This window comes from Trachemys scripta, chromosome 2, assembly GCF_013100865.1.
Source record: "Trachemys scripta elegans isolate TJP31775 chromosome 2, CAS_Tse_1.0, whole genome shotgun sequence".
NCBI lineage: Eukaryota > Metazoa > Chordata > Testudines > Emydidae > Trachemys > Trachemys scripta.
Genome location: NC_048299.1, coordinates 72,630,703 through 72,695,444, shown reverse-complemented (window position 1 = coordinate 72,695,444; position 64,742 = coordinate 72,630,703). Strand labels below are relative to the sequence as shown.

Sequence of the window (64,742 nt, the reverse complement as noted above, 5' to 3'; positions counted from 1 at the left end):
GGATGGAGAAAGTTGTATGCTGGGAAGTTGACCCCTTGCTCCCAGTCACCCCTGCGTGACTCTTTTCTGTCCCAGCATACATAGGCAAAACTTCCCAAAAGACAGTGCACTGGACACTGGCAAGTTTTGGATGGATCCCTAAGTGCACATGGCACACTGTTATATGCTGAAATTATATTCTTGCAGTGAGGGTGCTCTCAATATTTTACTTGAAACATAGTTTCAGGTAATACTCTAGCTTCTCATGGAAGACTAAAGCTAACAAAAAGCACACTTTCTGATTCATGTATTGTTATTCACAAAACAAATGAGTTTGGAAAATGGAAGCATTAGTGTTAAATGGTCACAGAAACCAATAAAATGTAAAGCTCAAATCATTGTAACACCCACACAGCTGGAATGAATTCATGCAGAAAGTCTAGCAAAGCTCAAAAGAGGAAACTATACATTTCCTCATGTTTAAAAATACATGCTTGTTTTTCTTTTCTGAACATATTTTCTGTGTGATTCATCACAATATGTAATCTGGTTTGGAAACACAGACATACCTCAGAAAAGGGAACAGCCAGTCTCTCTGCATGACATATGCCAGGGGTGGCCAACCTGTAGCTCTGGAGCCATATTGTTATGCTCATACAAAGCACACAGGATCTTTATAGAGAAAGGCAAATACGAAGCATTTATTGAAAATACAACAGTTAGCATATGCTTTTCAGTCACACACACACACACACACACACACACACACACACACACACACAGTCCTGCCAGTGATGTTCATAGTTACCAGTCTGTTGTAGCTCGAGTCAATCTAATGGCCAGTTAGATTGAGCACGAGTGTGGAGCCGGGCTCTTGTTGGTCGTGATCCGATGCTCTGAGGCTTTGCAGACTGAACCCAGAGTTCCATGGCAAAACACCCCAGCTTTATAGTTGTAAATGCCCATTTGAGTCCATGCATTTTGCAATGTCACCCTGTCATCATTAGTCCTTAAGTGGTGTTATCATTTGATGGTTATTATCGGGCTTCCCATCGTTATCTCCTATTTGTTGTCTCGCCTTCGGGGGTCACCTCTGAGGTCGTCAATGCTGCTAACATGTTTAGCATCGGATACAATGGAGGTTTTCTGATTGTCTCCTGGTCTTTCCAAGTCTCTCACTTCTTCTTGACCATTTGGACATTTGTGGTGGCTTTCACACCTTATCTTTTCCTGATACGTGCATTCCTCATTCACACAAACAATCTCTTACAGAAACCTTCAAAGGTATACAGACAGCAGTATTGTATATTTAGTAGAATACATTGTAAATCAAATCTTGCTAAATCTTATAACTAAAACAATTCACATTGGGGCTTCAGGCCCTCAACATTCCTCTAATCTCCTTAACATAGATACAATACAAGATCCTGTCTCTTACTTATTAAAACCTTAAAACAAAGAAGTGTATATTTAACTAGAGTGCCTAATTTGTAATACATATAGGAAACCATAGTAGACATTATAACTTATCCTAAAACAAAAAGGTGACCATAATCAGTCATAAGGATCGTTCTGGTCTGTCATTTCTTTCTGCTATTCGAAAAGGGTGGCTGACAGAATGAAATCAAATCATACATTAATTCTTATGGGACATTATAAAATCCTGCTCCTACAATATGTGGCCTTGAGAAGTTAATATGTGGCTCCTTGTATAGGCACCAACTCCGGGGATGGAGCTACAGGCACCAACTTTCCAATGTGCCAGGGGCTGCTCACTGCTCAACCCCTGGCTCTGCCACAGGCCGTGCCCCCACTCCACCCCCCTCCTCTGAGCCTGCTATGCCCTCGCTCCTCCCCCTCCCCGCCGAGCTTCCTTCATGCCATGAAACAGCTGATGGGGAGGGAGGGGGAGGGTGCTGATCGGCAGGGCTGCTGGTGGGAGGGAGGCACTGGGAGCAGGGGGAGTTGATGGGGGACTGCTGACGTATTATTGTGGCTCTTTGGCAATGTACATTGGTAAATTCTGGCTCCTGCTCAGGCTGGGCACCTCTGGCATATGCTGTTCGTACTCATGTGACTAAATTACTACAACTATAGCACTGGCCCTCTGTTTCTCATTGTGCAAGAGATCGATCACTCAAGAGATTTCCTTGGCTAGTTGGGGAGGAGAGATTTGAATGGTTGTAGAAAGAAAGAACCTCACAACATTAATGGGGCTTCAAAATGAATCATGGCTTAAAGTCAAGAGTTTACATAGGAGGAAAATATCCCCTCTACTCTTTGCTGACCAGTAAGACGATTTCTTCCTTCTCCATCTCTCTCCAGAGTGCAAGTTCAGTACTCTTGGGTGTGTGTTTCTCTCCTCCCCTTTGAAAGAAGATTCTAGTAGTGGCTTTTCTCTTCTTTCTGTTAGGGAATCTGGAGATTTCCATACCACTGGCTCAGTTTTCATAGTTCTCCCCCATTTTCCATGAGTGGCTGGGGAGTACACATGTGATTGGTGCACCACTATGTTGAGCTCAGTCTCTGTAGAACAGTATCACCACCACAGTAAGGCTGATTAAGTAATGCATGTAGTCCTATTTTGCATGCACAGGAATAGAGGCAACAGCTTACAGTTAAGATTGGTACAAATTCCCCACTCTAGAACATAGATAGCGGAACCTCACTGTACTGAGTTTTAGGTTTAACATTTGGTTATAATTTTTTTTATTTGATTTACTTGCATCGTGTCACATGCTTTACATAGGATAATAAGGGATATTGTAAATAAGCTTTTTGTAAAATGAGTCCTGGTGACTATAAATTGACATCAGCATCCCACAATATACAAGCACTTAACTTGAGTAGAAGTCTAGGTATTTTACAGTGAGAATTTGTTACACGTTAATAGACAGTATTTTAAATTTGCAATATAAAACTAAGTGGAGAAAAATATTAACTTTTTATCTACTTCATCAATATTTTAATTAAGTATTTTACTAACAAGCTAATTACATAATGGTTGGAGGGGGGCGTTAAATAAAGTTTATTTCTATCTTTAGGAGTGCACAGTTGTACCTAAAGCCACAACACTTCTGTTTTAGCACTTATATGACAGAATCCAAACTAATTTTCTCATCCATATTTAATTAGGGAGGGAAAAGAGCATATATACATCTGGGCTGAGATTTTGTAAGTCCAATTACACCTGAGAGTGAATTTCTATTAGATTTCTATAGCCATTGATGGGAAATCACTGATAAGGTTTTTGAATTTAGCTACATTTGAAGGCATATTTACAGGTTTTATCATTTGGACCATTTTTATATGTTTGATATTTATTCAACCACCAGAAGATCCTATAAAATTTTAATGACAAAAATCGTTGATCTGTGTAGATAGGCCAACAACTATGCATTTGTCTTCACTGCCACCACAGGGGGCAGTCCAGTATTTGATCTTTACTGCACAAACAGACATGTAATAAATGCAAGTATTAAATAACTTGGCTTCCCTTATGTTGAAGGATTTTGCCACTCAACAGATACATCAGCTGGTGATAAACATGTGAGAAGGCATATTACACCTCTACCCAGATATAACACTGTCCTCGGGAGCCAAAAAAATCTTACCACATTATAGGTGAAACCGCGTTATATCAAACTTGCTTTGATCCGCCGGAGTGCGCAGCCCCCCCCTCCCCGGAGCACTGCTTTACCACGTTATATCCAAATTCGTGTTATATCGGGTCACGTTATATCGGGGCAGAGGTGTAATTAGCTCATCTAAAGGGGAGAAATATGTACTTCAAAACAGGTTCTATTCCTTTAACCCTCAGATTTCCCTAATACAAATTATAATGAGTAAAGATACGATTTTGTCACAGATTCCATGACTTTCATGGACCTCCATGTCTGTTGGTTGGAGTTGCTGCCCAGGGTAAGGTTGGAGTTTTGCCTGTTAGTCCCCCCCACATTTTTAGTAAAAGTCATGGACAGGTCGCAGGCTTCTGTGAATTTCTGTTTATTGCCCATGTCTTGTCCATGGTTTTTACTAACAATACCAATGACAAAAATCAACCTTAATATTGAGCCAACTAGATTTTCAACAGCTGGAATGGTCAAAGATTTCTGAAGTGCAGGAGAAGGGATTTACCCGTTACAATAGTACTAGATGCAGGAGCGCTGCCAGCTTTTCTGCTGCCCTAGGTGGCAGAAGGTCCCGCCCCGAAATGCCGCCCCCCCAAAGTTGGCAGAAGGTCCTGCTGCCAAAATACCACTGTGGTCGCCATCCCCCAAATTGTAGTGCCCTAGGCGACCGCCTAGGTCGCCTAATGGGTTGTGCCGGCCCTGACTAGATGTATAGGATTGGGGAAACCTAGCTCTTTAAGGAGGTGTGAATCAGGATAGAGGGCATGTCTATATTACGAAGACTGCACCCGATAGCTATGTTGGCAGAGGTTTTTCTGTCAGTGTAGGAACACCACCTCCTTAAACAAACATTAGCTACGTTGACAAAAAGCAACCCCTGGGGCTATGGTAGCAGAGCTTTGTCAGTTATGAGTCACTCACTTGCAGTTCTACTTCACCAATGCAAAAGATATGTAAAAAATGAGAGATACAAAGTAAAAAAGGGTAATTTACAAATTAACATCTTGGAGATGCTGGTGGTAGGCAAAGGAAGGTTGGAGGGAATTCTTCATGCTTACCACCTCCACTCTGGCGATTACCCTATAGAGAACACATTTATATTATTTACTAGCATTTAGGTGACCCTTTGGCAGGTGGGATAGATTTATGTGCCCATTGGCAAACAAGAGGCAACATCTTCAGTAGGTGTTCGATGATATACTCAATATGTTCAACTTAAGCCAAATGAAAAAACCAAGAGACCTGGGCTCAGTTCTTGGCTCCACATCTCGTGATCCTTAGGCCTGTTGGGTACAAGAACACTATCAAAGGTAATGTGCTCAGCTTCTGGAGGCAACAGTCCCTCTGGCTAAATTTGGAGCTCAGTTAATAGGCTCTATTGCAGCCCTCCTCGTTGGAGAGCAGAAAGGTGATTGTAGATGGAATGGAATACACAAATTGGGAAGATTAGGGTTTTGCATAGTATCTGAATGAAAGAAAAGGGTCTCTCCCCCCCGCAAAAAAGTTGAATACATTCAAAATCAGGACATTTATTTTAAAGCATTCTTGTGCTTAGTTTTTCATGCACACAAAAAATGAGATAATATCAAAGTCTCATTTTTTATTTTGTGGCATTTATTCAGAAAGTACAGCCGTGACATTTAAAAATAGTTAAATTTGAAAAAATTGGCACATCATCTGAGTAGGTTTTATTAGCAGCTTAATTACTATAGCTATATAATTTCTAGGAAAATACCATGTTAATTTTAAAAGATAAAAGACAGTATGAAATTTTGCTACTTGTACTACTTTATCATACAATACAGAGAAAATCTGTTAGTCTTCACTAAAGGCAATAGTATTTTATAAATAAGTATCCATTTTAATTACAGCTTAAATAATTTTCTCATCAATTCTAATGAAAAGTAGTATACAAAGCCCCAACCTTTCGGTCACATAGTACAATCTTCCTGAGATCTTATATCCACATTTTTTTTTAAACAAAATATTTACTGTGAGGTCCGTGATCTCCAAGATATAAAACTAAAATAGGCATTTCCTGCATAGCAGAAGGTAACCACAAAGGCGAAGAACTACAGAAAGAGGGAAAAGAAAAAACAAACATTAGAAAAAAATAGTAGCTTTTTAGAGCATTTTAATTTTATGAAAAGGATTCGATAGAAGAGAAATAGTTACATTAATAAAAATGGTGCTCATTTAGGATCTGATCCTGCCAACTTAACTCACAAAGAGAAGCAACTTATTTTATTATTCCAATAGGACCATATTGATGGAGGAAGGCACTACTCAAAGTGAATATGGTGACAGAGTCAGACCATTACTGTAAATACAGTACCTAACTTTTGCAAGCTTTTACTGTTCTTGTCCCAATTTCTTACATTATATACTTCTTCCCCCTTCTCCTTTAAACTTTTTATGTATTACTCGAATAGCTGCACATCAGCTATTCTATATATTTTAATACCACCCAGTGCCAATGGTAAGGCTTCTGTTATCACTGAAAGTTATTTAAAATAGACAGCTTATGTTAAGCAATTATGAAAATTTAGGACCAACCAGGGTTAACAGGTACAATGTATCTGGTTCTATATGTTGTCATGGGCCTGATTCGGTCACCTTTACTACTAGAGCAAAGTACCACTGAACATGTATAAGGGTAGAAGAATTAGGGCTCAGATTAGACACCTGTATAATGATGCTAAGGAGTATATAACATCTGTTGGTGAGCTTTGTTTAATCAGAAGCACTAAACAAATTGTAGGAATTGGTGTAAAATATGGTTAATATATAACACCATGAGAATGTTGTTGCATTCTTAGTTTTGGGAAGTTTTGAATCTTTCCTGAACTGCTCATGAACAAAAACCTGAATGCTTTCTTTTAGTTAAGAGAGCATGTTGGGTGGAGATGATTTTGTTACTACTGAATTCTTAAAAATCTCTTTTTTAGGAATAAGCAGGGGATGGAGGAACATTTAACAAGCTCTCAGAGTAATAATCCAGGTTTAACAGTTAAACAGCATTATGTGCAAGTAGCACTAAAAGCTATCAGAAGAGGTCCCAGGACATCTCAGATGATCTGACTGATCTGTGGAGCATTAATGCATTCTGCTTAAAGACCCGAATTAGCACAGAAACTTGTATAGCACAAAACAAGTTCCTGACAAAAGCAACACCCATTGAGTGACAGGCCTTTAGTTATGAGGTGCCAAGAGGGAAATAAAACACTAAACACCAGGGAGGTGAGAGAGAAGAGGTCCTCCACATGGGTGGCGGGTGATGTTTCCCGTTGTGGAGCCTAGCCCCTGCCTAGTCTCTTCCGACTGCATCCCCGCCTCTTCTGGCTGAAACCCCGCCCCTGCTCCCTGCTCTCAGCTCCCCCATGGCCCTGGCGGGGGGGGAGGGGTGAGAGGGAGGAGGGCTGAGACCTTGGTGAAGGCCACAGGTGGGGGCTGAGAGCTCTGTAGATTTACAAAACCTAAAACAAGATATTCCCATTTCAGCGCACACTTCTGAAAATTCCATTCTTGATGTAACATTGTTATACATAGAATATATTCGTTTAATTATTTTTTTAAAATAACTCACTGAAGAAGCTGCCCAGCTGTTGTAATTGTGGCTGTTCTGCTCATTGGTAACTGAAGATGCATTTACAATGGCAGCAATGAGGTACAAAATAAAGGCACTTCCATTAAAGCATAGACCCTAGGCCAGGACAGGAAAAAAAAACAAAACAAAAAACAACATTTGATATTGAGTACATACTTCTACTTGCCAGGTGCTACAACTACAGGGAAAAATTCTCCTCTCAGTTATATCTGAAAACCCTACTGAATTCAGGGGGGGATGCACTGATGCAACTGTGAGGAGAAGTTGGCCTCTCATGTGAGCACCCCCACACCATGTAGCTGAAATACAATTCCCAATTATCCTCACTACTGCTGTAATTAAAATAACCCAACAGTGTTATAACTATAATGGCAAGTGCTGCTTATGAAACTTAATATAAACAACATTTGAATGTAATCTTAATTGTTTCACTTTGTAACTCTGGATATTAGTAAGAACACAGTCAAATTTTATGTACTTTAATACAACTATTGAGCCAAATTCTGCTTTCCTTTACATCAGTGGTTCCCAAACTTGTTCCGCTGCTTGTGCAGGGAAAGCCCCTGGCGGGCTGGGCCGGTTTGTGTACCTGCCGCATCCGCAGGTTCGGCGGATCGCGGCTCCCCGTGGTTGCGGTTCGCTGCTCCAGGACTATGGGAGCTGCTGGAAGTGGCAACCAGTACATCCCTCAGCCCATGCCGCTTCCAGCAGCTCCCATCGTCCTAGAGCAGCAAACCGCGGCCACTGGGAGCCGCGATCGGCCGAATCTGCGGACGCGGCAGGTACACAAACTGGCCTGGCCCGCCAGGGGCTTTCCCTGCACAAGTGGCGGAACAAGTTTGGGAACCACTGCTTTACATCATAATAAATCCAGAGTAACACCATTAAAGACAGTGCAGTCCATGGATTTCCAACAGTGAAAATGAAAGCAGAATTAGGCTTTATTATATCAATATTTTAGGCAACAGAAATACAGATACCAATACACCCAATAAATAAATAAATAAAAAGCCACTTGATTAAGTTTCTAAACATGAAGAAAGTTCTGCATATGAATTAACCACAGTCAGAATGCTTGTACAGTTTTATGCTCCTCCATTTTTGGGGAGGTCAGGTGGAGAAGGGAGTCACTCTTCCAAGATGAAGTCTCCCATCATGCAGTCTGGCCCCCTTTCCTGTGACAGAAGCAGAGGCGGCCTGTCCATGCAGGCAAACTAGGCGGTTGCCTAGGGTGCAAATTAAATGGGGTACCAAATTTGAGGGTGTGTGTGTGTGGAAACAGTTAAAAAAATATAAATAAAATAACTAAGATGTCATTATTTCAATTCTTGTGTGCGTACAGAGGGAATATGAATTATAATTTATTTCTTTACATTTCTGAGAATTTATTAATATGCCAAATCTTTTATTTACTGCAAAAATAAATAAGATTTTAGCGAATTTTTTTTTCAGTTTGCGATGGAGGGTCAAGATGACCCACTCTGCAATTTTGGTAAGCAATAACTCAGCCACAATTAAACACATCCGCCAGCGGCAAGATCTGCAATGCTAGTGACACCTAACTCGAATATACATCAAGGTCGCATAGCTGGAAATTCATGTGGAGCAGAGATATCACGAGTTGACACATGTTAAACAGTCATTTTAACACATGTCGCAGGTAGATGGTTAAGAATCGAGTGAATACTGTGGAAAATTGTGTTTTTTTGATGCCAAAGAATAAAGAATAACTTCTTTCAGCATTATAAATCGAAAATGTGAGTATCTTTAAGCGTTATTAAACCTTAGCGTTATTATCGGGCTATATAATTATGAACTTTTCTTTGATATAACTGGTTCACGTGTAATAAATAAGGTCCACAAAATAAAAGTAACAGCATTAATGCTTAATAGACTATGAAAGTGATGATGTCACACTTCAAGTGGGTAACCGTGAGGAAGGGGATTACTTTTCAAACAACCGATGTCGGGTTATCATGTCGAAAAAGGTCATTGTTTCCATGTAAATGCTGTAACTGTTTTAATAGGTGAATGTATGTTACTAATCATTGAATCTTTAAGCAGTGAAAAGATGTGTTGGGATGGCTGCAATGTGGTTTAAATCGCCAACTATGTGGTGGGTGTGTCAGCCATCCTTAACGCTATAATGCTTGCAGTTGGGAGCACAGTACATAACAATATTCAAATGCCCCATGGCAGAAAGAGGAAAAAGAAAACCCTCAGGAGCCGAGTATTATAAATGAAAGGCCGAGAAGGAAAAGGACCAAGCAAAACAGCAGGGATCCTTCCTGAAATATCTTCTCTTTAATCCAAATAAAGATGGAAGCAGTTCACAGCATTCAGATGAAGGAATTTTACTTGGAGAGGAGGTTAGCTCACATCCATATGGAAGCAGTTTGGAACATCAAGATGAAGGTATATTACTCTGAGATGAGGGTAGCTCACATCCACAAAAAAGCAGTTTGGAAACTCAAGATGATGGAAACTTACTTCTAGATGAAGGCAGCTCACAGCATCAGACTGATATGGAAGTGGAGAAAATTTATTTACCTTCAGAGAGACACGCAGAAATTGAAGTAAATGAAGTAGAAGGAAGAAAGGATGAGGAAGCTACAAACAAGTTACAGTATGGGGACCCAGCTTCATGGCCCAGATCTGATGACTGTGCGGCAAATTCTTGTGGAACATGGACCCGAACAAGCTCATGAATTTCCCTTCCCCAAGGATGGAAATAAAAGAAAAATTCTCTGCTCAGCATTACAAGAGGAAACTCATTAATGGGGAAGAAATTCATCGAAACTGGTTACAATATTCAGTGTCAAAGGACTCTGTGTTTTGCTTTTGCTGCAAGTTGTTTAGAAATCACGCAATTGGTACATCACTTACTGAAAATGGTTTGAAGGACTGGGAAAACATATCTTCAATTCTCTCTTCACATGGAAGTAGTACAGAACATTTGGAATGTTTTCAAAATTGGAAAGAACCTGAACTACGATTGAAAAAAGGAAAAACTATCGAAGAAAAATTACGTGTGATCAAAGAAAAAGAATATTGGCAACAAATATTAGAGTGTCTGATTGCTTTAGTGAGAGTTCTTGATGGGCAAAATTTAGCATTCCGTGGCCATGGTAGAAATGAAAAAAAAATTATACAATCCAGGTAATGGAAAAACTTTTTAAAATTTGTTGAATACCTCGCTTTGTTTGATCCAGTCATGAAGGAGCATCTACGTAAAATAACTGATCATGAAACACAGGTTCATTACTTAGGAAAAAATATGCAGAATGAACTGTCAAATCCTAGCAAATGCCATTAAAAAGAAAATTGTATTTTGCAGAATGGGCAGCTTCTACTTTTCAATAATACTGGACTGTACACCAGATGTGAGTCATGTTGAACAAATGACGATGATCATTTGTTTTGTGGATATGGAAAAGTCTGCAGATGAAGATAATGCTGAAGTGCTCATAAAGGAACATTTTTTGGGTTTCATACCACTAAAGGAGACGACTGGAGAATTTATGACAAACTATTCTACAAGAGCTTGAAACAATGTCATTATCTGTTGAAAACTTACGTGGCCAAGACTATGATAATGGGAGTAATATGAAGGGTAAAGACAATGGTGTGCAAACGAGAATGATGGAAATCAATCCTAGGGCCTTTTTCGTTCCTTGCAGTGCGCATTCTCTGAATTTGGTTGTCAATGCTGCTCCTAAATGCTGTTTGGAGGCAAGTTTCTTTGACCTGGTGCAACGTGTTTGTGTGTTTTTTCTCAGGCTCAACACGCCGTTGGGAGATTCTGACTCAGCATGTGAATTCTCTAACTGTAAAACCACTTAGTCAGACAAGATGGGAGAGTCGCACTGATGCTTTGAAGCCTCTTTGCTATGAACCTGGAAACATTTTTGATGCCCTAATTGAAATTTCTGATGATACTACCTTTATTGGATCATCTGGCAATATGGCACATTCAGATGCAGAAGCTCTTGCAAATGGCCTTTCCTAGTTCAAATTTGAGACTTCACTCATTTTGTGGTATAATATCCTTTTCGAGATTAACCTCACCAGTAAGCAGCTTCAGGAAAAGAACATGAACATACATTCTGCTATTCAAAAACTGCAGCAAACTAAAAATATTCTGGAGGAATTCAGAAGTGATGAAGGGTTCAAAAGAACACTGGTAGATTCTCTCGAGCATGCTGAAGAAATAGACTTTCTGACAGAATTTGAACCAGAGCCAGTTCGTATTCGGCAAAAGAAACAGCAGTTTTCGTATGAAGGACGAGACACACCCATTCAGAACCCAAAAGAAATTCACTTTGAACCTTTGTACTTCGCAGTCCTTGATACTGCTAGTCACTCGGTTGATGAAAGATTTCAACAGATGCAGCAGCTAGAGTCAGTATTTGGCTTTCTAAATGATCTCCACAGCTTACAAAAGAAAACAATAAAACAGATAAGATAATTTTGTATAAAACTGGAGTCGGCATTGACTCATGAAAATTCAAAAGACATCGATGCTACAGATTTGTGTAGTGAGCTTCAGGCTTTTTCAAGACAAGTTAAGAAACATTCCACTCCTGAAGAAGTACTGAAGTTTGTGAAAATAAACTCAGACAATTTTCCAAACATTTTTATAGCGCTACGCATTCTTTTAACTTTGCCAGTTTCCGTAGCTAGTGGGGAACGTAGCGACTCAGTTAAAATTGATAAAAACATATCTGCGTTCAACAACGGTGCAAGAGAGACTTGTTGGACTTGCCACAATGTCAATAGAGCATGAAATAGCTGGAAAACTGGATCTAAAAGAACTAGTGACTGAATTTTCAAAACTTAAAGCAAGAGAAGTCACATTTTAAGAGCAACTGAGTGGTTTTTATTCAGAGGGTTTTGTAAATACAGGTTAAAGTTCATTGAAGAACTTTCTTATTTCTTTCTATATTGGATGTGGTGATAATGGCAGTTAAAGCAGGATAGTGTAATAGATGATTTTGGATTTGTAATAATAAAAATTATAATTAACATTTTTAATGCATTTTTATTTGAAATCGGACTGAAATATCAGCTAACTGTCGTGTACAAATCTATTCTGAAAATTTCGTGTCTCTATTTTATCTGATCTCAGAAACATTGGTTGGACAGACGGACAAACCGAATAATTAAGCATCTGAGCTTAAAAAAACATGAAAAGGAAAAAAAATGGGCAAAATGTTTTCCAGTTTACCGAAAACCTCAGCCTAGATCTGCCCTTGGGCGTGGGGGCGCCGATTGCATAGTTCGCCTAGGGCGCCAGTTGCTGACAGGTAGTCTAGGGCTGCCCCTGGACAGAAGGGAGATCCCTTTTGGGCTGTACTCCTCCTCACACTGCTAGACTGGCTAGCTAGGTTTTAGAAAGGTAGCAACCTAGACACTTCCTCATCCTAAAAACAAAGTGTGCTACTTTGCTCTACCCACAGAGCCCACAGTAACTTCCGATTCACAGAGCAAGAGACTAAGCAATGAAAGTTACTCCAGATTAAGAGGGGAAAAAAAAAAAGTGGGGGTGTTTTTAAAATTGGTTATCATTTAAGTACTCAGTATTTCAAGATCACTACTACAGGAAGTTAAGCCCTGTAAGAAAACACTACTTATACAAGGCTAATGAACATGCCCTTTTACAATCTAGATATTGTCCTTCTAATTAATTGATGATATATTGGATTGGAATTCTTATGATGTACTCTATGTAAATTCACAGCAGCGGGAGTTTCAAGCAGTCTCTTCAGAACCAATCCCGAGTGCACCCAACTCCCATTGACTTTTAGGCCGTACATTTGCATTTTAAGATGTTATTGTGAACATCCTGTCCCCTCAACCACAGTCAAAGATGTCCCCAGATACATCTGGTGTGGGTCCAATGGCTGAGTGTTTGCGTGAGCACAATATTACATGGGCGCCCCTGCACACTGTGGAGCCCAACTCCATTGCAGCTCCCTGTATGTTGTCATAGGGGCTGAGGAGAGGGCAGAGGCTACTGAATTCACCAGTCATTGACACTGGCAGAATTCACAAAAGCTACTGCAGCCTCAGAATTGCAGTACAAGTCACAGCTGCAGAATGTCTGCTGCCATTCCACGGGGTGATGGGGAAGAAGCACTTATCCACACACTTAAGCAGAGAGCCCAGCCTGGCCACTCAAGTGGAGCCCTGGGGCCCAGAATTTAGGATTAAATTAATGTAATTAATCAGGATAAAATTAAAATGTGTAAAACATTTAATCTTCTTTGTTTTAGTGCTGGTCTTATTCAGATGCTTTCAGTTTGCACTAATACAGTATCAAGGTACTAATTTAATGACTGGATCCCAGGAATCATCAGGCTCAGGTGGAATTTCATGAAGTGGCCCTTTATTTCCAAGTCTTCAAAGCTGGTTCGTTAGTTTTTTGTTTTTCTTCCAAAGAGTCCCAATTATCCTAGAAAACCGTAAATCCCTGCACTATCTTGTCATGTATAAAGGAAGGAAGAACATCATTTTTGTAAAGTGTTGCTTTGGGAAATAACATTGTGGGGAAGAATGGAGCTGAACGCAAGTTTAGTTTACTGTACCCCTATTGCCAATGTATTATCCAAAACAACGGGTTCCTGTTAAAGTTACCACCTGCTTCTTAAATCCAAATTCACCACAGTTTAAAATCTTCCATTCATTATTCTTGGTGAAGAACACACACACGGCAGACAATTTTGGAGCAGGTGTCTTTAGGTTAATTTGCAGTAAAGTAACTGCGTCTTATATGGTTAGGTGATGTACTTACCCTACAAGGAATTAATTTATGAAATAGGAATCAATATTAAAGTTTAGACACTGCATACAATAAATGAGTCTTTGGGCTAACAATCCTCTCAGGAGACAATTTCTGGAGTATAGGGAAAAACAAAAACCTACCTAATTAGATATATTCTGGCATCTTGCCCTCCCAAAGGGAGGCGTTAATTTATACTGGAAGCAGACCCAGGACTGTATTCCTCCTGACCAACCACAAGTGGCATAGGTCTAATCAATTCATAGGTCATATCACAAAGCTCTTTTAGTACCACAGTGCAAAACAAGGGGGAATCCAAGCATTTGCATTTGTCCCCTGCCCCTCCTTCTTTCCTCTAAGGTTCTTCGGTCATGGAAGTAGGCTGCCATTTTGATCTGCATCTAACAATCTTATCTGTAAAGCAGGTTGAAAACTTCTCACAGCAAGAAACACTTGGCTCTATAAACAAGTGGAGACATCTAGGTGGTAGACAACTTGACATATCTGAGATCAGTTCTGCTGATCTGCAAGCTGCTATCTTGCCTGATTCTATTGCTAATAGATAAAACTAATGGAGGCAGTGACCAAAACGATCCAAATTGATGGCAGCTGTCTTACCTTTGACTACATTCATGCCAAATGTAATTTAAAAAATAAAACCTCTAAACACATCAAGATACAAATATGTTGGATTATTTTACAGCAATACTGAAACAGTGTTATAATTGTAAAGGCAAGTGCTGCTCATGAAACTTGAAAATATAAAATCTATTTGTATATAATCCTAGTTCTACAGACCCGTATTGCTACAGCAAGCTATTTCTCATGGCAACAAATCGGAAAGTCATGGCAAAAAGTAATACTTTGACTCTTAACATTTTAATAGTCATGGCACACAATATTTTAATTAATAGCAAGCTGTTTGTCATGTGAAAGTAAAATATCCTTTATATTACAATAAAATGGTTTTAAACTGTTTAATGATCTTTAAGTATAAAAATAATATATTAGACACATACAACAATAAATTATAATACTTCATGAAAGAGTCATGGTGAGTAGCAGGCTGGTTGAGGCAACAAAGGCTTCTAGGTTTTTTTTTGTTTTCCTTAAAGTAAGTGTCTTTGTCATGGAAGTCTTGACTGTAACAAATATACTGCCATTTCTACTAGGGATTGCTCAAACTAGGATCTGGATTTCAGTTACCCAGGAATTTCAGCAGTATTCAGATTTTTTTTAAATTGCTATCTGCCCAAGATTTACTGTGACCAGGATAAACTACTAATAGAAAGGATTTAATGAGAGAAGGTTGGACTGGCATGCAATTTAAAATAGCTCACACAAATACACTGCAGCACTATGTCCCCCTCTAGTGGCTAGACATATACGTGTTTATGAGTCTGCTGCTGCCTCGGAGTCCATCACTTGGTCCTTTAGCTCAAAAAGTGCAGGCTCAGGCTCTCAGATCCAGAGGTTCTAGGTTCAAGCCCTATAGATGACTCAACAAGGGTCCTTTATGGCTTACCTACAGAGCCAGGTCCATTAGCTCAGAGGCCATCAGAATCAAAACTCCATATGGGGTCTAGCGACTACAGGGGAACAAAGAGCCACATTGTATTAGCATGTGTAACAGGTACACATTTCCATTCTTGGAAAATAAGACATTGGATAGACCAATGACCAAAAGGAAATGAGTTAAAGGAACCATGATGGTTAGGCAAATAAAGCCTGACACTGTACTACACAATATTGATATTCCCGCTGGTTAGTCCACATAATAAGAGTAGCAATAACTTCAGAGTGAATTTGCTCCCCTGGTCTTTTGCGTGAGAAAGTGGGTGTTGCAGTCTAGGAATGGGAAGAAGTTAAAATGAAGACAGAAGGATCTCCAGGGTACACCCTACCTAGTCTGGGTGTGGGAAAAGGGGTTTTGTAGTAGACCAAGCTTTAGATTAATTATGTGACAACAGCCAGTGTCAGGAACATGGATAGATGTTAATTATAAATAAAAAATGGAGGTGTGAAAGCACATTATAGTTCCTTAACTACAATTATGGGGGACATCAATGTCTTCCTCTCTCCTGAACACAGTAAACAACAAACAACAACAACAATAATAAAAAAAATTGCAGCAACAAAGATTGTGCATACTTACCACCGTGGTCCATGGCACCTGGGGAATCCTAGTGTAGGTCACTGTCATGTAGATGATTAAAAAGAAGACAGTAAGAACCCAGTAAAATACGGCTACAAACATCACCCAGCCGAAGGCAGGATACAGGAAATACTCTGTTCCAGCGACCAGTGTCCATACCAGCAGCCCTAGCACCTGTAAAGATTGTAGAGGGGAAAAAAACATCATACAGATTTAGAACAGGAACACACACACCCATCCACTTTTAGAAATGCAGTTTTCAAGCAAACATCCCTAAGGACCTTTGAGTCAACACTGTACAGTAGAAAAGGCATTGCCCTTCTCTTTTATGCAACAATAAAAAGTTCTATTTAAGAGATGTCTTGGACTGGATGTTGTGTAGGAGAAATATGGGCACAAACATCCTTTAAAGAAAGCATGAGTTAATGTGATTTTGTAGCTATCGAAGAGCTGGTTAATTTCTTTCTGAATTGCTCCTTTCAATAAAATTGGGGGATGGGGAGGGGAGAAGTGAAGGAGGCAGGGAAACGGAACGTAATTGAAGTCACTCCTGGCAATAATTAAAATAATGGAAAGGAGTAAATTTCTCAAAGTATTTTATGGAACTGAAGAGACTAAAACCTGAGTAGGCTGATGTGTGATATTAGCCAGAATAGGGAAAAGGAGACAGATAGACATTCCTGCACAGAAATAATGGGAGACAGCATTATGATGAATGTTAGTAACTGTGTTTGAACACTAGCTTATTAGCTATAGTGCACCAATGTACATTTTGTTATAGTAGCAATATCAGTGAAGTGACATTTCTTGTATTGAGATTTTTTCTATTTATACATTTTTGCGAGTTGCTCATAAATTATAAAACCTCAATTATAGAGAAGAATATAATTTTAAGTTCTTCACAATGGTAAATAATTGATTTCAGCAGGGCCAGAATCTGGACCCAAATTTCTTATATTTTACAAGAATTTTGATTTCTTCCCTTTTCCACACCACTCAGACTCTAGTGCAAGTCACCTAATAGGGAGAAACGGAACAAGATGATGGTTCTCCTGCCTATTGCATGTTTATACAACCGGGAAAAATGCAAAAGAATCAGATAGTTTTGCCACAGTTTCACTTCCATCAGGTTTGTTCCTGCTCCAATGCAATTAAGTGGCCATGCTCCCACTGACTTCAATGGTGCATGATTGAGTCCATAAAAATCACTTGTATTACATTTCTCATCATCATATAGGTCATAAGGTAAAAAAAAGCTAAAATCAAACAAAAGGCCACTATAATTTACACTGCCCTATTGACCTTCAAAACACAGAGAGTCTTATTCTATCTACTAGTTCTGAAAACGTTAGATAACTTCAGTTTATCCTCCAAATCATCATCCAAGCTAAACTCACCCCTTCAAATCTGCCATCTTGTTTCTTTATACTGTATTCTAATCTATATGCCCTATGTATTCTTACTATGTTTTATATCAATTTTTTGTACTTACTATTTGAAAAGATAGAAGGAATCATGCTTGATTAATAAGAGGCAGTTACTCACCCTGTGCAGTAACTGACGTTCTTTGAGATGAGTGTCCCTGTGGGTGATCCACTCCAGCTTGTGGGTGCTCCCCTCCAGGTGTTGGTGCATCCCTACACCTTTGCTCAGAGATTTATACAGCAATACTTGTACCGGTTGCACACACACAGAGCCAGCCACCCCACTCTGAGTGTACTTAATAGTAAGTGTGCGCGACCGGTCTCGTCAGTTCCTTCTCTCCAACTGGGGCTATCCCAACTCTGAAGTGGAGGGGAGGAGGATGGGTAGTGGAGCACCCACAGAGACACTCATCTACTTCGAGAGAGAGAGAGAGAGAGAGATTCCTGTGGGTGCTCCATTCCAGGTGACTTAAAAGCAGTGGACCTCAAGGAAGTAGGGACTTCGGATTTGGTAGGAATGAAGTAGATAATACAGCTCTGCCTAATCATGCATCAGAGAGAGGGCCTTGAGTAAGGGCATAATGCTTAACAAACGTGTCTTCAGAAGTCCAAGAGGCTGCTTTATAGATGTCAGCCAGAGGAACTTTGTGTAGAAAACCCACAGAGGTAGCCACAGATCTAGTGGAGTGAGTTCTGATGCCGGCAGGAGGTGTAACTTTCTTTATTTGATAGCACAGTCACATATACTCAGAAATTCAGTTTGAAAGTCTCTGGGTAGAAATAGGTGTCCCTCTGGAGCACTCCACAATGGAGACAGAGTCTAGAAGAGTTTCTAAAGGGCTTGGTTCTATCCAAATAGAAGGACAAAGCCCTGCGTACATCTAACGTATGCATTGTGGATTCAAAAAAGAGTTTGCATGTGGTTTAAGAAAGAAGCTTGGTAGGTGTATTGGCTCATTGATGACGAACGCACCTTTGGAAGAAATTTGGGGTGTAGTCAGAGGATAACCTTGTCCTTAAAAAATAGTGTGTACGGTGGGTCCGCCATGAGAGCTGCTATTTCTCCTGCATATCTGGCGGAGGTGATTGCTACTAAGAATGCTGTTTTCATGGAGAGGTGTAAGAGGGAGCAAGTGGTTAGGGGCTCGAATGGTTGTTTAGTTAAGCAGGTGAAGGTCCCACGGAGGGGTAGGAGGTTTAGTGTCTGGGTATAGGGATTGGAGCCCTTTGAGGAAACGCTTGGTGATTGGATGAGCAAAAACAGAGGTATCGTCGATCTTGTCATGAAAAGTTGTAATAGCAGCTAAGTGGACTTTGATGGAGCTGAAAGGAAGGCCAGATTGCTTAAAGGTCTAATAGGTAGTCAAGTATGGGTGGAGGAGGTGCAGAAATAGAAGGAAGTTGTTCAGTTGAGCACCAGTGGGTGAATCGCTTCCACTTTTGGAGACATGTGATGTGAGTAGATTGTGTTCTGCTATGTATGAGCCCTCTTCGAACCTGCTCAGAGCATGCTAGTTCGTTTTGAGAGAACCACGTAGGAACCAAGCTTTGAGGTGAAGCATGGACAGGTTGGGGTGAAGAAATCGGCCGTGTTGCTGTGGTAGGTGGTTCGGAGTGAGGGGCAACGAAATCGGTGGGTGAATTGACATTCTGGTGAGGAATGGAAACCATGGTTGTCCGTGCCACGGTAATTCTGATTGCCCCGTCATGGCCCAATCTGGGTGTATCTTTGTCAGAACTCTGTGGAGAACCGGTATTGGGGGAAAAGCATACATTAAGTATTGAGCCCATGAGATCAGGAACGCATCTCCTAGGGAATGTTTGCCCAGTCCTGCTCTGGAGTAAAATTTGGGACATTTCTTGTTCTTCGCAGTCACGAAGAGGTCCAGGGTTGGATAGCCCCAAAACACGGAATATATTGCGTATGATCATGTCGTTTATCTCCCATTCGTGATCCCAGGGAAAATGTCTGCTTAGTTTGTCTGCGATGGTATTCAGGGCCCCGGGAAGATAGGTGGCGGATATCTGGATGTTGTTCACGAGGCACCAATTCCAGAGCTTCATGGCTTATGTGCCAAGCGAGTGAAATTGAGCCCCTCCCTGCCTGATGACATAGAACATGCATGCAATGTTGTCTGTCATTATCCGAACATGTTGGTTCTGAACAAATGGGAGGAAGTGACGGCAGGCATTGCATATGGCTCACAGTTCTAGGACATTTATGTGTAGGGAGGTTCAGTGGAAGACCATGGCCCCTGGACTGTGTGGTGGGACATGTGCACTCCCCATCCCGTGAGGGATGCATCGGTAGTCATTATGAATGATGAGGAGTCCTGGAGAAAAAGGACTCCTGAGCAGAGGTTGGAGGGAACTGTCCACCATCGGAGGGAGTCTCACTCTGAAGGATATGGATAGAGGCTTGTTTAGAGCGTGTACATTCGGTCTGTAAACCGTGGCCAACCAAGCTTGGAAGCACCTCATGTATAGGCATGTATTTTTGACCACGAAAGTACACGAGGCCATGTGGCCTAATAGTTGCAGACAGTCTTGTGCAGTGACCTGTGGACTGTTGCGAAGTTTTGTAACCAGGAGTTTTATGGTGTTGAAACGATTGAGGGGGGGAGAGAGGCTCTTCCCATTTGGGAATTGAGTTGTGCTCCTATGAACTCCAGTTGTTAGGTAGCAGATAAGGTGGATTTGTTTTTGTTTATTTGCAGGCCAAGGGAAAGGAAGCAAGCGACAGTAAGCTGCGTGGATCAAAGAGCTTCATTAAACATTGAGGCTTTGAGGAGACAATTGTCGAGGTAAGGAAATATTATAACCCCGTTTCCTGAGGTGGGCAGTAACCACGGTTAGGAGTTCGGAGAAAACTTGGGTGGCGGTAGATGGGCCAAAGGGCAACACTCTGTATTGAAAATGTGTCGAACTGAGGGTAAAACGAAGAAAACGTCTGTGTACTGGGTGAATAGTTACACGAAAGTGTCCTGTAGGTTGAGGACTGAAAACTAATCACCCTGCTCCAGCGCTGGGATTATGGTGGGGAGGATAACCATTTTGAACTTCTGATTTTTGATAAATTTGTTTAGCTGCCTGAAGTTGAGGATCGGTCGCCATCCCCTGGTTTTCTTTTCTGTTAAGAAGTAATGGGAATAGAAACCTTTTCCTCTGTGTTGTTTAGGCATGACTTCCACTGCCCCCAGTTGAAAGAGATGTTGCACTTCTTGGAGGAGCAGTTGCTCGTGAGAGGGGTCCCTGAAGAGGAATGGGGAAGGTGGGTGGGTGAGAGGAAAGGGACAGAATAGCCAACTGTGACGCGCTCTAAAGCCCACTTGGTCAGTGGTAATTAGAGATATCCTCTCGCCTAGGACTGGAAGGGACCTTGAAAGGTCATCGAGTCCAGCCCCCTGCCTTCACTAGCAGGACCAAGTACTGATTTTTGCCCCAGATCCCTAAGTGGCCCCCTTAAGGATTGAATTTACAACCCTGGGTTTAGCAGGCCAATGCTCAAACCACTGAGCTATCCCTCCCCATTTTGCCATTGCTGGGAGAATGGGCGTAGGTGGTGACCAAAGATGGGGCAGGTGGTGTAAGAGCTGAAGTGGGAATATTGTTTTCTATACCCTCGACCAAGGCTTCAAATTTGCTTATTTATTGGTCAGAGGGGGTTGAGACTCTGCCAAGGAGTTGGGACGGCGGCATTGGTATCTGGGTCTCTGGCGTTGCTGTTGCTCGTGAGAGCTATGCAATTGCTGGGTCTATGTGGGGTAGTGTGGTCACCGGTAAGGCTGATATCTATATTGTCACCTTCTGGTCATAGGGGTTTGAATTCCTAGAGACCGGAGGGTTGCCCTGGAGTCCTTCATGGAGTGGAGTACGTCATTCGTAACTGAGGAGAATAGTTTGTCACCGTCGAAGGGGAGATCCTTAGTCGTACTCTGGACCTCTTGGGGAAAGGAAGAGGATGAGAGCCATGACCCTTGGCGCATCACGACTGCTGTGGCAATGGACCATGCCGCAGTATTGGCCACATCAAGGGCAGCTTGAAGAGCAGTGCGGGAGAGCATTTGTCCCTCGGAAACTATGACTGTAAATTGTTGTTTCTTTTCTTCTGGAATGTGATCAATAAAGTCCATGCATTTATTGTAATTTTTGTGGTCATACCTTACTAGAACGGCTGTATAATTAGCAATGCGAAACTGCAACATGGAAGAAGCGTATACCTTACGTCCGAGCATATCTAATCACTTACTGTCCTTGTCGGAAGGGGTGGAGCGGGGAAACTGGTGTTTGTTCTTTGGTTAACTGCGTCTACTACCAGCGAGTTTGTCGCTGGGGGAGTAAAAAGGAATTCCGAGCCCTTGGAAGGAATAAAGTACTTTCAGTCCGCTCACTTACAGATAGGCAGGCTTGCAGCTGGGGTTTGCCAAATGGCCTTGGCAGGTTCTAAAAGGGCTGTGTTGATAGGTAATGTAATTCTAGAAGAAGAAGAGGGCTGCAGGATGTTGGTTAGCTCATGCTGCTGTTCAGCAACTTCCTCCAGGTTAATTCGTAGCTCACTGGCAACTCTTTTAAACAGGTCTTGAAATTTTGAGAAGTTGTTGAAAAACGTCGGAGGAAGCAATGCTTCATCAGGCAGAACAACTAGTTCTACTGGGTTAGAGGTAGGCCATGCTTGCTCTTGCGGTTGTGACAGGGCTGCCTGGAGTCAGTGGCAGGGTTGTCAGCTGGCGGTACCGAGCAGGTCTCACGCCTGGCTGCATTGGTATAACGAGTAAAAAGAACAGGAGTACTTGTGACACCTTAGAGACTAACAAATTTATTTGAGCATAAGCTTTTGTGGGCTACAGCGGATGCACGGAATGGAACATATAGTAAGAATATTATATATATACACACACACACACACACAGAACATGAAAAGGTAGGAGGTGCCCTACCAACTCCAAGAGGTTAATTAATTAAGAGAAAATTTTTTTGTAGTGATAATCAAGATAGCCCATTTCAGACAGTTTGACAAGAAGGTGTGAGGATACTTAACATGGGGAAATAGATTCAGTGTGTGTAATGGCTCAGCCTAAATTCAAGCTTAACTTGATGGTATCTAGTTTGCATATTAATTCAAGTTCAGCAGTCTCATTGGAGTCTGTTTTTGAAGCTTTTCTGTTGCAAAATTGCCACCTTTAAGTCTGTTACTGAGCGATCAGAGAGGTTGAAGTGTTCTCCTACTGGTTTTTGAAAGTTACGATTCCTGATGTCAGATTTGTGTCCATTTATTCTTTTGCGTAGAGACTGTCTGGTTTGGCCAATGTACATGGCAGAGGGTAGGGCAACTCCCACCTTTTTGTGTTCTCTGTGTGTATATATGTCTGTGTCTGTGTGTATTATCCTTACTATATGTTCCATTCCGTGCATCCGCTGTAGCCCACAAAAGCTTATGCTCAAATAAATTTGTTAGTCTCTAAGGTGCCACAAGTACTCCTGTTCTTTTTGCGGATACAGACTAACATGGCTGCTACTCTGAAACCTGGTATAATGAGTGTGGTCCCAAGTATACAGAGCCCATGGAACCCAATATTGCCATTGTGGTGGGAAGGGCCTGGGTGGTGCCATCCAGGGATTCACACACCATGGGGCAGGATGAGGCAGCTTTTCTATGACCTCTCGACAGGGGTCTGTGGACGGGAGATCTGATAAGGTGAAAATTCTCCCTGCAGCCCAGATTCCTCATCACTGGAGGAAAGCTGTGCGGACTTTGCCTGAGTGTCCGGAGAGAAATAGGTGTTAAGGAGGGGTGACTGCAAGATAGTTGACACCAGGAGGTCCCTTGAGTATGTGAACTGCGGTGCTGCAGTGCCTCTGTGAGGGGAGGGCTGAGTGAGAGGAATTTGTTGTGAGGAGGGGTTCCTCTGCACCAGAGTCCTGAGCATTCTGTCACTGCAGGCTAGCTCAAAGGCTGACAGTGCCGGGAGAGTGAGAGGAGCCGGGGGGGGGGGGGGGGGGGCAGGCAGCCAAGTATGTGTCGGCACCGCTTCCATTGCGGTGCCGAACGGTGTCGTGTGAAAGGCAGGCAACTGAAAGCCTGAAGCCTCGGCACCGGAGGTTAGTGTGACCGCCGCAGCTGCAGGTGGGTTTTGTGCGGCGCCAGAGGAGCCCAGCGCAAATGTACTCAGCCGGGGGAGTGCGGGGAGGGAAGCAGTACCCGGAGAAGGCTTGTCCCTGCAAATACCCTTTGCGGGTGAGAGAGACTGATTTTTTTTGAAGTTTTCTTTTGTCTCTTTGAAGTGGGGGGGGCTGCGGTGTACAGCAGAGTCAGAGCCCGGGTCTGAGGCTGGCCTGAGATTTTTGCAGCAGGAGCAGTTTTAGCCACAGCTCCTTGTCTTTGCGTGCCCTGGATTTCAACTTGCTGCAGTGGGCACATTTTGGGGGATGTGGGATTCCCCCAAAACATTTAATACATTTAGAGTGGCCATCTGAAAGGATGGCATCATTACAATTAGAGCAAAGCTTAAAACCTGGAGAGCCAGGCACGTCAGAAACGGCTGCACTGACAGGAACCAAAAAAAAGTAAGTTTGTTTTTCTTTAAAGAGAAGAGAAGGGAAGGGGAAAGGGTACCTAACTATTACTGGTAAGCTAAACTAAGAGGAGAAAAAAGTTGAACAAGGGAGAAAAGAAATTCTCTAACGAGTCTGCTGAGTTCTGTCTCAGGCTGGGAACAGTAGAGAAGGAACGGAGGAGACCAGGTGCACATGTGTACTATTAAAGTACACTCAGAGAGGGGGGAGGGGGGGGGACAGGCTCTGTGTGTGCACGACCTGTACGAGTACTGCTGTAAAAATCTCCAAGCAAAGGCGCAGAGATGCACCAACACCTGGAGTAGAGCACCCATAGGGACATCTCTTGAAGAAGAACAGTTGAACTCTCATTAAAAAAGAATGAGGAGTACTTGTGGCACCTTAGAAACTAACAAATTTATTTGGGCATAAGCTTTCGTGGGCTAAAACCCACTTCATTGGATGCATGCAGTGGAAAATACAGTAGGAAGATATATATACACACAGAGAACATGAAAAAATGGGTGTTGCCATACCAACTATAACGAGAGTAATCAATTAAGGTGGGCTATTATCAGCAGGAGACAAAAAACTTTTGTAGTGATAATCAGGATGGCCCATTTCCAATAGTTGACAAGAGGGTGTGAGTAACAGCGGGGGGAAAAAAATTAGCATGAGGAAATACTTTTTACTTTGTGTAATGACCCATCCACTCCCAGTCTTTATTCAAGCCTAATTTAATGGTGTCCAGTTTGCAAATTAATTCCAATTCTGCAGTTTCTCACTGGAGTCTGTTTTTTTGTTGGAGTATTGTGACTTTGAGGTCTTTAATTGAGTGACCAGGGAGACTGACGTGTTCTCCGACTGGTTTTTGAATATTATAATTCTTGACATCTGATTTGTGTCCATTTATTCTTTTAGAATCATAGAATATCAGGGTTGGAAGGGACCTCAGGAGATCTAGTCCAACCCCCTGCTCAAAGCAGGACCAATCCCCAGACAGATTTTTGCCTCAGATCCCTAAATGGCCCCCTCAAGGATTGAACTCACAACCCTGGTTTTAGCAGGCCAATGTTCAAACCACTGAGCTATCCCTCCCCCCGGTAGAGACTGTCCGGTTTGGCCAAAGTACATGGCAGAGGGGCACTGCTGGCACATGATGGCATATATCACATTCGTAGATGTGCAGGTGAACGAGCCTCTAATGGTGTGGCTGATGTGATTAGGTCCTATGATGGTGTCCATTGAATAGATATGTGGACAGAGTTGGCAACGGGCTTTGTTGCAAGGATAGGTTCCTGGGTTAGTGTTTTTGTTGTGTGGTTGCTGGTGAGTATTTGCTTCAGGTTGGTGGGCTGTCTGTAAGTGAGGACTGGCCTGTCTCCCAAGATCTGTGAGAGTGAGGGATAGTCCTTCAGGATAGTTCTAGATCCTTGATGCACTGGAGAGGTTTTAGTTGGGGGCTGAAGGTGACAGCTAGTGGTGTTCTGTTAACTTTCTTTGTTGGGCCTGTCATGGAGTAGGTGACTTGTGGGTATTCTTCTGGCTCTGTCAGTCTGTTTCTTCACTTCAATGGGTGGGTATTGTAGTTTTAAGAATGCTTGACAGAGATCCTGGAGGTGTTTGTCTCTGTCTGAGGGATTGGAGCAAATGCAGTTGTATCTTAGGGCTTGGTTGTAGACAATGGATCGTGGGATGTGGTCTGGATGAAAGCTGGAAGCATATAGGTAAATATAGCGGTCAGTAGGTTTCCGGTATAGGGTGGTGTTTATGTGACTATTGCTTATTAGCACTGTAGTGTCCAAGAAGTGATCTCTTGTGTGGACTGGTCCAGGCTGAGGTTGATGGTGGGATGGAAATTGTTGAAATCATGGTGGAATTCCTCAAGGACTTCTTTTCCATGGGTCCAGATGATAAAGATGTCATCAATGTAGCGCAAGTAGAGTAGGGGCATTAGGGGACGAGAGCTGAGGAAGCGTTGTTCTAAGTCAGCCATAAAAATGTTGGCATACTGTGGGGCCATGCGGGTACCCATAGCAGTGCCGCTGACTTGAAGGTATATATTGTCCCCAAATGTGAAATAGTTGTGGGTGAGGACAAAGTCACAAAGTTCAGCCACCAGGTTTGCAGTGACATTATCGGGGATACTGTTCCTGACGGCTTGTAGCTCATCTTTGTGTAGAATGTTGGTGTAGAGCAGAGGTTCCCAAAGTGGGCGATACCGCCCCCTGGGGGGCGCTGGAACGATCCAGGGGGGCAGTAGTAGCCTCGGGTGCAACTGGGGGGCGTTGAATAAAAATAAGGGGGCGGTGGAAGCATAAAGAAAGAATAAAAGAAAATTTTGAAAAACCGTTCATACATGTTTCATCTGTTGTGTAACATAGAGTTAAAGTTGTAGTGATTACTTTATTTTCCAAATAAATTCACAAATTATAACCGATCAGGTGTCAAGTCCGCCAACAGCTCTTAACAAGCAAGTGTTGGCAGGCGAGCGTGTCGCGCATTGTCGGGAAGTCCAGCATGCATCGGCAGGAATATGTGCGTGTAACGACTTGTTTACAATACGATACTATAAATAGGCGACATGTATGAAATCTAATTTAGATTGTTTCTTAATTGTGTAAAAAGCAGTTAACAATAGTGCAATAAGTATTTAAAATTTTTTATTCATATTCAATACCTTCGATCTTTATGGATTACGGATCACATACAAAGCAAAGTGTATTATTGTTGTTTCAATAAAACAGCAATTTACACGTGAGTATTTTTATACATTTTCTTACATATCTACCGTACGTTTCTGTGTCTCTAGTGCTTACTAATAATAAAATCGTAGCAGGCTTGTGGCGGTACAGTACTATTTGAAGTGTACAGTCAATATATTTGTCATTTTTTATTACAATATTAATGAAAACGGGAATGAAATCGTAAAAAAACTGTTAACTATTAACATTTATTTATATCTATCGAATCATCTGTGTTAATTGGTAAATAAGGCGTGTGTTAATAAGGAACAATTATTTAAATAAGGGCAAACTAAATTAAAACTATTAACTGATTTTTAATTGCATATTGATTATTTTTTAATTAATTATTTCTTGATAAATTTAGTTTGATATTTGACAGTTTAATATCAAATACATATATCTAATGCTGAGCAAAGAACAAAACCCAGTTTATTAGTTTCATTAGTATTTTAGTTTGGTTGTCTTTTGCCATCTTACGCAAAAACCACTGTATACCTGATGTCGTGGGCGATATTCTAATAACACATCTTTCTTTACTATATTGTAGGACGTAGGTAGAAATATAGATACATAAAAGAACACAAATTTGTCACTGCATCTTTCTGTTTGTTCGCTTAAAGAAGGCAGATTTCCAGGGGGGCGCTGAGTAATTTTTTTTCTGAAAAGGGGGCGGTAGGCCAAATAAGTTTGGGAACCTCTGGTGTAGAGGGCTTCTACATCCATAGTGGCTTTTAAATAAGTACTGTACTCAGTCCTGGAATATATCTCTAAGAAAGATGTAACAACCTGTGATTAGCCTCTCCTACCACTGGAGGTCAGCATTGCCCAACAAGCATTTCAAGCAGCATTAACAGAATACAGGTTTCAGAGTAGCAGCCATGTTAGTCTGTATCCGCAAAAAGAACAGGAGTACTTGTGGCACCTTAGAGACTAACAAATTTATTACAGCATAAGCTTTCGTGGGCTACTGCCCACTTCTTCGGATGCATATAGAGTGGAACATACATTGAGGAGATACATTGAGGAGTGTGTATGTTCCACTCTATATGCATCCGAAGAAGTGGGCAGTAGCCCACGAAAGCTTATGCTGTAATAAATTTGTTAGTCTCTAAGGTGCCACAAGTACTCCTGTTCTATTAACAGAATAGTTCTAATCTGTATCTATAGGGTGACCAGATAGCAACTGTGAAAAAACGGGACAGGGGGTGGAGAGTAATAGGCCCCTATATAAGAAAAAGTCCCCAAAAACGGGACATCTGGTCACCTTATAGCTATATCCTTTTATAAACGTTACCAGCTGAATATCAAGGTTTCAGGTAGTTCATCATACTTCTAGTTCTGACAACATTCTACAAGCTGCAGAAATTCAGTTATCTAATGCCTCAAGTTGCACAAACTACTGGTTGATTACATTAATACCAACAATCAAATGCTAATACAGCAACCACTTTGTTTAGCCAATTAAATTTCATTATCAGCTTCTCTTTCTTGGGGTACAAAATTTTTATTTTGTCCAGTTATCACTTTATTCCAAATTTATTACCTATAAAAGTTGTATCAATAAATAATTGGGAAATAGGTTTAACAAGTAATTGTCTGAACCCCATTTTAACCTGGACCTAATTATTGGCAACATACCAAGAACAAAAATATTGAGGAAGAGACCAAAAAAACTGATAAGAGTACAGCATTATCTACTTGCCAAAAGTGTGTTAGTTTTTGACAGCTTTTAATTTAGGCATTAGGCACCTAAGAACAATCATGGATCACACCTTAAGTCTCATTTTAAAGCACTTGCATCCCATTTTTAGGCATCACTGATCTGCAAAATGCCCCCATAGCTGCTGCCTAGCCCTGTAGATGTCTGTGCTTCTGCCTCTGGGCATGCACACTGCTGCCTGGGTCAGCCCCCCCCGCCTCCCCCGGGAGAGGGAGGGAGCGCCACCCATCGGGGGCCCCGGCCAACCAGCTTCTATTTCTGCGAGGGATGAAGCTTAGCACATTCCCCTCTCATTGGCATCTTTATTGGCTAGCTTAGGCAGCTCCCCAACAAACATGCTGATTTTACAGATCTTGTTCTAAGGTGCCTATCTCTCTCGATTCATTGTACAGCAGTCTAGGCACCTAACTCAGGCTTTGTGGATCACAGTGTTCTTGCGATTTTCTAGGCACCACAATGCTCAGCAAATGTCTAAGTCCCTTTGCAGATCTGGGCCTTACTGCTTTTTGCATATTTTTGTTTCTTACAAATTTTTTTTCTAAGGCCTAATTCAACATACATAGGATGACAAATAATGGGATCCCCATTTTCTACATAAAATCATTTGTGCTATGGTTAAACAAACAAAAAAAACCACACAAACAGTAAATTATTTAAAAAAAAACCTTCTTTCAGGTTATCGAGGAGGTTAATCTTGTGCAATCACAAAATGCACCTAGCAAAACATATTAGCTAGTTTGTATTCTTTTTTGGCTGATCACTGTTTTTCCAGCAGTATTTTTAATAGATATTACTCACTTCTCTCAGGAACATGTGCATTTTAATACTTGTTTGGCATGCATTTCAAAGAATGGATTTTGAATTTTTATTTTATTATTCCTTTGCTAGTCCCCATCAGTGGTAAAGCAATTTGTTTAAGTAGTAATTAAGATGCAGAACAGATATTATTCCAGGAAACTTGTAAGATATACACTCTAAAAGGTTATTTATTCATATTAAATCAGAATGACAATAATTAATGTATAAGAGTATATTTGACATTTTTAGTTGGATCAGGAGACTATTACTGTATATTATAGGAGCTGACAGACTGAAATAGTATTTCAGATGTCTAGATTAGAACTGAAAAGGTCAGACTATTTCATGGTCACTGACTCACACTGGGAACCATAACTCTATTTAGTTAAGTTATACAGCAAATGGGTTTATTGCAGATGTAGATTGGTACTGTAAATTGGTTGAGTTCATGGTGGCAGTCAGCATCTAGCAAAATATCTAAGAAGTCAAAACAACACAGACATCTAGTATAGAGACTAGAACAAGCCCTTTCATTGTTACCCGTCTTCATATTGAGCTCAACATGCTAAGTAGTTAAGAGTTTCTGCAATGATGCAAGCCTGTCTCATAATATTCTGTTTGTCCCTGACATTGGAGCACTTGTTCGTTCAGTGGATTGGTTAGAAACTGGCTGCACTCATGCTTCTGCTAAAGCACAGAATGCTTTGCTTTTGTAGTTCCTCCTGCTGACTAGATAACAAATCTCAGCTGGTGAGAGCTGGACTATCCTCAAACGCTATCACATATGTTAGGAGTATAGAATTTCTGCATATGGTATTATGCACCAATAACTGATAGGTGCATAATACCATAAAGAGGATAGTAACCAAGGCACCTAGGGGGCCTTTACATATTGCTTAAATTTTATGTCCGCTCCCCCGCTTTGCCCCAGGCCCCTTGAATCCTCTGGGCGGCCTCGGGAAAAATCCTAGTTTCACCTAGTTTCATAAAATGAAAAGTGTGGCACATTTGCCTGAAACTTATCACACTTTTCCACCACAGAAGTGCATCCAAGGGGTCCTTTAAGGGCTCCCATGTGCAGGTGCATTGTGGGATACGTACAGGGTTGGCACTAGTATGGACAGAGGCACAATGGAAAGAACCTGAAAGTGCTACCAGCAGATCTGTTCATTCAGTGGAGGAGTGATTTCCTGCAACTGCACACATGCAGGAAACCTAGACATGGCCTGAATCTAGCAGGGAGGAAATGAGGCACCAGATCTCTTTCCTGAGACCAAATCTGCCAGCTGAGACACAGCAGGGGCCTGATACCACCTCATCAGCTGAAGCTAATCTGCCTCTCCCACTCCCCTTTCCTCTTCCCCAGGCTCCTTCCCCAGGGATGCAGGAAGTCCTGGTAGCTCCTCCTCTTCCCTTTGGCGACAGAGAGTGACCGCTCATCTTGGTTGCCCTGTGGCACCCTCGGTCCATATTTCTGGCCTTTGGGGAGGGGAGGACTAGAGAGTCTGAAGTCCATTGGGCCACTATATGGTGAGGAAAGATCCCTGTTGGCCAGGGTGACCACCAATTCTTCATTTTCAGGGACTTCCCTTATTTCGTGGTAAACATCCCACACAACCCGTATCCAACAGGGAGCATTTGATCTGATTTAAGAGTAGATTTCCTATCAATGTTAACATAATGGGTCAGACATTGATACACACCATCCTGTACCACGAATACAATTTTGTGGGATGTTGCCCCTAAGCCCCATCCTCCCAAAACAAAACACCTTTGCCCTGTATTTTTCATACAAGATGGGACACAGGAGGGATACCTGTGACATTTGGGTGGTGGGGAGAGGCAGGTGTGTGCTAGATATTGTATAACAGTTTTTTTCCTGCAAAACCATAATATAATTCAGATGTGTTTTTTCCCTCAGAAACACTATTTAAATAGCTTCTCCAACGAGGGTTTTTGAATCCAATTCCCACTGTCCTATTGATATTGTATGTAACATAAAAACAACTTATTTAGCCACTAGAGGGAGCACAATCACTGCTCTGTCTTAAAAAAAGATTTTGGAACATTTTAGTATAGCAGTGAAAGAGTGACAGTTTTTCTTTCCTCTGTTAAAAGAAAAAACACTCCTTTAAACACTGGAATTATTTGTATAAAAATTCAGAGCCAATTCTTAGAATACTTGTAATATACAAGTGGCAGTTTACATATCTGTATGACCCTTTCTGTATGTAGATCAAAAAAATAGATACAACCAAATAAGGCCACATTCCCGCAATTCTTAAGCGCTTAAGCCACCTGACTCCAGGAGACAGGCTCCTGTCTGTGGTTTGCTAAGCAGGAACAAGCAAGTCCCACAACCCTTAGGTGATTTCATGAGAGGATCAGAGCTTAAGATACACCCCTCTGGCTGGCATCTCCCATCAGGTAGCTTAAATGGCTCCCCACCTACAGTGCTGGCTTTTGTGGATTGCATTCTAAGGCACCCTATCTTGCCCCACTCAGTGTATAGGAAGCCTAGGTGCCTAACTCAGGCTTTGTGGATCACGTTGTTCCTGTGATTTTCTAGGTGCCGGAAAGTTAGGCATTTCAGTGCTGAGCATCATAGCACCTAAGTCCCTTCATGGAACTGGATATATCCCGTATGGGCAGTCTTTCATCCACATTTTCTCAAGGGAGATTATATATAATCTCATGCTCCCATGAGAAAATGTGGATGAAAGACTGCCCATACGGGATAAATGAACCAGAGATCAGTTTAGAGCTTGATCAAGTCATTATCTTGGAGAAAAGAGCTTTCAGGAATTAAATTAAGTACAGTAAAAACCAGGTGATAAAATAGATTTAAGAAATTTTCCCTCTGGAATTTGAAGGATACATTTAAATTTACACTTCTTTTGGAGCAGTGTCGGAGAGTTCCAGAGTCAATTATATGACATTGAGATACTTTCCTAATCAGCTACAGTGATGCAATTGCTCAGCCTATCCATCTTCTATTCTAAGTCTCATACAAATCAGTCTATTGTTAAGTGAAATGTAATACAAGTACTTCACAGTTCAAAAAGTGCTGTAAATCAGTCCCTCCTCACCAGCCCATCAGCATTCAGTATGCATCAAAATCCTGAAGCAATTATTTTTGCTAAGGGGCGTGGGGTGCCTCAGAGCTTTCTGCAATGCGGGGGGGGGTGTCTCTTGATTGGCTACTTAACAAGCTGGTTGTCCTCTTGGTGGAACAGCCCATATATAAAATTAATAATTCTACACACAAAACAGAAAGTCACTCCTAATCATATATAGTATTTTAAGCATTCACTCAAAGGACCATAAAAAGTCACTTGCCTTAGATTATAAGCTTTTTTGGAGACATAGACCGTGTCTTCCTAATGAGGCTCAAGCTTTGCATCAGGGCATGACATGTCCCAGCTACTTCAGAAAGGTCTTGTTGCACCTCTGCATCAAAGGGGGAGGGGGGAAGGAAGGCACATCAGCCTCCCACCCCCAGCCATAGACACTAATATAAATTCACTTGCGCATCCTTGCCAAGTCACCATCTCTCCTTCCGGAGCAGGCTCAGAAGTGGAGGAGATGGCAGCCCAGGGTTCTAGGAAATAGAGAGCGGAGTATGGTGGGGAGGGGGCCCAGAGGCTGGAGCCCCAGGAGGAGCTGCTGCCCCTAATCTAGCTGGTCACTGACAGTTTCAATTACTGCTTTTTATCCATCTCCAAGGGCTGGCCCGGGGTGAGAGATTGGGTGGGACTCGTTTCCCCACCGCCCCTCCCACCAGAGAGACCTCCCAGACCAGACTCCCTGTTTCCCAGAACCCTGGGCTGTTTGAAAGAGGGCTACATTAATGTGAACTAGCTACCTTTTAGTTCCCTCCAGCAGCATTCACACAGGGCAATTAGTGTGCACCACTGTGGTGTAGGGTGACCAGACAACAAGTGTGAAAAATCGGGACAGAGGATGGGGGGGGATAAAAGAGCCTATATAAGAAAGAGACCCAAAAATTAAGACTGTCCCTATAATATCAGGACATCTGGTCACCCTATTGTGGTGAGCTCTGCAGATCACACTGAGGCAGTGTAGACAAGACCTTAGATAACATTACAGTATTAATTATTAAATATTTAGATAGGACACTCATGCTCCTTTTCAAAATAAAGACTAAAGTCCTGGTCTCTACCCCAAAGAGCTCAATATCCAGCAAAATATTTTTCCAATTGGGGTGTATAAAGAATGGGTCCTCACAGATCATTTAGATTTGACAGCAGTTCATTTTCTAATATGAAAGGATAAACTGCAGCTGACTGATTACAAGTGAATTGTTATTGCCATCACCACCACACTCATCTATGACACATTTGAATGCAAAAAGCAAGAGGGATGGGGTGGAATGTTGCTGATGAATAACTGTCTACTTCATAGGGAAAAGCACTATTCTTCCCTACTCTCCCTCTGGAAGGGCACTTGGTGGTAGAACATTTAGAATGCTGTGGCCTCCATCCCCATTAATCTCTAAACCTGACCTTATTACAAGGCGATTGTCTGGTCCATTCCCTAATGATCATGACAGATGTGAATAAAAGACAGTGCCTCCTCCCTTTTCCTTCCACCTCCATGATGGGTCGCTATGGGAATTACAACCCCCCTCCCCCGTCTCATTTGCAGATTAAGCACATTCTCCTTGTTAAGTAATCTTATTGATTTAGAGTTCAGCTTTTAGCGTAGCTACATTTTCCTGACACACTTGGGTGAAATGGCATTAGTAAGGCAAATATTGTGGGCTGCACTCATGATAGGTTACTTTTAGTTTTCAGGAGTTATTCACTGGAATTCCTGTTATGCTTTGCTTTTTAGTAGCAGAGAAACACATTTAAAGCGAGACAGGGATATTAGACCTAAAAATAAAATAACCTTCAGTTACCTTGTGCTGAAGTTCTAAAGGTAGATTTTAGACACCCACCTACCATACTCTACAGCGTATTACATACATACGCCATATGTAAATATGCAATGTCCATATTTTTAAAAAAAGTGTTGTATTTGTACATATTCTTGATGTGATTTTGATGGAAGAAAGCATGCAACAAAGATTTGGTACAAACAACTTCAGTCTTAAGAAAAATTGAGGGGGGGGGGAAAGGCATTATGCATCAGAGGTTCTCTCTTTTTAAAATTCAGGTTAAAAAAAAGTCATCTGAAGTAAAAAACAGCAGCAGCAGCACCTAAATTTGTTTATTTTTAACATAAATCTCCAAAATGCATTATCATTTTCATTCTAAAGTTGTAGCTGGTTTCTCCAAAGAACAAAACATATTTCAATTTGGTGAGCTGACTTGTCATTACTCCCATCTTCAGTGACTTCAATCTATATCACATGATTTTGTTCAGGATCAGCACTAATTCTTAAATATATCCATGCAATACAAGTATAATGCATGTTTGAGGGTGGTATATTGGTGGGCTCCATCAGCTCCTCACTGGCAGTGAGGGAAAGAGCTCACACAGCTGCTTCACTGCAATGGTAGTGACAGTGGACATTCAATGGCTAGCAGAAAACCCTTTACAGCAAGCTGGGGGACGGCCAACATTGACATTTGAGCCACTGCCTTTTATTAGTTTGCCCAGTGGGGTAACATCATTGGCAAAAGGTCCAGGTGTAACAAAAAAGGAGAGCCACAAAGGCAACTTGTAAAAATTCCATATTTAACTTTCATTTTGAGATTTGGATTTGGAGTGGAGTTGGGATAGAAATTTATTTTTTTCACATTTAGAAAGAGTCCCTTGCTATACAAAATTAGAGTTCTCACACTGGAAACAAAAAGTTTAGTTTCAGCTGCAACTGCTGAGAAAGATGACCTGAAGATTAAATAAAAGATAGCTAGAACATTACACCTATCCTTTGTGTGTATGACTAAGTGTATAATGTTTTTCTAGTACTGGCCCACAGAGAAGATATAGTGGTTTCTACTAGAGCAGTATCAGCGCCTAAGGTCAAGTGGTAGAGGCTGTACTTCTGGAGATGAAGACCAGGGTTCTGGTCCAAGATCCCTGGATGTACATCTGTGATGCACACAAATTCTGTGCATGTGGTCTGCACCACAGATTCATTACAGAGTTTTCTAGAGGCTTTCAGAAGCATGTTGGGAGTGAATTCCCCTAACACTTCCAATGGAAAAATTGGATGGTTTATAAAAATTTGTTAAAATAAATTAAATTACTGGTGCCAAATTGTGTGTGCAGAACAGGTTCTAAATTGGGGGTGGAGAAGGTTAAAATTGCAACTCACTCGCCTTGAAGGAAATGGGATAATGTGCTTTTGGCTGCATGTGGCTTTTACAAAACTCTGAATATTAAAAGTATTCAATTCCTGTTTGTTGAGGGAATATGGCATATTTTAGTAAATGTGTATAACTGGAAAGGACTAACAGTTACCTAGAGGTGTTTTTTTCCTTGATCTTGTCCCTCCTAATTACACTGGTCTACAATTTTGGAGAAGTCGTCTGCTTCAGAGAGAAAATGTGCTATTTATTATGTATTTTGATGTGCTGAATTCAAATATGACAATTAAAACAACGGATTGGCTACTGTTTCTAAGATATTTAAATTTTTACATTTTATGACTATGTATATTGTGTAGATAGTAGAGTTTTAATCATAAATTGTAAACCTAGGTCTTTTCATGTGTTTATGGTTGCTTTACATGATAATATTTCACCTGTCCTGTTTATGTAACACTTTAAAAAAAAAATCAGCAAAAGTGTTGTATAAATAAAATTTATTATGAAACAAAAGGCAAAAAACTATTCTGTACATAGTTTAGTCCTATTCAGTGTCTACTCGGCGCTTCTTGGCTTGTCTCTTGTACTCATTAAATGGAGCATCTCTTGTCACTGTCCAGCAATAGTCTGCACGCATTGATGGGCCCCATTTGCCCTGATAGCGTTTCTCCATTGTTGCAATGTCCTGGTGAAATCGCTTGTCGCTCACTCCTCCACAGTTCGGTGGGGGGGGAAAAAAAAAAAAAAAAAAATCTACATGAGTGCGCAAAAAATGTATCTTTAGTGACATGTTGCAACCAAGGCTTCTGTATGCCTTGAGGAGGTTTTCCACCAACAACCTGTAGTTGTCTGCCTTGTTGTTTCCGAGAAAATTTATTGCCACTAACTGGAAGGCTTTCCATGCAGTCTTTTCCTTGCCACGCAGTGCATGGTCAAATGCATCATCTCGAAGAAGTTCACGAATCTGAGGACCAACAAAGACACCTTCCTTTATCTTAGCTTCACTTAACCTTGGAAATTTTCCACGGAGGTACTTGAAAGCTGCTTATGTTTTGTCAATGGCCTTGACAAAGTTCTTCATCAGACCCAGCTTGAAGTGTAAGCGTGGTAACAAAATCTTCCTTGATTCAACAAGTGGTGGATGCTGAACACTTTTCCTCCCAGGCGCCAATGACTGTTGGGGTGGCCAGTCTTTCTTGATGTAGTGGGAATCTCTTGCACGACTATCCCATTCGCAGAGAAAACAGCAGTACTTTGTGTATCCAGTCTGCAGACCAAGCAAGAGAGCAACAACCTTCAAATCGCCACAAAGCTGCCACTGGTGTTGGTCATAGTTTATGCACCTCAAAAGTTGTTTCATGTTGTCATAGGTTTCCTTCATATGAACTGCATGATCAACTGGAGTTGATGGCAAAACATTGCCATTATGCAGTAAAACAGCTTTACGACTCGTCTTCGATGAATCAATGAACAGTCTCCACTCATCTGGATCGTGAACGATGTTGAGGACTGCCATCACACCATCGATGTTGTTGCAAGCTACAAGATCACCTTCCATGAAGAAGAATGGGACAAGATCCTTTTGACGGTCACGGAACATGGAAACCCTAACATCACGTGCCAGGAGAATCCACTGCTGTAGTCTGGAGCCCAACAGCTCTGCCTTACTCTTGGGTAGTTCACCTTGTGTTATGAGGTGTGGTTCAGAGGAGGAGGATGGGAGAAAATGTGGGTCCTGTGACACTGATGGTTCAGGACCAGAAGTTTCATCCTCTCCCTCGTCTGACTCAAGTGAGAATGATTCTGATGCATAAGGAACCAGCAGTCCTTCTCCATGGGGTACTGGGCGTATAGCTGATGGAATGTTTGGATAATGCACAGTCCACTTTTTCTTCTTTGACACACCTTTCCCAACTGGAGGCACCATGCAGAAGTAACAATTGCTGGTATGATCTGTTGGCTCTCTCCAAATCATTGGCACTGCAAAAGGCATAGATTTCCTTTTCCTGTTCAACCACTGGTGAAGATTTGTTGCACAAGTGTTGCAGCATATGTGTGGGGCCCACCTCTTGTCCTGAACTCCAATTTTGCAGCCAAACTAAAGGTGATAGGCTTTCTTAACCATAGTGGTTATACTGCGCTTTTGTGATGCAAAAGTCACTTCACCACAAACATAGAAGTTATCTGCACTGTTCACACAAGTACGAGGCATCTCTGCCCACTTTGGCTAAACAGAAATGTGTCTCTTTGCAAAATCAAACACTGACAAATAAGAGAGCACGACACTGTATGATTTCTAGAGCTGATATAGGGCAATTTGTTCAGCAGAGTGATGTAAGCTTCGTTATGATTGCATCATCCATGACTTCTAGGAATAACATGATGCAATTCATATCATGTATGACGCAATACCAGCTTCAGATTGCATCATTCATTACCCAGTCATAGATTTATTCATAGATCCAGTCAAAGATGTATTTTAGTCATTTCTGGTTTAAATTGAGATCCCTTCCCTTTATAACTCACTTATCCTCCGCCATTCCCAAGTCAAGGGTCGTATATACTGACCCAATAGCATATCTTGAAAACTAGAGCCAATCAACAATTTTAAGCACCATTTTTGTTCTCAGTGACCCAGAATTAGTAAAGTTTGACTACATTTATTTCAGAAGCATTTTGGCTGTAGAGCAGTGTTACATCTGGCTGTTGGCTGTCGTCCCCACCTTCCTCTTCCTTGTTAAGAGCCTATGCTATAAAACTTTTCTTTCTCCCTCCCCGCCCATATGCATATTCAGGATACTGAATTCCCATTGGGATGTAAATCACAACTGCATTCTTAATTAGGTGGTAGAAATTGGTTTAGAATTTTTTTTTTTTTTTTTTTTTTTTTAAAGATTTTGTATATACTACAAGAAAAGCTGGCTCCCCCTGCTCCTTATTCCACTTATTCTGATGCTAGATTGAGAAATAACTACAGCAATAATACTTCTTCCCCTCTCCAATCCCCTCCCTCCCCACTATATTCTTCCAGCAATAGTTATTATGGATCTTTCTCTCTCTCTCTCTTTGCCGTAGTTTTGCCATTACGTGTTTATATATACATTAGCACAGTTTCTTTTAAAAGAATTCCTAACAATGGTGGTTTGTGACTGAAGACCTGATCTTTATTTATGTAATCAACTTTGTTTAAACAGTATTTAAAACTTTCTTCAAGAGAACAATGCTCTATACAGCTGCTTTGTTAATAAAGTCACTGATTCTTTGTTATTTTTAAATCTCCACCTTCCTGTTAGGCCATGTAAATAGATATGCCTATATTTAGCGGAAACCAGTATTGTTTCATGGATCTCAACAGTTCTTAATATAGGAAAATCTGTACAAATATTTTATGGGAATAACTGTTCTTTTTCTATCCCTACAAAGCTGTCTATGACATAATGGAAAATTAAATGCAAGTATCTGCTAATGAAGCCTATCGTATTCTACCTTTAAAATATGAGTTGTTTAGAATAATTTGTTACTTTGCTTTTTAAAGTGTGATTAAATACAAAGATCTTTCCTTTTCCAGATCATCTCTCTCTCTCTATCCTGACCCATAGATAGACTTGCTGTCCCAAGCAAAAGGAAATCACATCACCCCCAAACCTCATAGTTCCCCTGTAAAAAATAAGCTAGCTTTACATATAAAGCGAGAGAACAAATGTGAAAGCGAGTCTGGATATGGGCCTATTCCTGCCTATCTAGGTACTTATATATGCCCCTATAACTGAAATATCTGAGCATTTATGGATCTATTCTCATAATACTCCATGAAGACGAGATTAGGACAAGCATTAAATACTTGCCACTCAAAGGTGACACCATGCTCACTATGCTTCAGGCTCAGGATTATAAATCTTTACTATCATCGCTTATATTGCAATTCACATGCCATAAAAATACATAACTGAAAAATTATTTGCCATCACCTGTAAAGATTGTTTTCCTTCATGAAAACATTGAGGATTATTAAATGACAATGTAGGAAGGATGGGGATGGGTGGCTTTGCTGTACACATTCTATATTTGTACTTGTTTTCCTGGAGTAATTTGGATGAATAAATTTTAAGGACAGGAAGGGCCATTATAATAATTAGTTCCGCCTCCAACATTACACTGTCCAAAGAACCTCACCCAGTATTTTCTGAATCAAACCCATACCTTTTGTTTAAGATATAGCAGGTCTTTTAGAAAGATATCCCAGTCTTGAATAAAAGAGTGCAAGTGGTAGAGAACCTACACATCCTCAGATAAATTGTTCCAGTGGTTAACTACCCTAATTTTAAAAAATCTGAGATGCATTTCTTGTCTGAATTTGTCTAGCTTTATCTTCTAATCAGGCCTTTTTGCCACCATGTCTTTCTGATAGATTAAGACTAATTAGATAGTAGATTTGTACCAAGGGCAGACCTGATTAGAACAGCTAACAAGACACAAATGGACTGGAGCTGGTAATTATATTTATATTTGGGGAGAGGCTAATGAATCTCTCGCTCTCTTATTTCTTTAGATAGACTAATGAATCTCTCTCCCCCAATTTTTCAAAATTCTGATGAAATTTAAAAAAAAATTAAAATTCAATCTTTGAAAAAAGTCACAGTAATTCAATGAAAGTTTCTGTAAAAACTTTTTAGAGATTGAAAAACCAATCAAGTTTTGGTTTTTGACCAGCTCTAAATTGGCCTTCATTCTCAAAAGGGAATGAAGCACAGGATTAGCCTCACAAAACATGGGTTCGATACCAAACTCTGCCACAAACTTCCTGCATGACCTTAAGCAAATCACCTAATCTGTCCTTGCTGCAGTTTCCCCATCTGTAAAATTGGGTTAATAGTATTTTTATTTTATTTGACAGCATAACAAAACAAAACCCCAACTATAGTACTAGTAAGTAACTCCTAAAATAAGTATCCAATTTTATCTGAAGTAGTCTGGATAAGATCATAGGACTAAAATAAATTTAAAATAATCGAGACAAAAGTTTTTTATATATGGATTAACCAGTGTTAGAAGCCTTATTTAGATGGGGCAGAGACAGTCTCTCCCTATGTGTTTATAGAGTGTCTAGCACTTGGAGCTTCTAGGAACTATTGAATAATTTTCAAAAAGTGAATTACATCTCATTTTTCAAAGTCTCATATCTCAAACCTTTTCTCCCCTCATTCACCTTAAATTTTGATTAAAATATGAGCTTCGGAAAGACCATAAATGTGGATTTTTGAGAGAAAAGGGTGTACTTTGAGAAAAGACAGGTAGGATAAGACTGGAATTGAGCTTTTAGTGGAAAGCTATTAAGAACTACTACCACAGTTCCATAATTTATGTTTACAAAGGATTTTGGGATCTTCTGGGATAAAAGGTTCTATGTAAGTGCAAAATATTAATGCAGAGGAGTTAAAACTAGTTAGACAGACTTGACAGGCATATAAATAAACTCCAGGCATAGCAGCTCAGTAATGCTTTTAAGGACCTTCTTGATTCAGTGCCCCATAATTTGATTTTTATACCAAAATAGTTGCAAAGAAAAAAAAGCAAAATGGGAAGCTCAAAGAACCCGCCCAACCAGCCTGTTCTGTGATAAATACAAGAGTCGTCAATCTAGCATAGAAGAACAAAGAAAAGCTCAATGGGATACTTGACACTGAAGATCCCACGAGCAAAGTCATAAATCAGTAATGTGCGTGTGAGATGCTCTGCAACAGCTTCCGTGAGCCTTGTGTCGATGAAGAACTAAACACTTAGCTTATAAAAATAACCTTCTATCGCAAAGAAGAAGCTTCAGTCAAGAGAATGCAAATCAAATAAATATCTACCCTGGAATAAGAGACCTGTGGCATGGCTATGACTGGCCTGGGCAATTGACTCAGGATTGTGGGGCTCAGGATGCATGGCTAGAAACTTGCAGTGTAGATGTTTGGGCTCAGGCTGGAGTCAGGGCTCTGGGACCTTCCCACCTCCTGGGGTCCCGGTGCTCAGGCACCAGCCCAAGCCTGAACATCTACACAGCAATTTTACAGCCAGGCAGCCTGAGTCAGCTGACCCGGGCCAACTATGAGTGTTTAATTGCTGCGTAGACGTACCCTAAAAGTCAGTTTTCAACGGTGGTCTAGATATGCCTTCTCGGGCATTGAAACACAGCTAAGTGAAGATGCAAAGAGTTAACATTCCTAACCTGCTCTCCTAACATTCACCCACTTTCGGGGTTTGGTTTTATTAACCCAGAAATTACAAACACAAAGTTCAGCTCAGACCTTCCTTTTTGGCTTTTGCTGCTACAGGTCCTCTCTCTCTACATCTGGGTGAGGACATGAGACACCCACCTCAATGAGTTAGTGTCCATTTTACCTTTTCCTAGCAGAATCAACACCTGCTAGCACAACGTTTGAGTTTTTGTTTTTTCCCCAAGCAAACACGGATTAGACAAATTGCACTGGAAAACCAGGATTAGAAAAAATAAATTGAAATGCAGCCATTTACCCATACTCTTTTTCCCTCCTATATATCTACAGATACTTGAACTGTTGCACTCTGAATTAATTAATGTCTTTAGAAAAAGAGGCATTTATGGGAATGACACATTAGTCAGTAACATAGCTAGGGGGAGCAGGGGGCGCAGCCGCTCCCCCTGAGGACATTTTCCAAAAGCGGCGCCTTTCTGCACAGCCAGCACTAGTCCGGAGCCGGGTTTCGCATGCGGCCGTCGTCTGGCTCTCCGCTCCGCACCACCCTCCTGCATCCCCAGCCCGGCTCGCTCACTCGCTCTGGGGCTGCAGGCAGCATCGGCTGGTTGCCTGGCTCCCTGGCGAGGAGCGGCGGCTCCTGCCCGCCTGCAGCTGCCCGGCTCGCTAAGCCGAGCCCCGGCGGGGTGGGCTCTGCAGGGAGGGGAAGGGGTGGCAGCGCAGCCCCCCAGCGTGGCGGGGGAGGAGGGGGGCTGAGGAGCAGCAGGCTCATGGAGGCAGCTCGCTACCGCTGCAGGTTGATGAGGGTCTCACCCTGCAGCGTCTGCACGGTCACCCCCTGCCTGCCTGCCATGCTCCTCCTCGCCCTGCAGCCTCTGCGCCACCTGCTCCCCCACTCACCCTGCAGCCTCTGCTTGGAGGGGCTTCGGTCACTCAGCCGGGACCGGGGCAGCTCGGGTCCCTGCACATGCCGCACTCCCCACCCCGTGCCACAGCCTCCTTCCTGCTGCCGCCCGAGCACGTTCCCCCCGGCCTGTTCCTGCTGGAAACAGCTCCCACGGTACTCGGTTCTGATCTGCGCGGGGCTGGTGGGGTCGCAGGTAGGGTCAGCGGAGAGGGGAGCTGGGCTGACTCCGTCCCCAGGCCACCTGGCCTGTATTAAGGGGCGCTCTTTGGGGCCCAAAGTCCTGCACCGAGGTGGTGCGTTAGGATGCTGCTGCCCATCAAGGGTTTGACCAGCTCCAGCGCTTGGGGGGAGCCTGTCTCTGTGCTGATCAATGCGGGGTTTGCCCTTGACTTCAATAGGGGAAGGGGCAGGATTTCACCTTTCCTGGTTTCCGAGCAGTGCCTGTGACTTACCACACAACGTCTTATAGTGCCAGGTCTCCCAACAATAACCTTTGTCCTTGATTTTTCATAGGGATATATCCTGGATGGCCTTGAAAAGCAGGTGATTCCCTTACTAGTGCTAATGCCACGTACTCAAAAAACCATGAGGCAAGCCCCCAAATATCCCGACATATATTTTAAAATCTCATGATTTTAAGCCAAATACAATTGGGGTTCTTTTTATTTGCCTTCTGGTTTTTGAGCTTTTAGGGTTCCTGTTTTCCAGCTTTGCCCCTCTCCCATGAGGACTAGTATCTTGTATTTGTTGTTGTTAATGAAAGCGGAGATTCTCACATACTCACAGGCCTCTACGAGGTGAGGCTCTAAAAAGAATAAATAAATGTCGCTAGATCAGTGCTTAATTCGTAATGAAAGATGCCAGGGCTCAAGCAATTTTTTTTTTTTTTTTTTTTTTTTTTTTTTTAAACTTTCAAAACTGACGCAGCAAGCCCAAAGGTACCAGGGCTATGAATTGCCAAGCCTACAGGTGCTGGGACTCAGCCTTGGCAAACCCTTGCACAGATTAAGCACTGTGTGTGTGTGTGTGTGTGTGTGCGCGTGTGCAGCTTAAATTGGTTAAAAATCCTAACTTTCAGTACTCAGTGTTTCAAAAATGTTAGACTGCCAACCTGTGTCATAGAGTTTTTTTTTTTTTTTTTTTAAAAACAAAACAACCACCCATGAATAAAGGTACTTTAAGGGAAATTACTGCTTTGTCCAACCCCCCAAAAAACTATGAGATCTTTGCTCACCAATTCTCATAAAACTTGTATTTGTCATGCCTTTTTGGTGACTTTAGTATTACGGTCTATTATAAATAAAGTGCATTTCGTTGATTGATTTTTAAAATGAAATTAGTAACTGGAAAAAAATGGCCAGTATTTTTTTTTTAAAACCTGTGACAATTATAAACTACTGTAATCTGTCATTTACTTTCTAGTATCTAAAGTATATCTAAGTATAATCTAAAGTTCTCCCGCAAAATGTCTGCTGTGCAAACCCTTCTGTGGACGGATCATTCTTGTGTTTTTATTTTAAGTACAAAATAAATATGTATAACCAGTTTAAAAGTATGTAATTGGTAATTTGATGTCGGGTGGCGCCTTTTTTTAATGTGTTCGCTCCCCCTGATGTTAGAACCTGCCTACACCACTGATTACAGTCGTATGTCACAGTGTCGTTCTCAAAAACATTGTTCCTGGAGATGACCTACTAGGAGTAATGGCATACCTTGGAAATTAGTTTGTTATTCTTGTGCAGGGTGATCCTAACGTATGTAACCCCAAAAACACTAAGCAGTACTAGCTAATGTGACTATATTTCTAGCACAGGTTGGTAGTTGTTTCATTAGCAGTAAGTGACCCAACAAGCAGGTATTTGTAGGAAGAAGATCTTTATTAAGCATGTATAGAGGCCTGTGTAACCAGCTGAGTGGCCCGTGTTTGTTTAGTATCAGCTTGCCCCAGCTTGTACTCCTTAGTCCCTGGTGTCCCACCAAACTCCTGTGTGATCTTAAGCAACGTGAGCCTCCTTTTCTAATTTACTCATACTACATTCCCCCCCCCCCCCATTTTATAAACCAACACACAATAGCTAATGAACTTCTATTTCCACAAAACACTTGTAGGCCACAGGTTACTGTACTTAGACTCAATTAGGCCTATACTTCCCAAGATAATTTAGTTTTTTCAAAGGTGACCAGGCCTGGACCACACTACTTCTGCCTCTTTCACCCTTTTCCATATCGGACAACCTGGTTCTCTCGATTCTCCTCCACCTCTAAAGGATTGTCCACAGAATTAGTCTCAGCGTCTATGCTCTCTGGTACTTCTAGCATTTCAATGATTCACATGCAGTGATTTCCTGCGCTTCCCCACTCTATCTGTTGGTTTGTAGACGCTCGCAGTTTTGTCATAAAACTTGTCCCTACTAAGTGTTCACCTCATGTGATCTGGGAGCCAGTGCACTACTTACAACTCCATTAGTTCATCTTTTCCTGTGTCTTTCCAAAGGTTGGATCCACTCTGGAGTGCCCTCTTCCAGAGCTGGTAATTCTTTGGCTAAGCAGTTGTACTGTGTCACTTGCTTCCTCTGACAGGTCATCATTTCCATTCTGCAGTTTTCTATTTTCTGTATGACCCCTACTGCAATCCCTCCAGTGCCCGACTCTGTTCTTGCACATGCAGCTAAAAAATTGTTCCATTTCCCCACACTGATGCTGTCTGAGCACAGGGCACTTTTGTTTCGCCCACTTAGGCTATCTACCACAGTAAATGCAACTCACTATGGGTACAGACCCCTGACTGCCCTGGTCTGCTCTTCCTTTCTTCCATCTCATAGCATGCACCACTGTGGGTGCTTGAACTCCGACGGTTTTCTATCCTGTGCTGAGGCCTCTGCTGCACAGGCCATGTCCAGAGATCTATTTGAGATGAGATTCCCTCTTGGAGCAACAGCTCAGGCAGGCAGTGGTCCCTTGTGCCACAACCCATTCAGCCCAAGAGAGGGAGTCTGCCAAATCTCCAGCATTGCACGTAGTCACCGATATCCATAATGCTGTCACATAGGGATATATTCCTTCCCCCTCATATTTGTCCTTTGTGAAGAACTTATGCAACCCCACAATTTCATTGCACTTGGGAGAACAATGGTCTCTACAGCTTTGAACTGCTGAGGTACTGTTGGTACTGCTGAGGCAGTGGTGAGCTTCAGTCTGGCTTATAGTTCTCTACCATGCTCCCACACGAGATAACGCAAGATTAATTTCTTCCTTTACTCCTCATCGTGGTTGGCTAGATCTGTGTATAGCTCAAACACCTGCTTATTTCAGGTCCACACCTGGGCTAGGTTCTTGTCTGCAATAATCAAGGGCACCTGGGGGTGATGTGTGCTATGATTCACGCTGCTACCTGCTGTGCTCCACAGCTTCTTACAGACAAATCACTGTCACCATGTTTTATTAGAAATAAGTCATGTGGCAGGCATCAGGCATTTGTAGGAAAGATATCTTTACTGAGCATGTATAGAAGCCATTGTTACATTTGTCTGGTGGTAGCTTGGCCCACCTTGAGCCTCTTGGTGACACCCCAAACTAGGTCCCTCCTGAAATCTGATCCTCTTTCTCCAGTTCCTCCATCATACACAGTGTTGACCTTGTCAGTGGCATGCTCTGTTTACTTGAAATCCAGTTGTTATTAATCAACTTGTGATGTCCCCAGCTCTCGTGAGGAGGTATACGCAGTGGATTTCATCCATCTCCAAGCACAATTTCAATAAACAGTACATACAGAGCTCCAAGAAGTCAAGTACAACGCCTAGTCCAAAGTGTTAAATGGGGATACTGACTGCCCTGACTGCCCCCCTCAAAACCCCCAACCCATCCAACCCCCTCTGCAGGTTCCTTCCAGTCCTAGGATTCTATGCTCAATCCTTTTCTCAGGCCAGACAGGAGGAGCTGAAAAGTGCAGTCAATGGCAGTGATGCCAACTCTGAAAGATTCACAATAAAATTATGAGTATTTGATTATTTTCTTTAGGCCCTAGCTCCTGGAGTCACGTGATTTAATGAAACTCAGCTTTCAATAAAAAACAAAACAAAAAAAAAACCCCACAAAACAAAACAAAAAAAACCCCAACACATTTCTAGCCTTCATGGCTGCAGAGAAAAGCTTGAAAGTGTGAACCCTAAAGGCTCAAAAACTACAAGGCAAATAAGAACTCAATGTGTATTTTTTTTTTTAAAAATCTCATTCTCTTGAAGTAAATAGGATTATTTCTTGAGGCCTGACTCATGATTTTTGAACATTTGGGGTTGCCAAAAAAGCAGCCTTAAATCATGCGGTAACAATGCTGAATGTTTCTCACAAACCCACAGTTCAACACAGCAAATCCCGTATCAAAATTCCAGGATGTTCAAGTCCAATAAAAAGCAACATCCTTAAGTGTTGCACGTGACTTCAGTGGGAGCTGTAGCCAACAGAACTTGTAGGTTCTCAGCATATCTCAGGATTTGATCCAAAGATGGCTTCTTATTTTTTTTTTTCTTTCTTGAAATAAAAGTTACACAGTTACAGATACAATTGGTGTTACAAGTTTGTTTTTTCCCCATTTGCTTATTTCAATTACTTAAGTCTTATTCAGGACTCACTCTTGAGTCCTGGTGTTTCCATTCAATGGATAAGAGATGTTCAAGTCCAATAGATGTCTAACCAGTAGTCTTGTACATTTTCAATTAAGGAATGTTATTACAGGTAGCTTGTGTTTGCTTCATGTAATCTATTAATACCACCAAATAATAAAATGTTATCTGAAGTTAATTCACTTTAGTAACATTTCCTAAAGTGCAGTTTATACTCCTCAGGGACTTCTGCACCACTGAGCACATGCATAATTCATGTCCGGCGCAGAATTTTTTTTTCCTGTACAGAAAATACATTCTGCGTGAGAAGTGCTGCAGTTCCCCCTTTTGTCCACCAGAGGCTGCTGTGGCACCAGGACAGCAGCACCATGTGAGCGGCTGACTGGCAGTAATAGCCAGCAGCCAGATGTGTTCATCAGAGCACCCTGCCCACAGAACCAGGTTAGGAGGCACAGGATATGGGGGGAGGACAGGAGACACAGACAGAGTAGGTCACAAACTGAGGTTCAGAAGGGCTAGTGGGGGGGGGGGCGGGCTCATGAGCTAGTGGGCTGACAGCACTGTACCGATGGTTGAATGGGAGGAGGGCTGTGGGGCCACACATGCCTGACTGAATGGGACAGACTAGGGGTCAGTCAGGGTCTGCACAGGGGAGGCTCCCCAGCTCCCCAACAATCCCCCCCCCAACACACACACACACACACACACACGAAAACCCTGTTCCATACTTTTCCCACCCACACCCAGCAACTCTCCAGGTTCACTCCCAGGCTTCTTCCCTCCCCCTCAGCTCCTCTGTTACCCTGACTCCTCCAAGTGTTTGCACTGCTTCTGAGGAGTGCAGGAAATAAGTTTCTGTATTGTAGTTTAAATGAATTACTCAAAGTTCTGTATTGATTTGCATAGTAAGGAATCTATTTGTCCAAAAAAAATTTCCTTAATTTTTTTTGTCTGTATTATTATAGACATACTTGCTGACAGGTATTTTGAAATAAATTACCAAAATAATTGAAACTGGTGTGATTATATTGTGTTACTTTGACAAATAAAATATGCAGACTTTTAAAATATCGTGTGCAAAAATTTTTGGCACAGAATTCCCCCAGTAGTAAGTTTAGCTCTGAATATAAAAATGGCATTTGTAGGATTCGACCCTCAGCCTATCAATCATTCCCATATCAAGTATGCTGTTTACAAGCTGTATTTTTCTAACCCCAAATCTTGAAAACTCAGCCTAGGATTTTGAACTAGGACATTATTTGTGTGCAGCCAAGTCACACCAAAAAACATGCAATGTTCATTCCAACCATTGAAAACAGTCTTTCCTCATCATTCTGATATCTTCTACCAAGTACTTAGGGGCAAACACATCAGAAACAACCAGAAATATCTATTGGGAAGAAACTGTTGATTCATAAAAACCAAATAATACAATATTGATCACTAAACCCAAATTCCTCTCCAACTACTCCTTGATGTCCTTATCTCTCAAAATGCATTTGTTTTATTTTGTACGTGGAGACTATGGGAAAATCCTGGCCCCACTGAAGTCAATGGGAGATTTGTTATGGATTTCCTGGGAATCAAGAGCTGATCTGTTATAATCACATCTTTGTAATGAATGCACTAGACATACAACTTATCTTAGATTGGATTTGTTTTCAATAACTGATTTGGACGCTCTCTGTACCTTCAGTTATTTGGTAATCTTGTTTGCATGCACCATTTGTATAATGTTATGATAAAAAAGAAAAGCAGCATGTTAAAGGAGAATTCTCTCTCATACTTATTTTCCATTTACATAATTTGTAAAACATTTATTTTGGAGATCTAAATTAAAGTTGACAACACCCCCCTAAAACCAATAGAAAATGCAGGTTTTTAACCTTTAAAATGAAAGTTATTTATCTAGACAGATCAACTCTGAGGCTGACATTCCATTATCTAGATTGATAAGAACGTGAAAAATAAATGTAACCAAGCTTAAAGAATTCTGTTTCATTTATTGCTTGTGTGGTCTACTGAATTTTAACTCAGCCTGAAGGGAGACTTTCTAAGAACGCCCTTCACCTTTAACAGATTATCTTGCCCTGCTTATCCAAGGCAAATATTTGCCAAAAAAGTCTCTTACCGCATGAAAAGGCAGACCAATGTGTCTGCTTGACCAGACACATTGTACAGAAGACCTGTCTTTTGTACAATGTGTCTGGTCATGTTTTATGATTAGAGATTTCTTTCCAGAATTTGGTAAAGAGCTTATTAAAACATTATATAGAACATTCTAAATAAAGTCTGGATAGATTACTCTAGTGTGTAGAGACTCAATGATTCTTGCCTTTGAAACAAAAATTTTAAAAAAAGTGGAAAAATCTTTTAAATATGAAATGAAATTTCCTCTTGGTAAGACTACTTTACCTTCTGAAGAATAACACGACATGAGCATAATATCTTATTAAGAGTAAGGCCCTGAATCCTGGAAACACTTATGCATGTATTTACCCTTGTTCACCTGAGTAGTCTAAATGAATTCACTGGGATTTCTCAGAATCATAAAGTTAAGCATATGCTTAAGACAGATTGCTGCCCAGCTGTAACATACCAAATAAGGAGAGAGAGATTTTCAGGAGTGGTTCATTTTTAAAAATGTATCGGATACCCTCTGTCTTGTATTAACATAGATGAATTACCAACTTGACTTAAAAAGTTGTTTTATTATTCCCGTCTCATGAACTATAGATTCTTGTGTGTTCATGTAGCATACCTAATACTAGTTTTGCACAGTCTTTGAAAAGGTTAACTTTTTGCCATAAAATAAAATCTAATACAAAGATGTATCTGTTTTACAAATTTACTGTTTCAGATGTATACATTCACATTGTACATTAACTCCCCAAGCATTGGTCAGCAGGACTTAAAGGGACTTTCCATTCTCTATTATCTCCTCATGTATAAATTAAACTGGATCATTTAATCAAGGGATAACTTTAATCTCCTCCCACCCATCACCCTCTCGAGTCAAACTGTGTCAATGCAAGAATCAACCCTAAACAAAGGTCAGTTTTACTGGAATTGGTGTGGTTTGTGTTACTACAACATTTATTTTTAGAAGGAGTATTTCCCACTTGGAAACTTTACAGGAATATAGAAACAGCCACAGCATATACCAGAACAAAATAATAATAATAATAAAAAAAAAATACTCTGTCTAGCCTGGTATCCTGTCCCTGACAATGGCCAATTCCCCTTGCATTAGAGGACGATGTAGAACACCTATTATGCGCTTACTTGTACTGTAATATACTTCAATACAATCCCATAGGGAAGAGGAGATTTTTTTTTTGAAGGTCTGTCATAACTATAAAGGGAAGGGTAATAGCTGTCCTGTGTACAGTACTATAAATCCCTCCTGGCCAGAGACTCCAAAATCCTTTTCCCTGTAAAGGGTTAAGAAGCTCAGGTAACCTGGCTGGCATCTGACCTAAAGGACCAATAAGGGGACAAGATACTTTCAAATCTTGGGGGGGGAAGGCTTTTGTTTGTGTTCTTTGTTTTGGGACGGTGTTCGTTCTCGGGGACTGAGAAGGACCAGGCATCAATCCAGGTTCTCCACATCTTTCTAAGCAAGTCTCTCCTATTTCAAACTTGTAAGTAAATAGCCAGGCAAGGCGTGTTAGTTTTCTTTTGTTTTCTTAACTTGTAAATGTACCTTTTACTACAGTGTTTATTTTTGTTTGCTGTACTTTGAACCTGAGACTAGAGGGGAGTCCTCTGAGCTCTTTAAGTTTGATTACCCTGTAAGGTTAATTTCCATACTGATTTTACAGAGATGATCTTTACCTTTTTCTTTAATTAAAAACCTTCTTTTTAAGAACCTGATTGATTTTTCCTTGTTTTAAGATCCAAGGGGTTTGGATCTTGATTCACCAGGAGTTGGTGGGAGGAAGGAGGGGGAATGGTTAATTTCTCCTTGTTTTAAGATCCAAGGGGTTTGGATCTGTATTCACCAGGGAATTGGTGAAGGTTTTTCAAGGCTTCCCAGGGAGGGAATCCATTGAAATGGTGGCAGCCGAACCAGAGCTAAGCTGGTAGTTAAGCTTAGAAGTTTTCACGCAGGCCCCTACATTTGTACCCTAAAGTTCAAAGTGGGGATCTCAGTCCTGACAAGGTCAATTGGTGATCAGTTTATTCACTGACACAAAAGGATTGACAACATTTGTAATTCAAAACCCAACATTTTTAAAATCACCAGTCTCTTGCTTCAGCAATGGTAGATAACCACTCTTCTACACTTGCACCTAATGAATGCATTCTACACCCAGATACACAAAATGTTTGGAATTCCATCAAAGAACCTGCTGGTGATTAAGATGGCTAAGAACTTTTTTGCCTTTTTCTACTGGAGTTCTTTAATAGTATAAATCCCCTGCAGCTTGATTATTTTAGGAGTTTGGAGATAAATAAGGTGCCATTGTAACAAAAACACAGTTCCTGGCTGACCACTCCCAGCTAGTGGCAGATTTTACAAAATGAGCCTCTCTTATCTGCCAAATGCATAAGACATAGAATCAGAAGTGTAGGACTGGAGGGGACCTCGTGAAAATTGCAAAATTTTATATTATGATGCAATTGTAAAAATTGCATGATAATATATATGTATAAGGGGGCTGAGCAAAGGTTGTACAAGAAACATTAATTCTGGCACCTTCTAACTTTTGAATCCTTGACTTTCCAGCTTTAATAATGTCTTTAAACATAGTTGCATGTATAATATATGTATATGATCTTGATGCAAGCAATTAAGTTACTTGTAGTAAGATGCATTATGTTTACATGATCTTTAAAACATTAGACTAACAACAGATCTAGATATATTGTATTCAGTAAAATATTTGAAACAAAAAAATACTGTCATCTTTTAACAGTTGGATTCCGAGCATTCAGAGGACAATAGTGCATTTGTTTTTACATTCTATTTCTACAGCCGTGGTCATGGGCATTCAAGCGTGGATTCACCCTCACCTCACCTGACCCTTGCTAGAGTTTGTGCTACCATGGTCCTCAGTCTGAGAAAGTAACTCAGAAGTCCAAAGACCGATCAAACAGTATCATGGAGTTTTACCAACTCCTTGATTCCTGGATGCAACATTTTGTCCAGTCAGATCTCCTCTATTCTTTCCCAGACTTAAGTCACAGCTATTCTGCAGCGTGACACACACAGCTCAGAGCTTGCAGTTTACTGTTTGCAGCACTGCAGTCTTGGGAATGTCACTCACAGTAGAGAAGAAAATAAATATAAAGGGGATTCGTTACTGAAATTTCTGTATAACACATGCACACATACACTGCACACCTCTGTATTCTCTGGCAGTCTAACTCTCTGACTAAACAAACACATAAACACAGTCTGTGCTGCAGAGCCTCACCAGAAGTCTCCTTAAATCCTGGCCTGGACAAAGCAGTCATGGAAAGGGATGTTGACTAAAAAGGTAAGTCTTGTGTTCAGGCATTTAGTATGACGCAGAGGTCCTTGATAAGGGTCCTTTTAAGTTGAGCATGTCAAGTCATCAGCTAAAACACAAACACATTTCACTCCCAATAGTTCTATAGGATTTTTCAATAGAGAGAGTGTATTTGTCTGGGATGTGTAAACAGATTGTTAATCTAGTCCCCATGATGACATTTTGTTAGTTTTAATAATACCAAGTTAACTGGTTCTCTTAGTCCCTTTCACTTTCATAGTTTAAGTCTAATACCAATCCCTCTTAGGACCTGATCCAACTCCTGCTGAAAGCAGTGACCTCATTCTCCTATCACTCTGTGTAAACCAGGAGCTGCTCCCCTGAAATTGCATCACTTACATCTGTGTCACTCCGTTACGTGATAGAAGAATCAGGGCCAGTGACTCCAACAGGAATTGGCTCCTACCCTTACAGAGCAGTGCTGCTCCTTAGAATGTGTGATAGGTTATAAAATTTATTTGTTGTTTGACCCTAGGAAAGAGCGCTTGGTGCTCCTTCAGAGGCACAATTTCTACTGCTTTATTGAAATTAGAGTAGGAATGAGTGTGGGAGAATCACATTGTAACGCTTTGTACCCTATTTTTCTTTTAGCTTTATCCAAAAGTATAACACACACACACACACACAAACCTGATACCTGAATTTATGGCAGTGTTACTCCCAGCAGAGAACAACAGGCTGAATGAGAATGCATGCGCACCAGCAGAGGAAAATATGCCAATGGACAGACAAGGATAATGCTTGGTACCTTTTCAGTTCTGAAGGTCTCAGAATTCATGTGAGGAATTTGTGTGTTTGTTTTGAAACTTTAATCTTTAAGAAGAATCCCTTATACCAGTAGTGAGAGCTTTTGCAAGTGCTGCTTTTAACTCTACCTTTTGCTATCCACTTTGCATGTGAGTGATGTGTGTGAATTATGACTTCAGGAGTGAAGGGAGAACTCCCATAATTGCAGGGCAGGAAGGGATGTTCACCAGCAGTGGAAGGCAGCTGCTGTTGGGGTGGAAGAGTTGTCTCGGGGTTAATACACTAGGCTAGGAGTCATAGGACATGGGTTCCATTCCCAGCTTTGCCAGAGTTGCGTGTGATCTGAAGCAAGCCATTTAACCTCTCTGAGCCTCAGTTTCCCCCAATGTGAAGTAGGGTAATGATGCTTCCCTACTTCACAAGGTGCTGTAAGGCTAATTCATTCATGTGTGTAAAACACTCAGACCCTCAAATGGAGGGCCCTACAGATGCACAAGGAATTTTTATTAACCAACTTTATTTTTTTAATTTGTGGATTGAAAAAAGGAAAAGTTTACAGTGATCAAGGGGAAAGGCGGTGATGAGAAGGAGAGGCATGGAAGAGGATGCACCAATAAGAAAGGAAGTCCAGGAGTTTGTACTATTGTCTTAGCCCTCTATTTAACATAACAGCAGGGTAAGGAATCTGCATCCCTTGTGTTGTAATTCTACCAATACTGCTATCCAGTCTCTTCACTAGCAGTCTAGTTTCAGTGGTGGATTTTAAAAAAGCCCAACTCCCCTGGACAAGCCTTCACACCACCCAGCAACAGAGCACCCCTCAACAGCCTCCGATGTCACCCTCCTCACGTATACTGTACACTCAGCCACTGCACCATCCTTGAACTAGGGCTGCAGGGGACTGGATCTACTCCACAGGAACTGCTGGGAGCCTAGCAGGGCTATAAATTACTTCTTCCCTAACAGAGCACCACACTGGTATCCGCACTCCAGAAATGAACAAGAGTCCATCCGCTCCCTCTGTACCATAGAGCCTTCTTTTGGGCTTCTGAGTGAGCTACAAAAGACCCCTAATCCAGCTCTGTACTTTAATTAGAATTAAAGCATTCAAAGATTACTGCAGAGATTTTACTGTTCATCTCTAGAATAAATGCCAACAAGAATTATTTCAAAACTGACACTGAAGAGGCACAGGAATTTGGATTAGACTCACTACCCATCCAATGGCTGAATTTATGTTTATGAATGTTTTTAAATGCATTCTTCTCATGACAAAGTAACAGCATTGGAGACAAATTCTACCTTAAATTTTGAGGTATTGGGAATTTCTCACATTCCTGAACTTTTGTAAAGTGTCTCCATTCATTTCAAGTTCTGTTATCTAACACATCCCTGTCAATCCCACTATTGTTTCTGTTCATGCTCGGGGCACATTCCACACATCACCTTTCAAACTTAGTTTTCTTGTATTTCACCCACATAGTCCTCTTGTTCCAAGGAAATACACTGATCTAGTCCAGGAAACTACAGACCTTTCAGGAAACAGAGCTTTAAACAATGATGTGATCCCAAAGGAAGATGGAAATTATATGTATATACCTGCTGAAGCAGTGGTGGTTAGTGGGGTAATGGACTAACAGTCTAAAATGCAGTGAGGTCTGAAACCTGACTTCAGTGGGAGTTTTGCCTGATTAAGGAGTGCAGGACTGGGCCTAGAATTCATGCCATGCATTTTCACATTCAGTATGTATAAAAAGAATCTCTGAAGTTATTGACTGCTGCAGAGGTAATTTGTTACACTCAGTAATAAGTGATTAATTTTAACCATATGCTTAAGTCCATCCCTATTCAGCAAAGCACTTGCTTAACTTTAAGAATGTGCTTGAGTTTCATAGACTTCACCCAAGCAGATGCGCCCAGTTACTGGGGGAAGTATTGAGAGTCCTGCCATTCCAGAAGCTGGAGGGTAGATTTCCTGCTACTCCTGGGAGAAAGGAGGGGGGCTAATGTTGCTGTCTCTGCCTCTCTGAAGGGGCACTCCAAGTTGGGGGGGGGGGGGGAGAAATAGGGTCATTGCCTTAAACAAGCCCTGATAATTCATCTATGTGATGTGCAAAGCATAGGGCCAATGAGGAGATGCTGCGCTCAATAAAAATGTTTTTAAAATGGAGTAAAACTTTTGTTTTACACTTGCCCAAGTAAAGGCTCTCACTGAGTCATTCCTGTCCACAGCTCTTACTATTTTATTTATTTCATCCCTCCTAGTACTAGCTAATTCACCGGAACAGTGCTAGAATTTGGTAAGACAGTGTGCCTTTCAGGATGAATTCTATTAAACTGAAGAGATGTTTCAGGGATGAGTGTTATAAAAACGCTTTCCCACAACTCTGTATCTTTTTGTTCTAGTACTGTGGTGAGCCTCCAGTTTTATCAAGAGAACCAAGTACACATGATACCTACTTAATCTGAGACTCACTATACCATCAGAATGAGAGATTATTCATTGGGAATCTTTCTGAATTATACCCCAGAGTCAGACATCTTAAATTTGGACAGGGATAAAAATAAATAAATAAATACCTAGTGTCTTAATTGAGCCATAATCATGATGTATTGCTCAGAAATGCAATCTAGAAACAAGATCCTGTATAGCTGCAGAACTGCAAGAATGATCAAGTTAATGAAAAACCCAGAATAAGGATGTAGATTCATAAGTACTACATAACCCTGCAGAGTGTTTGGGTGTGATATATATGTGAAAAAGTGAGTGATCAGCCTGGTCACACTATTCAAATCTGGTAAAAAGAATGCCAACCCATTTATCCACTTGCAGCAGCCACAACAATCTCCTAAATACTTTAAGCTGTATTTGTTTAAAATAAATATCCAGCATAAAGACTAAATGCACTAACACAAATTTTAAAAAAGAATACTGTGTCCAGCAACATGTTTCTCAGCAGCAACAACCTGGAGGAATCACTGTCATTATTCAAAGTAAATATTTTTATAACTATATGCTTAGCAACCAGAAAATTCTCCACTCCTGCGAAGTGTTCCATAAGAGTTGGCTTGAAAAGCTGATTTAGTACTCTGAGGCGGCACTTCTAGTCATTGTTTCACTGATCCATAAAATTCCTGAGAAGACAAACATGTCTTTCTAAGGCCTGGTCTATACTACCCGCCTGAATCGGCGGGTAGAAATCGACCTCTCGGGGATCGATTTATCGCGTCCCGTTGGGACGCGACAATCGATCCCCGAATCGGCGCTCTAACTCCACCAGCGGAGGTGGTAGTAAGCGCCGCCGACAAAAAGCGGCAGAAGTCGATTTTGCCGCCGTCCTCACAACGGGGTAAGTCGGCTGTAATACGTCGAATTCAGCTACGCTATTCACGTAGCTGAATTTGCGTATCTTAAATCGACTCCCCGCTGTAGTGTAGATGTACCCTAAGCCATCATCTTGTCTTTTGAGAGGATATTTCTGTTCTGGACAACTCTGGAAGTTGTTATTCTTACTTCTTTGAAGATGCAACATGATACCTTGGTGGGGTTATACTAAAGGAATATCTGCCACTGCCTTCTACTAGGCCAGGGTATGGCTTCACTGCAGAGTGAGTATGAAGTATAGCTTATCTTGGGTTTGAGTAGCTGCATGAAAAAGCCACACTGAAGTTACTCTTGTCTTCACTGTCTGTTGTCATCTGTGTGTGTTGCTAGACTTCTGGGGGCTATCCCATAGTTCTTTGATCTCCATAAGCCAAGCGGCTCTATGATTCTTTCCCAGTGAATTGTGGGAGAACCCATGTGTTCTTCTGTCCACAAAGACGAGAATTGTGGGAAGGCACTGGAGAACTATCATTACTGGAGGGATTTAGCCTGTGTCCAGGTTATCTGAACTTTCGCTTATACCCCCAGCAGTGCAAGCAAGCCATGGTTTAAAGCACCACTTTACTCAGAGGAGAGGGTTGTGTGTGTGTGTTTGTGTGTGTGAATGGGAGGTGGGGGTTAGGGGCAACACCTAACTAACAGCGTGGCCTATCACTGCAGTGAAGACATATTCCTAACTGGTACAATTTTGATACATGTTCAAGTGGGTATCCATTCTCTTTGCTAGTTGAACCTGTGGAATTCTTCCTTTACCTCACCCCAGGTAAGAGATCTGTAATTTTAGAACTAGAAGTCATTAATTGTATTCTCACTGCTACAGGTATGTGGTTGACTAATAATTTATGCAGCAACATAGTAATAAAACAGAACTTTTAGAATTCCTGATTAGGGGATCTGGATTAGTTTTAAAGTGGACTTTCAGTGAGTTTGGTATGTAGGACGAGCAGGACAAGTAGAAGCTAACCAGTGATTTGGTGCCATTTTTGACATATGGATCCTGTATAAAAATAGTCATGCCCAGGTACAATGCCTTGGGAGGCATTTCTTCTTGGGAGGAGGGGAAAGAAGAGCAGGGTTTGACCAAAATCGGGGACAGTACTCATTTTTCACACTGAGCTCTATTTTGGTTTTAATGTCATAATCCTTATTTCAACTGTTTGTCTTGTATAAAGTTAGGGGGGAAAAGCAAAAACAAACAAACCTCAAAGAACCTCTATTTCAGTAGCTCTGACATAATTGGTGGAATTAAGAACCAGCAGTACTAGCTACGACTCAGAACTCATCTGTAGTGGTCTTTAGGTACTATTTTTCAGGCGGATACATAATTTCTTATTGCAGCACACATGACCACAATCTTAGACCCCGATGCAGAACAGCACTTAAGCACGTACCAAACATTGTTTTAAATTTTCATATTAAGAAAGTCAAAGCTGGTAAGAGTGGCACTAAAATCATTTTGAAATTATTTTCCAAAGGTCATAAATTGATAAATTTAATGTAAGGACAAAAACAGGTATCTCTAGACTCTATTTAGACAGAAAGACTATGGAAACCATTCTGTAAGGCTAGCAAAGACTAAGAAGCACACTCCCATCCACAAGTGTGCACAAGAGCCTGTATGTGTGGATTGTTCAAGTGACTAAGTTTAACTATAATCTCAGTCTCAAATGGAATTCATGCCATTGTACCTATGCTAGAGGTACTTCATACAGTACCTTCCATGAGTTCTGTATCACACTTTACTGAGGTTCCAATTAACCTATTCAGATTTCTCATATCAGAGAAAGCATGAGTGGGCTTGTGAACCTTGTTGCAATAAGAAGTGGAAAGGCAATGGGAAGGAATGTGGCATTTCTTTTGAATACAATTACAGTGACTATAGCTTGATTTTTTTAATTGCCCTAATGTTGATACTGGAATGTTCCCAATATTTTAAAACTTGAATTTGTTTACATTTCAGGTGCCTAAGCACTCTGGATTGTTCTGACAATATCTAATAATTACAGCTCCATGCAAGTATTTTGGTTAGTAACAGAAGTTACTTTCTACTACTTCCTCATACTAGGTAGTATCTTGTAACATGATTCTTCTCTGGCTGTTTCTGCCAGAGGTCCACTAAGGATCCATACTGCACATAAGCCTGGAGTTCCATTTGGCTGGTTTGCTTTGATGATAATGGATAAGGTAATTACTCCACTGCTGGGTCAGACTTTTGGAAGTTTAGAATAGTTATATTCTCAGCTCTTGAAAGTGAATGTGGTCAAATAAGTAACCTTTCCACAAACCATCGTCAAAGCAAAACAGTCAAGCAGAAACTTACATGGTGGATTGAAATGCTTAAAAAATGTTTAAGATCCCTAATCATTAATTGAATACATAGGCTGACTTAAAAAAAAAGTCAAATTAATTTACAGAAAGGCAGTGTGTCTAATCATTCAGCACTCAGGACCAACAACTAGGAACTCCCACATTCTAATTCTTTCTCTACCATTAATTTATTACTTGGCCTTAAGCAAGCAACAATCTCATTTTGATTGGCACCTGGTATAGTAATTTACATCTGTGAAAAGTAACGACAAAAGACTAAATCTGTTACCATTTTTGGCTGAGCTTGCAAGACTTATACTGTACTTGATGGCATTTCTGTTTGGACATCTGGCAGTTTAGATGTAACGTGATAACTTTTGAACACCGCATCCAATCAATTCCAAAAGTTCAGGGAATGTTTGAGGCAAGTTCTTGACACCCTGAATGGCTTGTCTCCCAGAAAACAGAGAAATAATGGTGGGGGATTGATGGGGGGCACAGAGCCATGGGAGGCGGGGGTAAATGGGAATCCTGGTATTGGGGCAGGGGGAGAATAGGAGCATACGCAGAACCCTTGGCATGGATTGTAATAGGGGAGAACAGGGGAAAATGGGGGTATGGGAGGGAAAAGCAGAATGGGGGGGAGTAGAGGCATACACAGGACCTGGCATCGAGGTGAGAGTCGGAGACTGGCATTGAGCAGAATAGAGGACACACAGGGCCCCCGGCAAGGTGTGAAATGGAGGTCCCTAGTAAAAGGGTGAAGGGGGTGGAATGGGAGTGCACACAGAGCCTCGGGGGGAGGGGAGAAGAGGCACTTTGGGTGCATACAGAACTCCTGCCATGGGGGCAGAACAGGAGACCCCTTGACTCGGAAAATGGGGGTGGGGGCCCACACAGAGCCCCTGACATGAAGTGGGGGTGAAGAGAGTTCCAGAGAGTCTCTGAAATTGAGGGGGATGGAAGGATGGCATGCAGGAGCCAGGAGCAGGGAGGCAAATGAAGGAATATAAGGAATCCCTAGTGGGTGCAATAAGCTTCATCTACAGAAGCAACAAAGCATGAAACCCCCTACTAGAACAACTCTGCGCAGGTGCAACTGACTATACAAAGTGCAATGAAATGATGACTCAGTCCCTTATCCATCTGTAAAATAGGGCTGATGTGTTACTTAGTTTCTTATAAGGGTGTTGTGAGAGTTAATTTATTAATATTACTAATGCAGTGTATAAACACATAAAACAAAATATTTGAAAATCTGGTCTTGATCAGCCAAGACTGTTTTTCCCCTGCAAGAGTTGTTGACATTACAAACACTAAAACAAACAAAAGAACACATTCCCTGCTCTGTGTAGATGTTTATGTCTTCAAGTTTTACGGGTCTTTCCAAGACAAGAACTTAACATTTATCATTTAAAACTACTTTTATTTTGTTACCTAAGTCACATACTCTGTTACTGATGAGATTTCAAACAGAATATTACAAGCATTGTACTCTAGAAGCACCCAAACCACTGGCCTGCAGGAGTTTTGATTGTAGTGCAGGAAGCATTGCAGCTTTTGCAGTCGATGAACTGGGGGGGGGGGGGGAGGAGTTAGGTGGAGGCTAAAAGCCACATAAAATGAGCTTCTCTGTGATGTTCCTAAAGAGTAGATTTTGGGGGCCAAGCTCTCAACAGTCCCATGGTCTGTCTGTAAAAATGTGTAATTTAACAAACCCTGAGAGAATAGAAAAGTTATTGTTTCTAGATTATTCATTTAGACGCACTAGCTGATCTGTGTGGATAGACCCACATGGTGCTGGGTGGGAAGAAGGGGGCATAGTTGTCTGCACATATGGATTTGTTTGCAGGTTCAGAGACTAAAACATTAAAGTTCTTCTTTGGTGATTATTCAACTTTAATTAAAGCTGGATTGAAATTGATTTACAACCTCTGATGCTGACATCATACTGATGTTACATTTCCATAAGATACACCCAAGAGATTCTAATATAATTTGAATTAAAATAGTTAATTACAACTATGGCTCAGCATTTACAAGTCTTCAATGCATGACATTTTAAAACATTTAGCATTACACAGAGCAAAAAGGGTGTATCTGACTTTTCAGTATTAAAAACTATTTTGTTTTTTGCATTGGTCTGCAAAATGCTTCAACCTCCAATTGTCCTGAACCTGAAAGCTTGCATATTTGAATGAAGAAACGGAACAACATTGTTTGACAAATTTGTTAGATTCATCTTTGAACAGTTGGTGTAAAGGCATAGGCCCCAGCCCCCAGTCCTGCAATGAGCTCCACCCAGGAAGATATAACTTAGAGAATTTTTCACTTGACCAGAGCACTGGGACAAGTCCTTCTGAAGTAAAAGGGGCTATCCTCCTACAGTCTGCATGCTGGAGGGAGGTTTCTGCAGGGATAGCCTTCCCCACCCTCCTCACCAGCAGAGACTTCTTTGTGGGATGAGATTCTGACTCAGCTGGAAGGCTGAGCTAAAATGCATGGGGTGGGTTGGAGCTCAGCTACTCCGGAGTCACTCCACACCTGAGCTCACAACGCAGCCCGGAGTAACCCGCTACTTAACAGAATCATCAGCTCACCTGTAACTGGTTACTCTGGCAACTGGGTTTCTCCCCAGCAGCAGCGGGCTCGCGAGGGGCTTTAACATTAAAAGCAAAGTCACCGCAAAGGCAGGTCCTTGTGCAAAGCCCCCATCCCCAGGCTGCTGGAGAGAAGCCACAAAGCGTGCGAGGGAGAGTCCAAAAGTCCCCGGGAATCCTGCCCGGCTGAGAGCGCCTGGGAGCGGCAGTCAGCCCCAGCGGCTCTCCCGCCCCGCAAGCCAAGGGGACGCGGCAGCGCGCGGGCTACTCACGATCTCGGCCAGCATGAGGACGCCGGGCGCGGTTCGCAGGAACTCCCTGTCGTAGGCGAGGGTGCTGGCGCCGGCCGGGGAGAAGCTGGCGATGAAGGAGCTGCTGGTGGTGGTGACCATCTGGGCGCCAGGGCGCTGCTGAGGCGGTTGCTCCATCCTCAGCCGCGGGACCCGGGCTGGGCAGCCTCCGGCGCGGTGCGGTGCTAGCCCGGGGTGCGCAGGTCTCAGCCCGGCCTCTGGCCGCGCTTAATGGGCGGCGGGCACGTGAGCGCAGAGCGAGCGCGGCTTTGTGCGGCTGCAGCCCGGCGCGGCCCCCTGCCCCGGGACACCGCAGCCCCCTGCCGAGCGGGGCGGGGCGGGGCAAGACCTGGCGCAGGGCGCCGGGCCCGGGCGGGCTGGCCAAGGGAGGGCGCGCGCGGGCGGCGCCGAAGTGGCGCAGCCCCCCGAGCGAGGAGAGGTGCGGCAGCCCGCTGGCCCGGGGAGGCGGTGGGACACGCCGGCTCTACGGACTGGTCACTTCAAGGGTTGTAACTTGGGGGGGATTCCGGCCCCATTGAGGACAATGGCAAACCGCCCCCTCCCTAGGGTGACCAGCCAGCAAGTGTGAAAAATCGGGACAGGGTGGGGGGGTAATAGGAGCCTATATAAGAAAAAGATCCAAAAATCGGGATTGTCCCTATAAAATCGGGACATCTGGTCACGTACCCCTCCCCTCCCTAGGGCAGGAGCTCAGCCCTGCCCGGGAATGAAGTCGGTTTTGTGCTGGGGCCACGGAAACTCGCTTTCTGCCTCCGCTCGTGTAAACCCATGTTTTGGGGCAGGGTTTTGCCTTAGGGAGCAGGCGAAGGGACGTGTGTGTGTCTCTTTCCTCCAGCGGAGACCCCTTCCGGCGCTTGACCTGCAAGCACATTTGGCTGGGGCTCTCCCCGCGCCGGGTGTCAGGCCCGGGTCAGTGGACACCACATTTTGACAAGGGAGCCCCTGACACTGTTCCCTACCCACCCTGGTTGTCACCCGCGGTTCCGCAGGTAGCCACCCACGTCTGCCAAAGAACGTGCATGGGACGCTTTGGAGAGGAGAAGCATTTAATCCCTGTAGCTGCTGCTGTAAGGTGTTAGCAACAAAATAGAAAGTGGGGTGTGTGACAGGTTGGACCTCCCCTTTCCAGGGTGCCACCTGATGTGCTGGGATCCCACTGAGCCTGCCTGTCCCACCCAGGAGTGCCGCCCTGAAATCCCGCCCCCCACAGAGGCCGCGGAAGGTCCCGCCGCCGAAATACCGCCGCGGTCACCGTCCCCCAAATTGTAATGGGTTGCGCCTGCCCTGGTCCCACCAGCCTGGGTCCCCCACACTCTGTGCTGCTGTATCAGGCTCTCAAGGCCCCTTCCAGCACACACACAAGTAGGGACACACCCAGCTGTAGAATCACACACAGTCTACACTGGTGGTGGGCAGCCTGCAGGCGTGGCCGACCACAGCTCCCAGTGGCTGCGTTTGCCATTCCCGGCCAATGGCAGCTGCGGGAAGTCGGGAACAGCGAACTGCAGCCACTGGAAGCTGCGGGCGCCCATGCCTGCGGACGGTCAATGTAAACAAACTGTCTTGCGGCCCGCCAGTGGATTACCCTGTCGGGCTGCAGGTTGCCCACCACTGATCTACAGTCAGCTCTCTGTGGGAGAGCTCAGCTAGGGGATTGCCAAGCACTCCTGTGCAAACACCCTCTGTAGTGTAAACCCAAAATTATACTGTCTTGCATTGTGTGGAGATCTATATAGCGTGAGCTAATTGAAATCACCCTCTTCCTCAATGTGGAGGAAGATATGCACAGCTTTTTGCCTCCCCAGTTATGAATTGTACAAACTGGCTTTTGGAATAAATATGAAACAAGTTTATTAACTACAAAAAGTAAATTTTAAGTGATTATAAGGGTTAGCAAACAGACCAAAGCAGATTACTGAGCAAATAAAACAAAACACACAAACTAAGCTTAATACACTAAGGAATACTGGCTACAAATAATAAATTTCTCACCCTAAATGTTGTTTCAAGCAGGTTGCAGAGTTTCTTGAAGGTAAACTGCACTGCTTGCAGCTTAAATTTTCAGGTATTCCTTTTACAGGCTGTCCTTTCTCACCTGGACTCAGCCCCCGCCTCCCCAGCTCAGTTTCTTTGTTTCTTCAGGTGTTTGCAGCAGTCTTCCTTCTTGGGTGGGGAGGCAGTGGAGAAGAGCCCTGATTACCTCACTTCCCAGCCTTAAATAGGATTTACCTATGGGGGGGTATCTTTTGTTTCCTATCCTACCCCCTTCCAGTGGAAAAATACCAGCTCATGATGGGACCGTGTACCAGGTGACATGATCACGTGACCTTGTAGTGTCAAAGCAGCATCCCATGAAGTTTCTCAGGAAGGTGGGAGGTTAGTATCTTCAAAGTTCTATTGTCCTTCTTAATGGCCCATCCAGGCTGATTGCTTAATGTCTGGTGGGAGTTCCC

The 64,742-nt window shown here is 42.1% G+C and overlaps 1 protein-coding gene across 1 annotated transcript; it reads right to left on the bottom strand.

Annotated features, from left to right (window-relative positions):
- Positions 1–5,284: 5,284 nt before the first annotated feature.
- CMTM8 (CKLF like MARVEL transmembrane domain containing 8) lies at positions 5,285–62,838 on the bottom strand. The gene is made up of 4 exons (XM_034760845.1): positions 62,251–62,838; positions 16,155–16,328; positions 7,198–7,314; positions 5,285–5,683 (listed from the first exon to the last, which is right to left on the bottom strand). Exons 1-4 carry the CDS (start codon positions 62,404–62,406, stop codon positions 5,600–5,602), a joined length of 531 nt encoding a protein of 176 aa, XP_034616736.1. The 5' UTR covers positions 62,407–62,838; the 3' UTR covers positions 5,285–5,599.
- Between the last annotated feature and the right edge of the window lie 1,904 nt (positions 62,839–64,742).

Bases quoted from the DNA above. Each gene is read 5' to 3' on its own strand.
- CMTM8 (XM_034760845.1), bottom strand. From the start codon at position 62,406: ATGGAGCAACCGCCTCAGCAGCGCCCTGGCGCCCAGATGGTCACCACC. The intron at 16,329-62,250 runs GTGAGTAGCCCG...CAATCTTTACAG, and splicing joins TCCTCATGCTGGCCGAGATC to GTGCTAGGGCTGCTGGTATG. The intron at 7,315-16,154 runs GTAAGTATGCAC...GTCCTGGCCTAG, and splicing joins AGGTGCCATGGACCACGGTG to GGTCTATGCTTTAATGGAAG.